The sequence below is a fragment of the Phyllostomus hastatus genome, unplaced genomic scaffold (genome assembly GCF_019186645.2).
Source record: "Phyllostomus hastatus isolate PE091 unplaced genomic scaffold, TTU_PhHast_1.1 phas_contig_173, whole genome shotgun sequence".
In the NCBI taxonomy this organism is placed as follows: Eukaryota; Metazoa; Chordata; class Mammalia; order Chiroptera; family Phyllostomidae; genus Phyllostomus; species Phyllostomus hastatus.
In genome coordinates this window covers 167,122-239,210 of record NW_025333668.1, presented here as the reverse complement: position 1 = coordinate 239,210, position 72,089 = coordinate 167,122, and the positions used below count along the sequence as shown (strand labels likewise).

The 72,089-nt window shown below is 41.0% G+C and overlaps 1 protein-coding gene across 1 annotated transcript; it reads right to left on the bottom strand.

Annotated features, from left to right (window-relative positions):
* Nucleotides 1-13,979: 13,979 nt before the first annotated feature.
* On the bottom strand, nucleotides 13,980-39,787 carry CUNH16orf72 (chromosome unknown C16orf72 homolog). The gene is made up of 4 exons (XM_045833740.1): nucleotides 39,135-39,787; nucleotides 38,495-38,575; nucleotides 29,184-29,459; nucleotides 13,980-17,028 (listed from the first exon to the last, which is right to left on the bottom strand). The coding sequence occupies exons 1-4, from the start codon at nucleotides 39,358-39,360 to the stop codon at nucleotides 16,784-16,786; spliced, it is 828 nt and encodes a 275-aa protein (XP_045689696.1). The 5' UTR covers nucleotides 39,361-39,787; the 3' UTR covers nucleotides 13,980-16,783.
* Nucleotides 39,788-72,089: the final 32,302 nt, after the last annotated feature.

The following is a 72,089-nucleotide window of genomic DNA, read 5'->3' as shown; positions in this document are numbered from 1 at the left end:
ACTTACTTGAAAAAATAATGCAAGAGAACCTTCTCAATCTGGTAAAGGAAATAGACTTCCAGGAAGTCCAGAAACTCAGAGTCCCAAAGAAGTTGGACCCAAGGAGGAACACACCAAGGCACATCATAATTACATCATCCAAGATTAAAGATAAGGAGAGAATCTGAAAAGCAGCAAAAGAAAAGGAGACAGTTACCTACAAAAGAGTTCCCATAAGACTATCAGTTGATTTTTCAAAAGAAAACTTGCAGGCAAGAAGAGGCTGGAAAGAAGTATTCAAAGTAATGAAAAACAAGGACCTCCACCCAAGATTACTCTATCCAGTAAAGCTATCATTTAGAATGGAAGGGCAGGTAAAGCCCTGGCTGGTGTAGCTCAGTGGATTGAGCTCAGACTGTGAACCAAAGTTTCGCAGGTTCAATTCCCAGTCAGGGTACATGCTTGGGTTACAGGCCATGACTCCCAGCAACCGCACATTGATGTTTCACTCTCTCTCTTTCTCCCTCCCTTCCCTCTCTAAAAATAAATAAATAAAATCTTTTTTTTTTTAAAGGGCAGGTAAAGTGCTTCCCAAGTAAGGTAAAGTAAAAGAAGTTCATCATCATCAAGCCCTTATTGTATGAAATGTTAAAGGGATTTATCTAAGAAAAAGAAGATGATTAAAAATATGAACAGTAAAACGACAACAAATGCACAACTATCAACAACTAAACCTAAAAACAAAAGTGAACTAAGCAAACAACTAGAACAGGAACAGAATCACAGAAATGGAGATCTCGTGGAGGATTATCAGTGGGAACAGGGAGGGAGGAGAATGGGGGAAAAGGTACAAGGAATAAGAAGCATGATTGGTAGGTACAAAATAGGCAGTAGGAGGTTAAGAATAGTTTAGGGAATGTAGAGGCCAAAGAACTTACATATATGACCCATGGACATGAACTAAGGAGGGGAATGCTGAGGGGGGAACATGGAAGGTGGGGGGGGGGAATAAAGGGGGAAAATGGGGCAACTGTAATAACATATCAATAATATATATATTAAGTCTTAACATTCAGTCAAGGATCCTACTAAAATTTACCTATACGTATGGTCCTGGGAAGGTCAAAGTCTCTGTACCAAGCCCCCCACTCCCATTAAACTATAACTATCGGTGGTCTGGCTGTAAGCTCTCAAATGTCAGCATGTAACAATCACTTGGGGAGCATGGTGAAATTCTAGATATTCAGCAACACTGCTCCCCACTGCAAGGTCTGATTCATGGGGCTTGAGATGAGTCCTGGGTCTTTTATGTTTTTTAATTGAGAGTACACGTATTAGAGCTGGGAACAGTGAAGCAAGGGAAGACTTAGAACAGAAGAAGCAGTAACAGACAGCCAAGGTGGGCCTGCTGTCCGCTCACTGGAGAGTCAGAGAATAGGGGGTCTTGGAGACAGGTTCAGGGGTTATCCCAGGACAAGCTGCTGCTGCTGCTGCTCCTCTGGCTGTATGTCTCCTGGGGATCCTTAGAGTTTAGGAGATGAAGGCCTGCAGGGAAGAAAGAGGGGAAAAGAGAGATGTGGTAGGCATGCTCCCTGGAGGGAGAGCGTGCTCTGGGTCTTTACTATTAAGTCTCCCATAAGCTGACAGTGACTTCAAGAAATACCACATTTTAAGAAATGTTGCCCCACAGGTTTCTTGACATAAGGCTTGTTGAAGGTTATTTCTAGTGTTGATGTTCTCAGGGGTTTCCAAAAAACAAGCAGCCCTCCCCTGCGCCGCAACCCTGCCTCAGAGGCTGCAAGGGTGGCTGCCCTGCGGGCTAGAAGCCTCTAGATGGCACTGCCCAGCCAGACACAGAGCCAGCTGAAGGCCCCAAGAAGGGGCGGGGCCTCCAATCCCCCAACCTGCCCCAGTTGGCTCACGCCGGTGGAACCCTCAGGACACATGCCACTGAGTGATGCCTGCATGATCATTGGAAGGTCTGAAATTCTCAGTAATGATAGTAGCCAACATTTATTGAAAACTGGCTGCTCGGCACTATTCTAGCCAAATTAGGATCGTACCGTATGTTTTTCATACTGAGCATTTTCTCATTTCTTGAAATTTTCTTCAAAAGCATGCTTTATAAAGGCTTCATAGTTCTCCAAATAATGAAACTTATGTTTTTTTTTAAGATTTTATTTATTTTTAGACAGGGGAGGGAGGGAGACAGACAGACAGACAGACATCAATGTGCGGTTGCTGGGGGCCGTGGCCTGCAACCCAGGCATGTGCCCTGGCTGGGAATCGAACCTGCAATACCTGGTTCACAGCCTGCGCTCAATCCACTGAGCTACGCCAGCCAGGGTGAAACTTATGTTTTTAATCAGTCCCTTATCATGGGGTTTTATATTATTTCTTTCTGTCTTCTATTCCAAATACTACTACTACATTTCATATTGTTACGTAAGAATCAGCTTCCCCAAACTCTGATTATTCCTTTCATGGTGTTAATGTTTAGAAGTGGACTTTACACAATCAAAAGCTGAGACTGTTTTTAAAGATCTTACACTGCCAACTTAGACCTCTCAGGAGTGGCATATGCGAAGATATATCATCTCAGACTTCCTGATACAATGGTATCCACTTCTCTTTTCAAAATTACACTCAAAACACAGTATCTTTCCCAATAGGCCGAGGGTGTGATTCAATCCTTGGTCGGGGCACATACAAGAATCAACCAATGAAGGCATAAATAAGTGGAACATCACATCGATGTTCATCTCTCTCTCTCCCTAAGAAGATCAGTAAATTAAAAAAAAAATACAGTATCTCTTCTGAAAATCACAAAGGTTGAAACTTTTATTCACATATCGATTGGTCATTTGTATTTCTGCTTATGAAATCTCCTTGTTCATATCTTTTATCCTTTTTGGCATATTACTTTCATATATATATATATGTAAATTTCTCCCCATGTGTACATAAATAGTAAATGTCATATTCCCTTTTTCCTTTCAATTTTATTTAATTGGTAAAGTTTAAATTTATACTCATAATCAAGCTTTTATTTAAAAAGATTGTCCATTACCTTTAACCTTATATATAAATATTCACATATATTTTCCTCCAACTTTTAATAATGTTTTACATTTAACTCTATAATCTGGGAACTATTTTTTACCCCAAGTAGTCAATTTCCCTGATACACTTTTTGACTAATCCATCCCTTCCCTGCTATTTTGTGCTACTCCCTACTTCCTGTTTTACTATTGGTGCTAATGGCTAGCTTTTAATTATTGTTATTTTAATAACATTTTAATTTCTAACTTTTATTTCAAAATTTCCTTATCTAGTCTCAGTGAATTCTTTCAGCTGAGCCTAAATACTTCTGATTTGTTTCCAAAAATTACTTTGGACTTTTATCAGAACTATGGATTCATCTAGAGGTTAATTTGAAAAGAATCAACACTGAAGCATGGAGAGAAAAACTGGGTACTTGCAGACATCGTTGGAGGCTGTATAAACTTGCCATTTAGGAAGAAGATAAGCAGATAGTCTCTATCAAACTTTTAAACAAATGTATGCTTTGACCCAGAATTTCCACTTCTTGATATCTAGAAATCTCACACATATATGGGGTTGGCCAAAAAGTTTGCGTGGTTTTTTTCCACTAAATAAAAGACATGTCATTCATTTTCACCAATCACTTTATTGATTTAGATATTTTGAGTATGTTGGGGATCTCCTGTGTGGTATAACATTGATTATTCTCAATTAATGTCTGTATTTGATTGCAATCAACTTCAACTGGTCTGCCTGACGGTGGAGCATTGTCCAGTGAGAAATCACCAGCATAGAACTTCACAAACCACTTTTGACACATTCTATCAGTCACAGCACCTTCTCCATAACACTGCATAAATCTTTTTCTTTTTGCATTTTAGTTGCATTTTTACCTTTCTTGAAATAAAGGATAATATGCTGAAAATATTGTGTATTTTCTTCCATCTTCAATATTAAAATGGCTACACAAAAATTCACCAATTTTGATGTTTTTTTAATGCATGCTGATATGACAGCTGTCACCATACAATCTAACAAAATTGATTCAAATTAAGTTAAAGACAAGTAAGTGCTACCAGAGCTGTCTTACAGAAAAGAAACAAACATTTTGGCCAACCCAATACAAAAAAAGATGTTCACTCCATGGCTTTTTTACAATAAGATAACATAGAAATAACATCACAGAGATCAGCTAATAAATTATGGATGGCATAATTTATGCCATCCATAATTTTGTAATTCAAATCGGAAATCCTAGCAGCAGCCTGGTCCACAAGTATAGAGAAGGAGAGAGCAGCTCAACTTAAGGTTAAACGAAGAAAAGGAAACTGCTAAAACAAATGTGATGATTTGTATGATTCCATCTATTTCCTCAAGTATGATTCCATCTATTTTTTTTTAATCGTAGAAAATGATCTAGCCCTGGGCAGGTGGCTCAGCTGGTTGAAGCGTTGTCCTGTACACCAAAAGACTGTGAGTTCAATTCCTGGTCAAGGCATATGCCTAGGCTGCAGGTTTGATCCCTGGTCTGGGCACGTACAGCAGGCAAATCATTAATGTTTCTCTCACTCCCTCTACCCCTTCTCTCTCTCTAAAATCAACAAACATACTCTTGGGTGAGGATTTTTAAAAAAGAAATAAAGAAAATGGTCAGCAAATGCTTTCTGTTAAAGACTAGATAATAAGTATTTTGGGCTTTGTGAACCATAAGGTCTCTGCCACTGTTAATATGTAAACACATGCATGTAAATAAACCTTTATTTACAAGTCCAGGCAGTAGGCTAATTTTGGCCCTCAGGCTATAGTTTGCTAACTCTCATCCAGAAAGAAAATTACCAAAATTTTATCAGAGGTTGCCTCTGCGAAAGAACCAGAATTGGGGTTTGGGGGACAGACAGGGCTATTAGTTCTGTTATAGATGAGGATGCTTCCATAAGGTATTTATCTGCATTATCATTAAATAAACACTTACATAATGCCTATTATATGGCAAATGTTCTTCTAACTTTATAAATATTAAGTAATTAAATTCATTTCAGCTTTATAACAACTCAAAATATAAACTATCATTATCCACATCTTCAAGCTAAGGAAACTAAAGCACAGAAAGGCTGAGTAGGTTTGCTCTAGGTCACAGAACTCTTGTCAGTGGTGGAGCCAGAATGCAAATCCAGCAGCCTATGTGCAGAGACTGCACAGCAGCATAATTTTAGTCCTGCTAAATCCAGGGAAATAAGCATGGTGCCTTTATCAGGAAGTCAAAGTTACACAGAAGGGAGTCCAGCTTTTAGACAGACAAAATCCCAAGTCTGAGTCCCAGCTGTGCATCTCCAGACACGTCAGTCAACTTCCCTAAGCCAACAGCTTCTCCACTGGCAAAACAGGCACGTGCGTACACATGCCTCAGCGTTTGCTGTGACCATACAATGGGATTTGCATGCAAAGCACTCAAGAGCCAGTTGAGAAATGGACATTACATAAATTCCTGCACAATTGGAGGACTTCCTGTTTGTCTCCTAGAGGCCAGAGACTGCTTTGCCCACAGCTATGGTTTCGTCTCCTGCCAAAGACTAAGGGAAGGATTATAGTCACAAGGACCAAAGAAGGGACTTTTTAAAAAAGATTTTATTGTGTATTTTTAGACAGAGGGGAAGGGAGGGAGGGGGAGAGGGAAACATCAATGTGTGGTTGCCTCTTGCACACCCCGCACTGAGGACCTGGCCTGCAACCCAGGCATGTGTCCTGACTGGGAATCAAACCAGCGACCCTTTGGTTCCCAGGCCGGTGCTCAATCCAATGAGCCACGCCAGACAGGGCTAAAAAGGGACTTTTGAGGCAAAGCTCTGATGGATAGTCCCCAGGCACCACAAGAACTCCATCTGATAGTTTGGGAATGGAGGAAGCTGGGAGTGGAATAGCAGGATCTAAACTCTTGAGTATCTGCAAGTTACAGTTCACTGATTCCTGAGTACCCAACCCAGGAGACCCCAAATCCAGGATTGGCAAGGGCCCATTTTAGAGGTGGGTAAGTTGAGGCCCAGAAAGCTGCATCACTGGTTCTGAAGGCAGTCTGATTCAAGAAATGCCAAAGCCAGCCCCAAATATAGAATGTGCTGGTTGGGCCAACAGGGTCTCTTTGACCAGATGAAATTAGGTGTCCTTAAGTGGATATGCATTCTGCAATTCACTGTCACCTCAGGGCTGCTAGCTTCAGTCATGTATCTGACCCCACCCCCATCCCTCACAGGGAGTTTTCATAATCGGCCTGAGGTACTGTTACCCAATTGGATAGGAGAAGCAGCTAAGGCCCAGGCCAGCCAGAGAACTCAACAAGATTAGAGAATAAGGCCCAGCAGTGTGGGTCCTTCCAAAATGGCCTAGCAACTGGATTGGGCATGGGCAGAAAGGTGTTCCTTAGAGGAAAAGGTCTGCAAAGTCTGGCAGCACTCCCTAGGTTCAGACCTTGACTCTGGATTTCTAGAACCATTCATCAACACCCTAATCCTTACCAGGAACCCCCCATTAACAACCCCTGACCTGGGAAAACTGTCCCTTTAAGGCTTTGGTGGGCAGGTCCAGCCATTTCCACAGCACTGCCTCTGACACATTTCTGTCTGCCCAATGCCAGGCCCACACAGGAAGTGAGTCACCACAGGAGAATGCATGGCTCCCAGACTTCGGCAGGCTCTCAAGGCCAAACATAGGGCCCCCCTGTGGGTGTCAGGCCTCTGTGCGGTGGATTGACTTGAGCATTTTCAGCATCTACTTGCATCATTGACTGGTGTGCAACTAGAGAAAGTCTCTATCTCAATATAAGTTCATCTGAGTTGACCAGGCCAGGCAGGTCACATGGGCATCTTTGGGTCACTGGCCAGGCCCCCAAACAAGAGGTGATTGAACACACACTCAGCCAGCTAAATGACTTATGTACTCACAACCCTAAGGCAGTTAGTTACTTTTGTCATCCGTACTTTTCAGATGAGCAAACTGAGGCTCAGGTTAGGGTAACTTGTCCCAGGTCCTACCACCCACACCTCCCAATCTTCTTGAATTAGAAGCCACAGATCCTGGTTTGGCCACCCCCTTAACCTTTTGGTGCTTCTTTCTTCTCAACTGTAAAATAAGGTTCCCTTGTCCCTTCAAAACCTATTTATTGTATGTCTACTTGGTGACAGGCAGAAAAACAAGCTCAAGGGTGAACCACACACAGACTCCAGGAAAGGATGGCCAGAACAAAAGTACACCAGTCAATACAATCACCACAAGACATAATGAAAAACAAAGAGCAGAGAGAAAAATGCAGGAGGGGATGGTCCAAGTAAACAACATGGAAGACAAACCAAAAAGTGGCCCTGGCCAAGTGGCTCAGTTGGTTGGATCATCGTTCCAAACACCAAAAAGTTGTGGGTTCCATCTCCAGTCAGGATGCATACAGGAGGCAATCAATCAAGATTTCTCTTTCCCCTTCTCTCCAAAATCAATACACACATCCTCAGGTGAGGGTTAAAAATAAAAAATAAATAAGAATAAAAATAAATAAAAATAAGAGTGGACGCCCTGGCTGGTGTGGCTCAGTGGATTAAATGCTGGCCTGCAAGCCAAAGGGTCACAGATTCGATTCACAGTTGGGGCACGTGCCTGGGTTGTCCCAGTGGGCAACCACACATTGATTTTTCTCTCTCTCTCCTTTGCCCTCTGCCTAAAAAGAAACAGATAAAATCTTAAAAAAAAAAAAAAAAAGTGGACAGCCCTTTCAAAAAATGGGCAGAGGAGCATCCCAGGGTTCATAAACCAAAAGAATCCCACAGAATTTCTAAAACTTGTGGCTGGAGTGAACGTTAAGAAGCCTCTAAAGGTTTCAGTGTAGTGGCCCCCAAACCTTGCAGGGTCATGCCCTGGAAGGGAAACCCTAATTTCTGGCACTTAGTAAGAATGCCAGCTGGGGTGACAACAGACATGGCCCAGGCCCTAGTCCTCCCCTGCCTCAGACAGAACCAGCTCCACACTCAAGTGCTGGAAATAACCAACCTTCTCTCTGCCTTCAAGGGGCCTCCCCCACTGCTAGGCTGAGCCTCTGCAGGGATGTAAACAATTGTCTGGCTGGTGACTACTGGCAGCTACGCATACCCAGGGATGTCATTGCTCTGGCTTTCACAGTGGTGCCAAGTCCACTGCATCGTGGACTCAGCAGCTGAGTCAGGAGTCTGTCTATTTATTTTTTTAAGATTTTATTTTCACAGAAGGGAAGAGAGGGAGAAATGAGGGAAACTTCAATGTGTGAAAGAAACATCCTTCAGTTGCCTCTCACACGCCCCTTCCTGGGGACCTGTCCTACAACCTAGGCAAGTACCATGAGTGGGAATTGAACCGGAGACCTTCTGGTTCTCAGGCCAGCACGGAATCCACTGAGCCACACCAGCCAGGGCAGAAGTCCATTTAAAACAGGATATTACCAGCCTACTCTCATTACCCAGATGAAGGGTCCCAAACACCTTACAGGATCCCACCTGTTGTTCTCATGTTGCATGTGACTGTGAGCTGCCTGAAACAGACCTTTCTGGTGCAGGGAATGTTACCAGGGGTATTTCTGGTGACATTCCCCACAGCTCAGCACACTCCTCCCCCAGAGCACCCTCCTTTCATCTGGGGACCATCTCCAACTTGAGTCACCACTTACCAGCGTTTCAACAACAGTGCAACCACCTCAAGTCCACCTTGGAAAAATGGACAGAATACTCTTGAAGCCACTTTCTTGTAGCTAGGATTAAGAATTTAGTGCTCACCCTGACCAGCATGGCTCAGTTGGTCGGAGCATCGTCCTGAAACTCAAAGGTTGTAGGTTTCATCCCCATTCTGGGAGTGTACAGGAGGCAACCAATCCATGCTTCTCTTTCATCAAAACAAGTCCTCAGGTAAGGAACAAAAATAGTAGTAATAATTAAGAATGTAGTGCTCACCCGGAGCCAGATGCCCTTAGGTATTACCTCACTGCATCCTAACAACCCTCTTTACAGATGATACTGAGGCAGTGGCTAAAGAACTTCCCGGGATGGGTTAGTGACATCCTAATGATGAGGCTCTATGACCTCCAGGTATAGCAGCAGTGAGGGAGCCACAGGAGCCCTTGACATGCCCGGCCCCACACAGAGCAGCAGCCACAAAGCCAGGCAATGAAACATAGTCCTCTGGTAAATGAAGCCAATAGTACCTACCTGACAGCAGGATGAGCTTGCAGAAATCTTCAGACCTTGTTCATGACAATATTCATTACATAATAAAAGATGCAAATCTGCATAAGTTGGTCAGGGAAAGAACGCTGACTACTTTAACTGAAAACAAAAGTGCACTTCAGAGTATATGTGACTGCTTCTGTAGATTTTCAGGAATACATACATAGGTCCATGTAAGTAGTTTCAAAGCGCACCCAGTAATTCCTGACAAGGTATGGAGATGTGAGCTCTGCCTCCTTCTAACAGGGTTTCAAGTACAGTTAATGCAGGGACCAATATTGTCCAGAACCAAGGACCTTCCCATTCTGAGGTGTCCTCAAACTCAACTTTGCCCACCCCCCCTTGTAGTGGCCAAGCCACACATTCCCAGGCTCACCTGCACACATGATGACATCCACCAGGAGAGACTGCTCAGGAACACTTTCACCTTGAACCCTTCGTAACAATTTTCCCTAAAGTGCATGTATCTATTATCAATGTAGGTTTCAAAATGTAAACAGAGGAAACAAAATGATGGGACTTAGATCCATTTTTTCAAATTCTTTAATTGGCCTTTAAAAAGAAAAAAGATGACCATCTCCACCCCCAGACCTTTGGATTTAGTATGTAAGTGGGCAGTCCAAGAAACTGTATTTTAAACCTTTGCCAGTGACCAGCACCACCAAATGCAGGAGACTCTTCTGGTGAGCCAGGATTCACCAGGCTTTGGGGCCTTGTGGGTATGCTTCTTCCTGCCAACCCTAAAAACATTGTGCCCACTGCCCCATGCCCTGATCATGAGCCTGAAAGCACACTACCCCATGCCCTGGTTACATCAATTTCCTCAAAGCCTGAGGAACTAAAAGCAGATGGGCAGGCAGCCCAAGGGGAGGGGCGCATGCCTACAGCAACACCGACTGCCCTCAGCCTCAGGGCCAACCAAGGAAGCCCAGAGCCACTGGCCATCTGCCCAGGAAAAATCTAGAGAAGAGCCAAAGCAACATTCCCCTTGGATTGCTCTGCAGAATGCACCACACGGGTCCTTGGACGGTGGGTCTCTCTACTGGAGGAGCTGGAAAAGAGCTGGTGCCTGGTCCCACCCCATTAAGTCCCAGAGTTTGGGCTCATTCTGATTCTGTGCGTACAAGTTTGAGAACACTGGAGGGAAAAGTAAATGGAGGGAACTAGCTAGTATAGGACCCAGGAGAGCTCCTCTCACCCTGAGAAGGGAATTTTGTCCAGCCAATGAAGGTGACCACATTTAATGACTGACATTAGTGCTTACCACGTGCCAGCCATCATCCCAGGCATCTTCCATTTCAGCAGACCTGAGGCAGGGCTCCACTACACCTCACCAACCCCCAGAAGTCCTGCTCTTATCCACCATACCCTGGTGCTTTGAACAGACTGTGAGGTCCCATGAGGAAAAATAGGGAATTTTCATGAAAACTGAAAAAATTTCTTCAAGCCACCTTTGAAGTTGCTACTCAGTGCCAGGTGCGGTCATCCAGAGTGCCAGGTCTACAAACTGGCTGTGGAATAGATGCGGTAGTTAATACACAGCATGCTGTTCAATGAGATAGCAAGAAACTATCAAGGGCAGTTCACCAGACACAGTAAGAACAGCTCCCTACAGCTTGTCTTACTTATATGGTCGATGTGTCTTTCCACATGAGGTCTTGATGGGAGATTATCTCTGGACCACAGTCCAAAACATTTGAGAAACACTGGGATGGGCAAGAGACAAACCTTGATATACAGAATGTAACTGTTAGCAAACAGGTCTACGTATTTGTTAACCTAAGAAGCCTCAAACAGCAAATCAGAACTACTTGGCAGTTACCAATTTCTAGATACACCGTGAAATCAACACTGCCATTGTAGTTATGACAGTCACCTCAAAGATGAGATGGGAAAGCCACCCACCTCCTTTCATGGCACTCAAAGGACAATTTGGGAAAATGTTCACTCTCCTCTCCCCCCATTGATTCCAGCTCTGGCAATGCCACTGCTGAGGAATATCAATGGCCTGAAAACTTTTCCTCCAATCTCAAAGTTGCAGTGACAGTGGAAGTGGCACATATCCTAGTGCATTTATTGGGAAAGTCATCTGGAGTACAAATCAATCCACTTGGCCCTCAGGTGTTGAAAGCAGCCCAGGAAATCCAGGGGTGGCAGGCTGACCCAAGGCCCCCCAATTCTTTCCTAGTCAGGCTACAAAACACTTTTCTCAGCCTGCTGAGCCACGTTTGCTGTTAAAGCTGGACAAACAGTAGGACAACCCCTGAACGCTTCTGGCAGCTCAGAGGACACACCCACCAGACCCAAAAGGAAGGAATGCCACAGCCCTTACTACCGAGTACAGTTCTGCTGTGACTGAGGGGTGCATCAAAGCCCTTGTTGCACATGGCAAAAATACAACTTGGGTCCAAAAAGCATGGTTCCCTGATCTGAAGATTAAGTACTAAAGAAGTTAGGCTGCCTGTACTTGGTGGTCTGTGGCATTTCCTTGGCAGGCATTCAGTTCAACCTGAGAAACAGGATCTCACACCCAAGCCTTCACAGCACAGAAATGTCATGTTTGGTACCTAACGCCCCCAGGTTTCAAACAGCACCAGAACAAGGTGAAATCAAAGTTCCCATCTCCCAAAATGAGTTTTATCACTAAAGAGTATTGTCTAGCACTAACTCCTAAATTACCACCAATCAACCAGCATATTTTAATGGCTACATACATGACTGGTAAACATAGAAAACAATCTGGCAAATTACTCTCCAAAACTATTTTTACCTTTGCAGAGAGGGTGAAGACAGAGGACAAGTTAAAAGGGCCTTCATACTAATTGTCTCACACTTTACAGAAATGGTGTATGTTAATTTTTTCCGTGGAACCTTTTTTTAAAACTATCAGCCATTCCAGAGCCCTCAGGGGCTCTATGGATGGGAGGCAGATTACAAATGTAGATATAAATTATCCATAGAATTCAAGTCACTAAGCTTTGTGCCATTTTTTTTCTATTGTATTTCCCAGATGACAAAATTGAGCCCAAAGAGGCTCAGGTTCCAATCCATAGTAGTAGTGAGGTCAGCAGTCAAATCCACATAATTTCAGGCAAAGATTCTTTCTCCTTATGACAGGGCAAAAAGCAAGTGAAAATGGTAAGCTCACCTCTGCCTGCAAGTAGTATAGCTAGCCAACACTGGCTAAGACATAAGGGAAAAGGCACTCTTGTCATCGTGTTCATAGTGTTAACTATTCCTTGCAGAAGGACCCACCAATATTTTAAATATTAATTCCTCTGGCCCCTGCCAGGGCAGCTCAGTTAGTGGGAGCACCATCCCATACACCAAAAGGTTGGTGGTTCGATTCTAACCCATATGGGATGCAATCAATTGACGTTTCTCTCTCACATGGATGTTTTTCTCCCTCTCTAAAATCAATAAACAGCTTTTTAAAAAAAATTTAACTGTATACTTGGCTTGTAATTCTAAATATGAATTCCTTTGAACCAGCAATTTTACCTGCAGAAATTTACCCTACAGAAACCTAAAGAAACTAGAATATTCACCACTGTACTAATAATTATGAAAAACTGACTACCATGAAGGCCCACCCATACAATAGCATATTACTTGGTCATAAACCACCACCATATATATATTCTGATGTACAAAGATCTATATACACTATAAGCTGTTATGGGCTTAAGTTTTGCAGTTTTAGATGTTCTTTAGAGAATTAATTCCATACAAATAAAATAAGGGGCCACTGGAAACTTGGAATAGTATCAATGACACTTCCCAGTTTAGTTGAGGGCTACAAATTTGTGTTTAATCTGCAAAACCCTCTCATGTCATAGGCTGCTACCTGCTGAACTTGACAGAGAACATGCATGTCCCATCATAGGAACTAAAACCCTGGGTCTCACTACATCAAATGCATCAGTCCAACATACAGAATTAACAGCCATAATACTCTCCCCACTAAAACACCACACACTCCAGAAACATTTCAGTGGGGAGTCTGCAAGCTAGCCTTAGGTGGTAAGGTCATCTGAACTAATCAAATTTGTAACAGCTTTCAAAGGAGATCGGGGGTGGGAGTTGGGAGGTGGGCAAGCACTATAAACATCTGATCAGAACAATCTAACGAATCTTAAATTTTTAACTTTAATAAATAAGGCTTTTTCGGATCTTGTTTGGAGGAACCTTCCAAGTCACTCCATTCCAAGAGGAGAGAGTGTCTTTCTGAAGATGTCTAACCTCATCACTCGACACCTACTAATCAACCTAATAGACAAAGACACAGCTGTATGAAATATAATGCAATGAGATTAATTTACTAAGTCACTACACCTCTCAAAAAACCTAGGTAGTAATCATACCAAAAACTTAATAATTTGTTCATAACATTCTAAAATTAACTGTGCCGTCCCTGTCCCCAACTAATGACCCCATTTCCAACCATCTCTTGGCATATGCATCCTCACTGCACTGAGATGGTTCACCTCATGGTCAGATCTTGGCCATCCCCTACTGTACAGGAAAGCTAGCCAACTTTCACTGCTATAGGGAAACCAATAAGGCCCAAAGCCATAGTTATTCAAATTTAATGAGTTCCAATAGCCCTTAGGGGGAAAAATGTAGAAGGCTAGTTCTTTTTTAAAAGCCTGGACTTCATTTGATTACAACAAAGAGTTATTCAGGTGTGATAACCAAAAACAAAACTGCAGACAAGCCCCATAGTTTTTTGTTTTTTATAATTATTTATTCATCGAATGATTTACGGTGTGTACCACTACTCCAGTTGGATAAACCACATTGAAGAATTTGACTGTAGGACTTTAGGTTCAGCCAAATATTTTCCATTATTTTTGCTTTGTAAAATACCAGACATTATAATTAAGTTTTTAATGCTTCAGCCATGCTCAGAACAACTGCAGTTTAAGGATGACTTCAATCCACTCATGCCAAGTTAGGATGACAGGAACAGAAGTAATGAGCTATGAAGTCTAAAAGAATCAGAGACTATGAAGTCTAAAAGAATCAGAGAATCTACCTTATGATGAAAACAGGTTCTGTTCCCCAAAAGCAAAGTGGTAAGTTTTAAAATTCAGCCTACAATGTTCTCAAGAGACCGAAAAAAAAAATTTTTTTAAAGTACCACATGAATATGCAATCTTCCATGATTTGTTTTGCATCTAAAATGGTACAAAGAAAAGGTTCAAAAATCTAGCAGTCAGAACTAACTTTTCCTAAGAAATCATTTCCCTTTCTATCCTTAGGTCTCAGGGTTAATCTGCACTCAGGGGGCACAAGGGAGAAAGAACAATGGGATAGAAAAGGAAGAAGGGAATTACAAGTGATTAAATGCAATGGAAAAAATTAACAAATGCTAAAGTTTTCAAAAAGTTTAATGCAGCCAATAAGGCATATAAATTGTGTTCTGGCAGACAGTAACACCTGCGTTCTCTTACCAAAGAAAATGGCACATGTTTTACCAAAATTTGACAATTGAGAGTAAAGGGTACTGAGATTAAGCATCAGAGCACCACCTAAAACAAACCCCCCCCCCCAAAATTGCCACTCAACTTGGAAAGAGGAACTAGAACCAAGGTACAAAGGGGAGATTAAATATGTATTCCTCAATCTCAAAAAATCCTTTAGGAGGAGTTCTGGCCAATTGTGAGCAACACATCACACCACCAAACCCCAGTTCCAGAATCTAAATTTACGACAGAAAAACACAGGTAACTCCAACTGCATTTCTTACTACAGTCCAAAGTGCAGCTTGCAAGTATTCCTAATACAGAGGAGGCTTGTCCATTTCAGGTAAAATGATAGGTTGCTGTAATTCTTCCTGCTGTAATATTCAAATAAAAATGATCCACTTTTGCCAAAATTTAGAAATACCTCTCCTTTCATTCCTCTAGTATGAAATTGACTTTAAATAAAGGTTTTATATATGATTGCAGAACTCAGGTCACACATTTCTAACATTCTATTCACATCCCACCCAGTCCATGAATATTATGGCTAACTTAGCAAAGTTTCTTCACATAAAGGTATTATTAAATGGCTGGAGAAATTGCAAACTTTAACAAAGTGCTGTGAGTAAGTTACGGGAAAAATCCTTACATTAGATTTGCAATGGTCTTTTAAGGATAAAAATAGAAAGTAACTGATATTGGACTACAAATTTGCAAGGAAACATTTTTCACTGTCCTACTTGATATATATTATATAATATGATAGAATAAATTACAGTACCTGGCAGGCTGACATCAGTTCTTCATCTAAAAGACTATCATTCAGTTGAAGGTATTAAAAATGAAGATGAAACATGCTCTAAAACATAGTAGCTACAAGAGGTCTTATATTTACCCAAAAGAGAAATATAGTGGGAATTTTTATTTAGGTCTACCTAACATCTAGAGAACCTCCATGCGATTCCATCTTTTCCAGAATGAGAATCCAAACAGCACTTTTTAAGAGAGGGACTGGAGAGTTGGGTTTTGCTTTTTAAGTTGTAATCACATTACAAGCAGATAAAAGACCTTTTCTTACCTGCCACCCACTCCAATGGAAACTGCACAAAGTAGGGCACTCATGAGAAATGTAAAGCGTAACAGAAAGACTGGAATACCTACCCACCCATCATCCATCTCCCTCTCATGAATACCAAACCAAAGAGGAAGCCCTCTCTCAAAGTTCATGACCTCTCTACTTTAGGCCACCTTGAGTATAGTCTACATGTTTACATTTACCTTAAGTATAGTACCCTGCATGGGAAGCAGTACTTGTCTTAAAACTGGAGTTTAAGCCTACAGGGTTAATCTGGGGGCAATTTAATATTATTGCTACTTTTAGAGCACTAACACACACGAAGTGAATCCAATAAAGTTCTTTGTATTGATTCAATATTAAGTATTAATTGCATGACCATCATAGCACCTCTTTACATCACACAATCACCAGAATTTGCAACTGCTGTGAAAACTAAAAACAGAGCACAGTTCGATAATTAGAAGTTGCACACTGTTACTATATAGAAACCAGGTGCATGATACAGTGCTGCTGTGCAAAAAATGGAAGCCTGCAGATTTGACGAGGAAGCCAAATCGTGGTTTTAGACAATTTTAGGAACCTGGCAATACTGTTGAAGCAAAATACTCAACACAGCAGGAAATTTTTTTAAAAAAGCATTCTATAACCAAATAAACATCTGGTATTTCCTTTCCCTTTGAGAATAAATACAGTTAAGGTCACTTTTAGCCTTGGAACGGATATATGTTTGCCTATGATGATCTTGCTAACGACTACACAATATCTGATGTCCTCTGCTAGGATTATAGTTTTAAGAAAGCCATAGTTACAAGAGGCATCTACTGTAAATACCTAGAACTTCCATTTATGGCAACCACTATAGAATTCACTTGTCTTAAACAGTGAACAAGGGAAGATGGCCTCATGTTTCCTTTGCAATAATAGTATATGTTGAGGATCAAGTGGCTTTCAAGCAGCATGGTGGGTGTGAAAATGTTTTCAGTTTAGATCATTCTGTTGCGTTTATGGGTTGGTGAGTCTGTAATGACATCGCCACACTGGGCTGAGGTACGCTTTCTAGTTCCACCATTGTCCAAGTGGAGTGCCATTTCTTCTGATATGAAAGTGTTCAAATCGACATCATGGAGTCCATTTCTCCTTCGACTAGCATTCGATCCACTGCTTACATGTGTAGGAGAGCCTGGGGTACTCGAACGCACGCTTATACTAGCCATTGCACCACTAAGACCTAGGAAGAAGAAAAAAGGTTTTAGAGTTGCTCAATTATTCAACCCTTTTGAAAGCAATCCACTTTACTTTCAATGTTCATAGTGTCAAAGGATGTCTATTTTCTTTGTAAGGGGTCCCCAGGGAGCAGGTAAGCTTTATTTTGGAAAGAGGAATTGTCTGGCTTTGGTATATGAGATGCTTTATGGGTAATACTACCAATTTTTATAATATTGGGCAAACTCCGTGCTAGGTATACAGATCGTTAAATACTCCCATCTACTTCTTGGCTAGGTACATATGAAATTCACAGCTGAAGATAGAAGGTGCCTATTTTAAACAATTTTGGTTATCAAAAGTCACCATTCTGACAGAGCCTCTGGTGTGTCTGTGGGTGTAGGTGAGTGTGGATGTGTGCTCACATGAACACAGAGGAGCAGGCAATCATTTCCAAGCCTGAGTGGGCTTGTTCCAATACCCCCTCTAGATAAGGCGACTTCATAATTTACCATGCAAAACAGTACACTATCAAACCCCCTAAAAGGGCCACTACTATAAATTTTGCTGCGATATCAAGTACAAGATGAGTCTGACCTACACAAATTGGGCTGCCTGATCACCCAAGGTCTAGACTCTATTTAGGAGATATGCCCCCGTTAGAACAGTCTAACTCATTATCATCTATAATCTTTTAGAGAAGAGAGGGCAAGAGTGGCATAAAAAATCCTGCTCTTTTGCTTGCACAGTAAGTTACTAAATCCAGAATAGACCCAGCATTCATGGCTGAACACTCCTTACACTCTTGAACAGTTAAGGAAGCCAGTGTGTCCCCACTCCTAAATGTCCAGGATAAACCTGTAAAAGGAATGAGTGAGGCAAGGAAACATAAACCATAGCACTGAATTTAAAAACCTAACATCACTAACCGTGGACTTTCCTTCTCATGAATTTCCCCTTACACTCTTCTAGCCTTACACAGGAATTTTGCTATTGCTTGATTAACTTTATATAACATGATCTAGTATAATCAGTGTTCCCAAAGAATAGGATTTAAAATAAGCTTAGAGGTTGGTTTCATAAACCTGTTCTAATTTTATGCTTTGTAAATATGATTTCAATGTGAACATTAAGTTGAAAAAAAATTCTGCTTCCTACCATTCCAAATCTATTCAATTCCCTTTGACATTGTTCTCACCCTACAAATACTCTGACCATTCTCAAACCCACAGCCTCAACCCATTTGCTGGTCATGTTCTGCAGCCCACACCACTCTTCTCAACTGCCCTAACCAACCTGTCCCCTCACTGCTCTCCCTATAGAAAATGCATCCACCCTTCCCATTGATGGCCAGAGGAAAGCTGACTATGTCCCTTTTAAGCTCTAAATGCCTAAGGCTAGTATCTATTAAAAAAATAAAATACAAACACTAATATTGGAGTACTTCCTCTTTCCGGCACATTAAGAACTTTTCAATGTCATCCTCAAAATAACCCTATGACATCTGCATTACCTCCATTTTGTACACAAAAAATCAAGATTAAGTAAGCCACCCAAGGTCACGTAGCTAGTAAGAGCGAGCTGGGACCCAAACTCAAGCCAATTATAGCCCCTCTTAAAGTCTAAATTATTTTTAATGAAAGTGACTTTAGGGTCTAGGGCCTGGCATGTCTTAGGCCCCATTTCTTTGAATAGTTACTGTCCCTTCCTGCCTTCTTCACTCTCCCCGTAAGACTGAATCCTAACTACCTGTGTATCAGATAATTTCCAGTTCCTTAAAATGGCTGGGTCTGCACCTCCCTTCTAACATCTGCTCCCCACTGATTCCTCCAGCACCTCCTCTCCTGAGTCCTTCTATCCTGGTTTTCCTACCTCTCCTGTTTAGTCTCTTGCTGGCTCCTCTTCCCTCCTGCTTCAGACTCTCCACTCCTTGCTTTGTGGCCTTTGCGGGTGTCTCTTCTGCCCAACAAGTTGGTATCACCCAGGCTAACCCCTTCGGTTACCCATCTTTTCCCAAATCAGTGCCACAAAAGCAGATATTTCTCCTGAGCTCAAAGTCCTATCCTTTTTCTAACTGCCCAGATATCTCAAACAACATTCTCATAAAGAACTTCACTCCTTCTTCCCTGGGCTAAACAAGTTTATTAAAAATGAATAAAAGGGAGAGGAGCACCTTGGGCTCATTTTTCTGTAACAGCACAGTACAATCATTAGACTCTTCCTCAACAATCATCTCTACCTAATGAATTTAACACAGTATCTGGCACATAGCATTCACTGGATTCTGAAAAAATAATGTTTCCAAGTCCTATTCAGTATTTTGAAACCCAATGAAGTACAAAACTATTTATTTACCTAACACCAGAAAATAAACTCAGGTAGCTCCCTTCACTTAAAGCTTTACCATCAAGTTAATGCAGTTTATTCCCAAATTGCCAGCAATTTTTTAAGCTCTTCACCAAGTCTGTAAACTCAAGAGAGCTGTGCCTTTCTTTCTAATCTTAAAGCTCACGACATACTAAAAGGTGTCCACATACTCTAAACAATAACCTTTTCATACTTGTTTCATAATGCAGGTTTCATAATTTGGACCTTCAGCAAAAACTGGGCTACTTCAGCAATTAAACTCAGGATGCCTGTTGTTATTTGAAACCACAAAAAAAAGGAGAGAAAATATACCTCATGAAACCCCACCCCAATGCCCTTTGTAAGGCAGAAGGTTCCAAGGCAGTAAGTTTTAACACCTAATGACAAACACCCAAGACTCATAAGTCACTCCATCAAAAGTGAACAGGCATACCAACTGCCATGCTCCATTAAAAAGATGAGAATAAACATCAATTTGAATTTGAAAATTCCCCAGTAACTTCTGTAAAATCACAATCTTTTTTTGTTGGATATATGACATGGGGTTTAGTTTGACAGCACAAGGTGCAACATTTCCTACTTATTATCTACTCTGAACAGTGAGGTTTCTTTTCAAAGTTTAACTATTTAATCTTCCACAAAAAGACTTTTCAGGTGTAAAAAAAAAAATTAAGATTAACAACCAAAAATATGTGTATTTTAAACAGCCCAAATTTTATTTAATAAACCAATGACAGCTACTAGAAGATGCTTTAGGAAACCTTACTAAGCCACATGAACAATCAGGCCTATACAAGTACAGAGAATCTAAACATGCTTCAGAACTAAAAATGAAGTTGTATAGCCCATGGGCATACAACTTAATTTCTACCAGAAACACACTTTTTCAAAAGGGCTATGGGAATATCAATTGACAAAAGCAATAGAACAAGTAGTATGATTAGACAGAAAAGTCTCAATTTCTTAATACAAGATAAATTTTATCAGTTTTAAAGTTTCTGCATCCATTTTAAATGATTAGTGAAGGAATGAGGAAAAAAAGATCAGGAGAATGTAATCATACTTTGGATGAAAAGAAAACTCCCACTGGAGCTAAAACAAAGTTACAAGTCCAGGTTATAAGAATCTAGGTTACAGGGTAAATTGTTAAAAGTAGCACAAAACTATTACTCTCATACCAAGTTCATGCTTAGTACAGTAAGAAAATCCTGTTTTAAAAATATGTGATTCCAGCTTACCAACACATAATCATGTCACATATAGGCAGAGAAAGAGCAAATGTAGAACCAATCCACCTCCTTCCTCCTCCACACAGCAGCCCCTGGCCTGGAAGCCACACAGTCTACACTCTACTTGCTTTCCACCTCTGCACCCCACTCCACCCACCACCCCACCCCCAACCCCCCAGACTTATGAGAACAGAGGGCTATCTCTTGAGAAGGCAGATTGTTAGTACTGTTGATCCCATCAGCACAGGTTCAGGACCCCCTGCAGGTCTGCTCCACCAGTTTTCTCATCTCCAGTAGAAAGGGGGAATTTGACACCCACACAACTTGAACCAAGTGATTAACATCCTGCCTGAACCCTAAGAAACTGGTATACTTGAATTTGAAATGAATTGCACTATTCAAATGGATAGCCCTCCCTTTTCACCAAGTTGTGTTCTGAAGTTTTAATCAAGAAGCACTTGTGTGTAAATGTGGTGTTTTAAATGCACCAGGGGGAGGTTCAATCATTGAAAAAGAAATTCTACTAGGAAGATTTCCGTTCAGTTGAAGTAGATACCACTCCCCACCCCAATCTGTAAATTGTCATACTGAACTTTTATTGAAGCAAAGCACACTAAATCAAACCAATTACAAAGATACATATGTCAAACCAAGAAAACATTTTCAGTTATGCTCACAGCCCAAAATGCTTTCAATTTTTCAAAGACAGTTTTAATGCCATGGGGAAAATGCTCACGTTAAAATGAAAAAGGCAAGATACAGTATCATATAATGCAGCATGATCTCCACTATAAAATAACTTTAATATTTATACATTTGAAAAAAAAAAAAAAAGTCTGGAAGAAAATCACCAAACATTGAACTGCAGTTATCTTTGTATAGTTGGATAAGAGGATACTAAATTTTTACTTTTAGGAAGTTTTCAAATTTTCCAAGAAATTAATACTTATAAATCAGAAAACTAGTAAAAAAATTTTCAACTCAAATGTTAAACTCTATCATAACTATCAATGGATTTTTAAATAAGTACCAGGTGAGTAAACTGGCTTTGAGGCATGGCTATACTACATGGACTCCTGTATCACTTCAATGGAAAAAAAAAAAAAAAAAAGTCCAACAACGTTTTATTTCAAGTTCAAAACAATTTTGTGTCACTGATGCTTAAAGCTTTAGTTAAGTCCTACATCCCCCAGAAAGTTCAGCAGCTGACATTCAACCTCAAAATTTTTTCATCAAAAATTTTAATGTTATTTTAAATTGCCTTAATTGTTCTTGTTCTCAGAAACTAGTATGAACAAAGGGCATAATTCAGAAATTCCTGCCTTCAGAGAACTTTTGTTTCAAGAATATCCTTTGAAATAATCAAATTCAATCAATTAAGAAATGAGACTGCTTTGGTGCATTAATCTCTTAGATCTTAATATCCAAGTAAGTTTTTAAAACATTTTACTGTTAAATAACTCTTGATAGTTCGGTTACTCAGGAAGATGCAGACCACAACATTCCAACATTTCAAGAATCTACTTGTTCCACACACTGGGCTAAGGTGTGTGGGCAAAAAGAGAAAGATTTTAGAAGGTGGATAGAAAGAAATGCCCCACAGGTCAGTTCCAATTAGTCCTCAGCAACAGAAAATTCAAAGGAGTTTCTTTTATAACATACCATCAGTTTAAGAACAATTAACCAATTTTTTTGTGTGTTAAATTGTCAAAATTTGTGTCTAAATATTTAGCTTTATAAATGGAAGGAATGAAGACAGTGAAAGGGCAGAGACAAAGAACCAAACACAACTACTTAAATTTCTTCTTAAATGTACTAGGACTTCAACTGTCTAAGAAATTTTACCAGGAAGATTTGTTCTCACCAAAATGTATTACCTTCTAGTATCACTCTAGAGCACATAGGCCAAAGAATAACAAAATGACAAAATAACAAGAGCTGCAAAAAACCTGTGCTCAAAGGAGAAAGAAAATCCTATTGTGACTCATGCTGCCAAGAATCAGTTCTCCATAAATTCTAAGGGAAGGAGGTTATCAGATGTATGTGTTGAGTATGACAAATTAGGAATTTGCCTTACATTTTTTTCTAAGTAAATGCTCTGTCTGACCTTATACCCTTGAAGTTGATTTCAAATGATTACATTTTTATTATAAGGCTCTACACCCAGTGTCTCCAGATCCTAAAAGTTGTCAAGCAACCTAATATTTAAGAGGATAAGGATCTCTACACAGCCCAGAGAAAGACTTTGCTAGGCCAAAAAAAAAAGGGGGGGGCAGAAATGGAGCCTATTAATTTCTAAGGCAATGGCACTGTCCCTCAATCCGATTGCCTGGGTTTATAAAACTTCAAACTGTCTAATGTAATTCTATTAGGTTAAAAACTCCCTTGACACTATTTGATTCACCTTTGTTTTTTATTTTTAAGGTAGCCTCTGCCCCCCCCTTTTTAAGATTTTATTTATTTAGAGAGAGGGAAAGGAAGGGAGAAATAGGAGGACAGAAACATCAATGTGTGGTTGCCTCTCTTGCACCCCCTACTGGGGACCTGGCTTGCAACACAGGCATGTGCCCAGACTGAGAATCCACCCAGGATCCTTTGGTTCAAAGGCCAGCATTCAATCACTGAGCCACACCAGCCAGAGCTGACTCACCTTTCTATCACCTGCTTGTACCACTAGTCTCTAACAGAGTGCTTAGTGTTTACTGTGTTCAGTAAATGTCGGAAAACAGGAAAGGCTACAGAATGATAATACAGACTTTATTTTTTAATGACTACACCTTCAGCAGAAGGATTTTAGTTGCAGAAGTCAGGGTTTATAACACTACATCCATTAAAAATGTTTAAAAAAGAGTGTTCAAACAAAAAACAAGGCTTTAGACTTCACTCAGCAGGTGTTTTAACTGAAAATTTTCTTTAATAAAACAAATTTTCTTTTTAAAGTTCTCCACTGTCACAGTAAAGGCTAGACTACTTATGTTTGCCTAAGTCCCTTTTGGAACTCACACTGGCAAATGCAGTTGCCCGCTGTCTTTTTAAACTTGTTTTAACAATGAAACTTAAAATTAAGCAAGGTGACACCCTAAAACCAAACGTCAGCAACAGCAATAGTTCCCACGAGACACCAGACCCTACATGCTAGAGGCCTTTGAGTTTGAACTAATGAATTTTACAGAGGCTCAATCCAGACCCAGGAGGGTTAGTTCCTAGCACAGCAGTCAAGTATGTTGTCAAAATGACTTTTGGAACTAAAACAGACTGATTATTCTGGAACTGTTTGAACCAGGGCCAGAAACCTACAAAGACCACACCTATGAAATGATCTGAGTAAGAGCAAGGCTTTCAGAAAATTTATCAAATGAGTAAAGTGTGACTTTGGCATCCTGCTTCTTCCATCCAGGTCTCTATCTTCCCCGAAGGATGGCATGTCCCATTCTTACTCTGAACCCTCTCACCTAAATCTCCATGACAACAAACAGAACTCAGAATGAAGACACCAGATTTCAAACTAAGTCTTTTCCAGACACAGCAGCACTTATTTGGGCAACTAAGAATCTCTCTCCATACAACAGAACACCAGCCTCACTGGTTTTTATCAACGTGAAACAAGCTCAAGATCTGAGGAAGTAAAATAAGTAGTCAACCGTAATTTTAAGTTAACCCTCTCCCTCTCTGGAGTGATTTCCACAATGTTAAAAAGCCACCCTTACCAAAAAAGGAGGGGAAAAGTATCCTCAAAGGCCACTGTAGCTCCAGGTCTCTTTTGTATCCAGGGGCAAAGAGAATACTCATAGGACTTAGAACCAACCCTAAGAATAGATACTTTGGGTAGTTTCTCACTTACTATACCACCTTATATACAAAGTGTAAACCTTTCACAGAGGAGGGACTGCCTTGGCAAGGCCAACCATATTGCCTAAGGTCATACGAGGAAAGTAGCCTATATACAAAGCTTAAATACTCTTCCTACTAAAGTTAAGACAGAAATACAGCAGACCACAAGACATTCATTTTCAAGCCCTACTTATCCACATTCCCTTATGGGGAGAACACTAGAAAGATACAAAACTCATGTATTTCCTGACAAAGAAAAATAAGCCTGGAGACCTATACCATCCCACCCCCCAGCCCTACCAATGGAAGGTGGTAGAGAAACCACAAATGTACAAATATAAGAGATACAGTGGTTAACAGCATGCATCTAGGGGCCAGACAAATCTGGAATATCTATTCTACTATTTACTGATCTCTTCCATTTTAGCAAAATAAGCCTTTCTTCATTGATAAAATGGCAACAACCTAAGGTAAGTTTGAGGATTAAAGTAGACCCTCCTTGGTGCCGACACCAAGTAAACACTAAAATTATTCTTATTGTGAATCATCCTCAGGCCCCACTCCAAGTCTCAGTTGTTCTCATTTATGTTTACTCTGTAGCATTCCTAAGGCACACCCATTACAGTGTACCCTTATAGTAGTCATCTAGAGATCTGTATCCTCAACTCTTTCTAAAGGTTCTCTGCCCAAACTGTGTGCATCCAGTCACTTAACAGACCACTGAACCAGTGTTAAGCTCAGAATAATCTACACCAGGTTCATTAAAGACAGAATCTGTAAGACAAGGCCTCTGCCCTAATGTAGCCCTAGCCATAGAAACAATTCGAATTGGAAAAGGATTGAGAAAATGGAAAAAAACAAAGGAAATCTTCATCACAGAAGAGACTTTTAATCAATCTGAAAGAACAAACAGGCAGAGTGGAAAACCTTAGAAAAAGAGAACAGAGATAGACATTCAATAGATTAAACAGCATGGCTAAGATACATATGACCCAAGGTTGAGACCAAGTCATAAGGGCCTTGCAATGCCAAGCTGAGTTCTGACCTCACCCTAGAAGTCATAGGGGCAACAAAGGTTATTTTTCAGTGAAGAGAAGAGATCAAAAAGACCACTCCAGTGGCCCCAGGAAATATGGACTGGCAAATGGGCCAACTCAGGGTTGGGAAACAAGAGCAGCAAGATTATTCCTAGAGCCCAGGACTGAACTCCTCCAGAGAGCCTTCTCTGAACACAAAGCCAGGCAGCACTATGAAATGTCCCTTCCTATACCCAGGATATCTTAAATATATAATGATCAAGACATTAAATTATTACCTAAGTATATGTTGGCCTCAACAAAAAAGCCTTCATTCATACATTCCCAGAGACTGCACAGAATCTACCATGTACATGTCTGCTATATGGTTAAGTGAGGAAAAAACATGTCCTTGCTGTAGTTGGGTCTAAATGGAAGAGTCCAGCTTGACATCTGTGTGAGATAAAGGCCTATGGGACACCCAGTAGAGAGTCCACCAGAGACAATGGGACCACATATATTTATATGATAGTCAGCACAGAGGTCTAAACTAGAAGTACAAATTTTGGAAATTAACACTGAGATGGCCTTTTAAGTGTTTTCAAGTTAGCCTAAGAAGAGAATAAAAAGAGAATCTCTACAAGAGAAGTATTAACTAAAAAAGGGATTATGAGAAAAGCAGAAAACCCCAAAAGGAGGTCCAGATGATTCTGGTCTGAATCTGTTTACATAAAAATGAGGTGACAGGTATCAATTCAGCGCTAAGTAAATTTTCAATGATGTTCTTAAGACAAGGACCAAAAGGGCAAGGATGGAAATCAATCTAGCATCTGCACGTTTCCCGGACTTCTGAGTTTAATATCCAGATAACCAGATCTCAGAAAGTGCCAAAATAACCAGATCCCATAGACAGAAAGTGCCGAAATAAAGCAATGGATTATATTCGTTAAGCCTCAATAACCCTTAATTGACATTTTTTATTGAAACTTTGATAACCATTAACTGATGTCCTTTTGATTGAAACTGTAAACTTAAAGAGTAAAGCTGATGAGGGTATTGATCGGAGAATCTTACTCATTATCACATCCTCATTGCCAACATGAAATACTGTACAAGTATCTTGTCATTTTTATCTCATACATAAAATAAAGGACGTATTTTAGGTATATAAGGGCGCATTTGGTGCAGGTGAGAATTTAGGAGCTGACAAAGAAAAAACTATAAAGGCAATTGTCCTCTCATAAAATGGACAGAACATGAAATGTGTGGGGAAGAATAAATCGATGTGACCTCCTACACTCATGTTTGCTTTTATTATGAACTCGAAAAGTCTGCCTCAATATACCAATTCTTTTCCTATATCCCCCCTTGCACTTCTAAACTTCATGAATTTAAACTCTTCCTCTAATGTACAACTCCAAGAACTTCATTTTGACCTCACATTTCACAATTTGGCTAAGCCAATTATATACCAAACCAAATTCTGACAAGTATGTGCCCTAAATTAAGATGTTTTGAAAAACATTTTAAAAGATCTGAACAATTTTCACTTCAATTTACTATTCAATAACACAGATCATGAGGACACCTGGTTACAAAGTTAGTCATTAAGCTGCATTACAATTTAGTTAACAATGCCCTACCATTAAAAATGACTCTAATTACTTTAAACACTCAAATCAAGCATTCCCAATACACTGATGTTCTCTAAAACCACTAGAACACAAAACTCAGTATAATTTATGTTTCTGTATACTCTTTCAAGGGGCCCTATTACTTCACCACAACACATGTAATTTTAACTACATGAATTTGGTGTATGAACCCTAGGAATAAGAGTACACAGAGTCTCCAACATATTCTGGTTTGGACACTACTTGGTAAATTTATTGAAGGGGAAGATTATTTTTCTACACAGCTTTGCAGTAAACTTATTTAAACCCTCACAATTTAAACAAATAAAATTATAGAGACACCCTTCCTAAAATTACATCATCATTGAAACGCCCAAAGTTCAGGCAAATATATAAATCAGAAGTTGAACAGATTCAATTTAGGAAAATATGAGAAGGTAGAGGATATAGTAGTTGTCCAGGAGAGGGGCTGGCTTGCCCTTTGTACAACTTCCCAGTTGGTTTAAGTAGGTTTACAGTTGTGAGTACATGAAACAGTTTATTCTTGTATTATTATTTACTGTATTATTTTCCACACGAACAACTGTAAACCTACTTTGCCCACCCAATGTATACAACTGCATTAAAATTTAAAACAAGAATGGCACTTGTTTTTTAAAACTATCTTCTAAAAGAACAACATAGCATAATACAGAAAAAGACACTTTAACAAGAGAAGTGTGGAATGAATCATAAATCCACTTGATAAAAGAAAAGCAGAATACTTAGGAAAACTACATAAAATATTACCATGCATTAAAATTAATCTGCAAAACTATGTGTACTTCCAGTAAATTTTCCAAACATAATGGTAAAAATGTGAAATTCTTTAATTCAACAGAACAGATCAATCTGTTATTTTGCCTGAGTTCCAAAAGTTCTGATGGCATTACTATTTCACTATATTAGAAAACAGCAAGCCATCTTAAATACTGCATCCATACATTATGGAGTTTCTTGCATTGTTTTTGTATTTTTAACTTACAAAGTCACAATTAGGAGGGAAGAAAACCAACGTGTTTTTAAACTCCATGTTCTGATTTAAGGTAAAGAATCAAGGTTTGCCAGAGAGAACAAGAATCTATATAAGCATTAAGGATGCAGGATATAGAAGCCCTTTCTGTATTTTTCCACTATTTTTACTACCAGGTTACTTGGCTTTAGATAACCTATACTATGGCCCAAATGTTAACTTTTAACAGGACTCATGACCTAACTCACTAATCACTGCTATATACTTAAGTCACTGGCACAATCCATGTTCTCACCTTGGCTTCGACCAAGTCTTACTATTTTGTTGTTTTATTTTTACAGCAGTATAAAATGGTGTCCTATAGAAGTATTTCTCCCAGTTCTATTTGAAAGTCTGTATTAGAGAATAAGCAACAACAGACTCATTGGCTACACACTCCAGGCTTCTCCAGTAATACTTACACCCCTCAGCCAAGAATGCCTTTTTATGGCAGGTCTGGCCAGGGAGGATGGTGACAGACCTGTTCTTTGACAGTCCTGACTATCAAAGCAAGGACCTAAAGGACAAAGGAAAGTCAATTCCATTGGTCCACTCCCACTGGGTCATCAACTCTCACCCTCTACAGGCACATGCAATAACTTAGGGTGTCAAAGGGAGTTCCCATGAGAGCTAGCCCAACAATTACCTGCCTGACATGCCTGTCACTCACCAGGCTCCTCCAGGCAATCATTAATGTGGTAGAAGTCTTAAAACACAAGAACTTCCTCTTTGACTCAGAAGAGTAATAGAACATGTACAATATGAGTAAAGCAATAAATTCTAATCAGTGCTGCAAAAGACTGTTGTTACTGTAAAATCAGTAAGCTCAAACTAACTTTCTTGAAAACATTTTTTTAGAATGGGCTAGCTAACATTCAAAAATTGTCCATATACGTTCTTAGCTTACATTCTATTTAAACATTTCTAGAGCAAATAGTTACTGGAATAGACAAAAAACAGACAATATATCTGGAACTAAACCTAAATGTGAAAATGGATCCACAGGCACACTCTTAACCATGTTCCAAAGAAATATGTTTAAACGGCTTTACCATGCAGAGCTATGGCTTCCCGGAAGGGTTGCAAATCAGTCTCTACAGATGAGCTAGTTTCCGTTGAAGTAGCTCGGTTAGGGGACACTACAGTCAGTCTTGGGGGAGCTCTAGAGTTTCGTGGTGGAGGAACTTTCCCACACAGAAAGCTGATCAAATCTTCTCTACGAATAGTTCTTCTGCGCTTTTTAACCCAAGCCAACACATCCTTATTGCGTCGCTGATAGCCAATCTGAATTCCAATATCAAAACTTCGCTGATGGGTATCCACGCTTTCTGTTAGGGGGAAAAAAAAAAAAAGAAAGAAAATGATACATGATGATCAGTAGAGCCATGCTGCATTTTCTTCTAAAGAAAATCATTTTACTAGGTAACCAATATGAGTATCATGAAGTATGGGGCTTTAAAAAGAAAAATCATACTTTTATTTATTGATTATTAGACAGAGAAGAAAGGGAGGGAGATAAACATCAACATGTGGTTGCCTCTCACATGCCCCCTCCTGAGGACCCAGCCCACAACCCAGGCATGTGCCCTGACTGGGAATCGAACCAGCGACCCTTTGGTTCACAGGCCAGAGCTTAATCCACTGAGCCACACCAGCCAGGGTAAGTATGAGGTTTTCTAAACCAATGAGTAATATATTAAACTGGATAGTATTTCATTTGAATTTCAAATGTTACACATGACATTTAATAAGAATTTAAATTCAGTTAACACATCACATAATCCTAGAGCTTCTGCCTTGTTCTTAAAAAAAAATTAAATAGATAAAGAGACCATGCTTAGCCAAATTTCCATTTTTAAAGTGCTATTCCCTTAAAAACCTTGCTATTAATAATCTAATTAAAATTAACTTGTTTAATAATGCTAACAATTGGTATGTTAAGTGTTTATTATTACTATGCATACTCAGCTTCACTGGAGAAAAAGTAATACAATCATCTTAAGAGCAGTACCACTGTCCCCTTATTGCATGTGAAGAAACAGGTATTGAACACTGATTAATAGCTTCACTAGAGCCACAAAATATATACAAGAGCTAGAGTTTTGCTTGAGTCTGTGATTCTTATCCACTAAAGCTATACTGCTCTCCTTCAGAAAACAGTGAATTCTCATGAATCCTAAATAGGAACATCGCACTATTCAACAGATGACGACTAAAGATTGCATTCCACTCAGGCCACGCTCACCAGCAGCATTCACCACGTTACTTTGGAAATGCACTTCTACTGAAATTCAGTTTAACCTTCATTGGGGGAACAAATTAAAGTAGCAAACATTTTAGAAATAAGGGAAATTTAATTTTGATTAACTTCTCAACAAAATGTAGCAACACAGTAGAAACAAAAAAAGCTTCACTTGTTTCCCTAGGTATATTTTCATTCTGCTTCCAGTTCCCAACAGTTTTCCATAACTCATAACCATTCCAACCCCAAAAAACCTGGCCTTAAAATTTCTGGCCTCCCAGTCTCCATGTAGATACTCCTCCATATAGACTGAACCCAAGTTTTCAGTAAAACAAATTCTGCCTTTAGTGGTTTTATACAGTTGAAATTTAAATCACTGCATTTTTTAAAGATTTTATTTCTTTTTAGACAGGAAGGGAGAGAAACATCTATTAGTTGCCTGCCTGTGCCACATGCCACAACTGTGGACTGAACCTGCAACCCAGATATGTGCCAATGGACATCAACAGGGGACCTTCCACTTTGACAGACATCACCCAATCAACTGAGCCACACTGATCAGAGCTGCAATTTATTTTTAGCTGAGCTGCTAAACCAGAAGAAAATCACCAGCATATCTGTAACAGAATTAAAGATAGTTCCTTTATTCCTGAACCTTTTGCAAAAGCTGTAATTCTTATGTAACAAAGAATCACCTATTACTTTTTCTCGCCTTGAATTTTTAAAAAATTCTTTGTCTGCTATAAAGGTAGGCTCTGAAAGGAGGAGCAATGATCAATGACAAGTTGTGTCCCAGAAAGAAAAACAAGAATCCAGATATCATTGGCTCCCAAGCTGTATAAATTTGTATTATTTAAAAATATGGCGGACGACAACACAAGCAGAACATTATTACAAGAGCTAGTCCTTAGCAGATGATCAGACCTTATTACTAAAAAAAAAAAAAAGAAAAATGGAAGTTGTCATTAGACGCACTCTTAAAAATATTAAACTCCATCACAATGTTAAAAAAGTAGGTTACTCTGATTTTATAGATATAATAAGCAGCTCAGGAATATAGTAATTTCTCCAGTATCTCACTACCAGAATAGTCAAGTTATGTGAATCAATGACTTCTGATTTCTCATTTCACATAAACAAAGGAAGCATGAATTCCATTTTAAAGATATACAGCATTAAGAGGACAATACAGCCCTTTTCCACCTCTCAGTCTTAAAGGCTTAGAATGAAGCTAGCCTGAGTGCATAGATAAACTCTAAGATGACTTTGTCAAGCTTTATAGCTAGACCTTAAGTGGTCTGAAGAACTGGGAACATTATAAAAGAAATCCAGTCATCAAGAAAACTAAGCCCATCCCGTGGGACGGACCATGGAAGGGAGGATAAAAGTTAAATGTATGAACCTAGAAGCAACCAGGTTTCTATAAACCAGCCCTACACCTTAAAAGAACTCTTGTTATCAAGCTCGTAACTGGAAAAGTTTCTGTTTCCAATAAGAATGACTAGTAAAATTTCATTATTCAAGAACCAAGTGGAGGTAGGCCCAGAACTGGAAATATACTATAAAGGGGGAAAAGTTGGAAGCATGAAAGGGATAGAAGAAACAAGCCTAAAGCAAACTCAGAAATGTACACCTGGCAAACCAGACAGCAAAAAGAGAAGCTAAACCTGATACAAACCTCCAGAGTTAAAGGTAAGAGGGTCCATATGGTAGTGATTTAAGGAAACTGACAATCCACAGAAGGAAGACCTTAACAAAATTTAGGTTTGTTCTTATTGAGGACACAAGAAGTTGCAAAAGTTAGATCCACCAGAGGCTGACGATTTAGCCACAGATTTGAACAAAGTTGGAAAACTCAGTATTCACTGGTTTAAATGAAAGACAGTTTCATAATTTTACATTGTATGCAACTCACAAATCATTTCACCTCAAAAATTCTGCACAAGTCTCAGTATCAGAACCAACCAAAGGCACACTAAAATTTAGGCATTTTGTAAACACTTTTACATTACTAGAAAGTACAGCAGAAAAGCAGATATAACACTTAAAGGTCTTCTGGTACATGCTTTTGCACTGCCTAGACATAACTTGGCTTTATACCATTAACAGCATATCCTGAAAGCCAAATGCAATTACTTTACCACCCAGATTAATTTGATCTGTTATGCCACTGAAGAGACAAATCTCATGTTTCATTTAAAATATATTCCTATTTTTGGGACTTTAACACTTTTAGAATACACCTGAACCCTAACAATGGACACACAAATCTAGAAGTGCAATACACAAAGAGTAGGGGACAGTCTTGGGCCCAACACTATCTTACTAAAACCAAAGTCACTGTGGAAAAAGGGCCATAAGCTTGAAGGCTAGGCAAACCCCAAATATCACAAAATATCAATCTAACCTTTAATAACACATTCATTTCCTCACTCAAGAAACAATGGCTCATGTCAGTCACCGCAGACATCCCGTGTTTTATATTTTTTGGAAGTGTTTTTATGTAAGTAGCTGAAATTTAATTCACAAGATTTTAGAAGTCTAATCATCCCACCACTGGCAGGGGGCACTTGGCAAATAATCATCACTTCTGAGGTCAAGACCAAATGCAAAATTTGGTCTTGATAAACAAAATTAGATTTCACTATCTATAGTTTTTCAGATACTCACAACCCCTGAATAAACCAGCCAGAGCAGATACCCAATTTCATAAACAAGGAACTGAAAATGAGACTCAAAGGGCCTTCCCCAAAGTTGGAATAAGTGGCAGAAATAGTTGGATAAGTGGAGAAGAAATACCTTCTGTAAAAGGTAGAAGTCAATTCCCAACAATAGAGAAGTCAATTCCCATTCTCTTAGAGGATCTACAAACCAGAAGAGCATACCACTATATCAAAGTAACACTTTTAAGGAATACTAATGACTACAAAATATTTGAACTTAAGAATTGAACCTGTACTAACCAACCAGTCTGCCATAGGGGGGAAAATATGTATATTTAAAATGTTTCATTAGAAACAAAGTTCAAAGTCATAACTAAAATAAAATGGCTTTCCAATTGTTTTGAGAAAATAACTATGTATTCCCTAATGAGGTAGTATCCACTAGGCACTAACTTCTAGCTACTTAGATATTTACTTAATCTTCACCTTCCACATAAAATACAAGAACCAAGAAAGAATCATTGCAGCCACAGGTGCCTGGCATCCAGTCTTCCTTCCTTTCCTAAAGATCCTCCAAGTTTTTATTTGGACAGCTCTGGGGGAAGCTTCTGTTGCACACTTGCTCAAGGGGTAGAAGAACATGTGGTTTAGTCCTAAAATTAATCTGCCCAACCCCAAACGATGACTATGATACTGGTTCTGAGTTATTATTATGTGACCCAACTCTGGCCAAGAAACTATAGAAGTCATTTGCTAGCAGCTTCTGGGAAAAAAGGCTTTCCCAGCTCTTCTAAATTTCCTTAAGTGATATGAGCTGCCAACATAATGAAATTAGCCTGAAGATAAAGCTCAAATAGGCACGTGTAAGCAGATTAAGGGTGGAGAGCTGTAGAGCCAGGGAGCCTGAGCCACTGAATTTAGTTAACCTCATCCTCACCTGCAAGTTAGAATCAATCCATGTCCATACCACTGAAGTGAGCCTAATTTTAATTTTCTGGTATTTGTAGCCAGAACATCCTTTTTACAGAGAAGTTACACATCGGAAAATGACTGTCTTCTATAAAAACTTCAGAGATAAAATCTTAAAACAGTAGCAGGAATAATTGAAGATACTACTGTTTCTTAGTTTAATACAATTTAATACAAGTTTAATACAATTTAAGACAGGGTTTCTAATCCTGATCCATATTAAGGCATCTTATACAGTCTCAAAGTTCTAATAGTTTTTTGCAGCAAAGGGAGTCATAAACAAACCCCAGACATTTTAAGGAGCTGAAATCCCAATAGGTGTCTCTCTGTCTCACTCACCACCTGGCCCACAAATTTTCTGTATGTTCAGTTTACTTTCAGCTTATGTAAAGGTCCAAAATGGCCCAATGAAATGAGACAACATTATTACAAACAGAATTTGGCACCAAGATATCTCAAAAATAAGGACTTAAATGCATCGTACTATTTTTTGCATGTGAAGATTTTATTTACATCTGACCCTTTTAGGGAAAAATGAGGAAGGAAAGTACATACCAAAGCTTATCCCAACATAAGAAAAAAAGTGTAGACTAAAAAACTAGAATTATGTTTCTTTACTTTTCAGTACTGCCCACAGACATAGACCTGTGGAAAATAAAACTTGACCACCAACAGTCAACCCTAACACCTGAATACTCAATATATGCCAGCACTAAAATAAAAGCTTGTAATGAATTATGGATACTAACCCCCACTCATAGTTAAGAAAATAGAGGAGGACAGTGGTGGGAATAAAAAAAAATCTTGCTCCATTACCTGTCTCCAGGACCTTAAAGCTGTGTTGTAGTTACAATCTAAATTCTAGCCAGCAGTAGACTCCATAAGGATGTTGGCTTTCTGTAAGCACTACTGGAATACAAATGTGCCCTGGGGCAAATGCTGATCACTGAGACCAAAACATCTTTAATACAAACCTCTAACAAACAATACCAAAAGAAAGCTCTCAATATATGATAGAACTTAGCATGCAACTGAAAGTTTCAAAAGCAGTTTTAAAATGTAGAGGGACAAACAAATGAAGCATGTCATTAAAAAAAAAAGCATGTAAAAGAAAAACATTAACAAGGTGAGAGAAGCAATAATTTTAAAAATGGCTCTACAGGGTAGGATCAAACACTGGCTCACAGGAGCTGAAGAGCTAGGGCACCAGCACCCACCTCAGCCTGACCCTGTGAGGCTCCCTAGGGGTGGCCTTGTCCTAGAGGACAACCAGTCCAACCTCTGTACTGAGCAAGTAGCCCCAAGCAGGAGGAATTTGAACTAGATAAGGAGAATGTTATTTTCCTAATGAAGAATCAAGAAACAGAGACTGGAAACCTGTCACCCAAGGAAATGTGGCAGGTGGGTGGGTGGTAGATTTAAGAAGCAACACAGGCTTGGCCAAGTATTTCCCAGGTAAGCATCAACCTGGGCTGGATTAAAACGACCTCAGTAACTTTTCACTCCCTTCTTTAGTTGCAAACATCAAAAAATGTACTCGACTAAGCAAGGGAGACACAACCTGACTAAACACATAGAAACAAGAACCAGCAATCAAGATTTTTCTTTCCCTTTCCAAAAAAGATGTCAAAATCTAGCTCTACTTTGTGAGGTACAAAGAACCACTCACTCCATTTTATTGAGTTCTGTCCGCACTAAGGGGACATCCCAACGTACTGTCCTCCAAATCCTTCCAGCTACATTCCTACCCAACCAACTGAATGTTCAATTTTTCAGAAGGCCACAGGCAACCAAAAGAGGTCCTTCTAAGCTTGTACCCCAATTCTAACCTTCCAATGTGCTCATTTTAGAGATTATTAAGAGGTTGGTGAATGTGCCAAGCTGTCCCCAGGCTGCAAAATGAGCCATTTTTAGCTTGCTATGTTAAATGCTTAATTATGCAAAATACAGGAGCACTGCCCACTTAAAGGGATTCTCCCAAGTATTCCCACTGTAAACTACATTTAAATATTAATCAGAACTGTGAACATTCTGATTGAAATTTATCACCACATAATGCTGCATACACTTGTGACACTGCCTTGCCACTTTTATTGGTTCTATTTAAGATATTCAATTATTCCTGTAGTTGAATTGTGTTCTCTGAAGACAGCACCATGAAAAGGAGGAAGAATTTAACTGCAGAGTACTATGGATACTCTCCCCAAATCAAGTATAGAAAAAAAAATAATGTTGCTACACTACCAAATTCCACAAAGCACAACTTACCTTTTCTACCAGGTAACAATACTTCTAACAACAACAACCAAAAAAATACAAAATAAGAGTAGTTCAATCTAACAATCCAGCATTTGCAATAATGCAAGAACCTCATGTGATGTTTAAAAAAAAAACCAAAAAAAAACGGAATGTCTCACCTCACATTTCCCGAACAACGAAAACTAGTGAATTATAGGCAGCATTTTCAAACCAAGTAATCAAATTTAAGATTTCAAAGTTCAGTTTCTGAGCCCATCTTCTTATACAAAGAATTAGCACTACAGAAATCTGCCAGCTTTAGTCCTAAATGAGTAACAATCCTACAGACAACACCACCAAAAACTGACCCAAAAAGCCACAGCACATTCCTATTTTTGTATGACCTAGGCAAAGAGTCTGGCACATAAAAGACACTAAAAATGTGTTGCCTTCCCCTTTAAGCAAACAGCAAGTACAAGCAAATGAATAATCCATGGCACCCACCATACAACAGAATGCTACTCAGCAAAAGAAAAAAAAAAAGGCACTGAGCTATTTATTAATGCACACATTATGAACTAAATGGATCACTTTTAGAAACATGGGAAGGTGAAAGAAGCCAGACACAAAAAGCTACATACTATAAAATTCTATTTATGGAATTATGAAAATGAGAAAACATATACACAACAATCATATCAGTAACTGGTAAGGGTAGCGTGGGAAGATATGGTTTATTTCTTAACAGCAGGTGTCTGTCAAACTCAAGCCCCCATCTTAAAAGGGCAATTTTACTGCATGTAAGTTATACTCCAAGATATTTTGAGTTTATTACACTCAAATCTGATTAAAAAAAGAGTTCTATGTTTCATTTCAAAATTCCCTGTCTGGATGAAACCAAGAGCCGTTTCAAAGAATGCTCAAGACCCTCAAAAGCCCTGATGGATGATAAAGCAAACTACTCAGGAGTCAAAATTTAAGAAACTCTGCCACAGAAAATCAAAGCTAACCACTGGGACACCATTTAATTATGTTTCCCTTTTCTTGGTAAGCCTGGACCATTAGTTCCTCATTCCTTAAAATTCACATTCTACTCACCAGTTTCGGTTTATGTATGAAATTACTGTCCCCCCAAAATGCAAATTCTAACCAAGAGATTTCACAGTAAGGATATTTTTCTTATAGAATGCTATCATCAATTGCACATTCTTACACAAAGACTCTAAGAATCCAGTCACTCCACAGCCTATTTTAATAATTTTGAAATGTACTAAATTCCATTCCTGTTAGCAGCATCTTCTAGAAGTTTGAAACATTTGACTTTGTATTTACTAAGATTAACAAATTCACATCCTTTTTCCACAGAAACCTTGCCCTCTCAAAATAAAACCAAAATTTCCAAATCTTCCAAATCAGTACTGAACAAAATCTCAACCCATTGTCATTAAGCACAATGGGCAAGAAATGTTTCCTTAACACATTTTCATGTCATCTTAGAGGGGAGAAATTAACTCCAGAAAGGCACTACCATAAAACGCAACTCTGTAATTCACGTTTAGATCACAGAATTCCTGCCAACAACGTGCAAGCAGATATAAGGTAGTTTTTAGGACAAATACTTGAAGTCAATAGGGAAGAGCAGCACATTAACGCGGGCACAGATTACTCCAATTAGCTACTTTTCAACGCACTTAAATGCTCTGAACTATCATATGCTCGAAAGTGTCTCTCTAGAGATTCTTTTCCACAAAGTGAAAAAGTCTTACAAGTGCTTACAAGTCTTCCCGCCCCCCTACCTCGCTATACACAAAATCATAAACACTCTTCCCTTGGGTGCCTTTTCCAATAAGAACCTCCTCTTACCCAGTTCAGTTCAGGGTTTCTAGACCTCTGGCACTATCGACATTTGGGGTGTGGAGGTAAAATAACCATCTTGTGCGGTACAACATAAGCAGAGCCCCTTCTCAGTAATGACATTCAAAAACGCCCCCTAGACATTGCCAAATGTACCCGGAGGGTTGAGAGGGATCAAAATCGTCCCCAGCTGAAAATCACTGGTCTAGCTAGCTAGACCTCCACCGGAGTTTCCAAGTTGTAAATGTTCAGAATTAATAGTTGGGATTCAGAAACAGAAAACACTCCAGCAACCTAGGTCCAGGTAAAGGTGACCAATACAACTGGAACGCCGGACTTAAACCCTGACGCAGGGTGCCCTTCCCCTTAATCGGCAATGCAGCAAGGTTATCTTTACCTTTGTAGAGGTTGGTGACGGCGGTGGCTGCGTTTTGGAAAGGGACCCAGAGAGAAAGTCCTGGCTGCTGACACACACGGTCTGAAACAGTGGTAGAAAAAAATTTTATTTACGCGTCAATCACTTCAGAACGCCATATTAGGTTTCGCCATTTTGTTCAAGGGTTTCGGGATCCCACAATGACTAGGAAGAAGGCAAGAAAGGGATTGCGGCGGGGTGGAAGGGGCTGCAGCTGGGGGAAGGGTCTGCCGCCGGGCTCGGAGGCGCACAGCGAAATAGAGCTGCGGCACAGGGAGGTGGCCCCTCTCAGTCCCCGCCCCAAGGCCGGCTTCAGGCACAATAGGGACGGCCCTGCAGCTTCCCTTCGCCATTTTGTGACTAGGGGCTCCTCCCCTGCCCTCTCCGGCCTGGGGGCGTCCGGCACAGCAGGGCCTTAGGAGCGAACGGACTCCTACGGGCCGGCCCCCCAAAGACGACATCCCCCGGGCCAACCCCTCCCTAGAGGCCCGACTTGCCGCGCCGCCATCTTGTGAGGAGGGGGCGGCGGGGCGGCGGCCGAGGCCGGGCAAGCGGCCCCGGGGCTCTCGGCCGAGGGTCAGGCCCCAGGCGGCGGCGGCAAGATGGCGGCGGCGGCCCTCACCTTTGTAGAGCTGGGCCACGGCGGTGGCCGAATTCTGGAAAAGGTGCCACAGCTTCTGCTGCTTGTGCTCGGGCTGCGCCGCGGCCGCCGCCTCCTCCTGCAGCTCCGGGGGTAGCTGCTCGTCCTGCTCGGCCTCGGCCAAGCACTGCCGCTCCCACTTGGAGAACCAGTGCTCGGGCCCGTGCTCCTGGATCTCCGCCTCGCCCTCTTCCTTCCGCTCCTCCATCCTCCGCGGCCTCCCGCGGCCTCGCCGCCGCCGCCGCGTCCTCCTCAGGCTAGTCTCCCGCGGGAGCGTCGTCGTCGAGCGGCCTGGCGGCGGGGCCCAGCGGCCAGCGGCGCTCCTCGCGGCTGCCCAGGCCTCCTGCTGCCCGACTGCCTGCGAGCCCCGCCCCGCAGCCCCACGCAGCCCGGGACGACCCCCGCCCCGGGCCTCCCCACCCCTGAGCCCCGCCTAAGTTCGCTGCGGGCCGGAGGACCGCGGCAGCCTCTAGCCTCTAAGATCTGAGCCGGTCTACCGCCGCCCCATGGCGCAGCGGCCCTCCCCGCCTAGGGCCACCGCCACCGCCGACTACCGAGCCCGCCCCACAGCCCTGGCAGCGCCACCGAGCCCACACCGAAGACTGAAAAACGTCGCCGCCGCTGCCGTCGACGCCTCTGCGGCTGCTGGTCCCCGCCCTCCCCCGCCCACATGCTGACTGAGGAAGCACCGCCCACTCAGGCCGGTTCTCCCGTCTGATTGGGGAGCTTCTGGTCCAAAATATCTCATTGGTCCTATCTGACCGGTTCCGCGTACCGGCGTCTGAATGGTGCGCGGTAATTGGTTCCTAGGCCTGTCTGCTTGACGTAACCAATGGGCGGGGGGCTGAAGGGAGTGAATGTCAGGAAGGATGAAGTCGTAGAAAAAGGGGGAGGGGCTGACAGTGGTTGCAGCCAGCCAACCAACCCCTCCTCCCCACGAAAATAAGTGCGCAAGCGCACTTGCGGTTGCCCCCTCGCGGTTGCCCCCTCCGCGCCTGCTCTGCCCCGGGAGTCACGTGACTCGGCCTGGTGCAGCCAAGTTCCGCCTGCCCCGACCATTCCGGAGCCTCCAAGCCCCAGGAGGTGCAAAGTCGATTCCTGCCACAGCGCCGCGGGATGGCTGCATGTGGTGGTTGATCGCCTGCTTAGTCCGGCCCCTTGGGCTTCCAAAGGGAGGAAGAAAGTGGGGAAATGGAAAAGATCTAACGAGTCCAGGTGTGCAAAATGCGTATGTTTATTTCACTGTCCCATTTCTTAGATGGGCAAATTGAGCCTCAGAGCCAAAATAACTTTTAGGTTGCAGTCCCGCGGGCTCTTCCTGTGGCCTGCCGGGACACACAGGGCTTGTCAGGGGCAGCGCCTTGGGGAGCTCTCTATCCCTCCCCTAGAAGGCATTCCAGTGCCCTCTGAGCACACTATCTCTGGGCTAGACCGCAGCTGCCGCCCAGCCGACCTGCGAAACCGAAAATAAATTGGAACGGGAGAGAGTGCTGAGGCCCAGGCAAATCCGCGCCTTCGCGAGCTCTGCATCCCCCGGCACCCATCCCTAAATGCACACTCCTGGGCCACGTGTGGCCTTCAGCGTCACGGGCCAGCCTCCGCCTCCTAGTGCCAGAATTTGCTTGGCAAGCCAAGTGGGAGGCCCGGCTTCCAGGGGGAAAATTCTGTGCTGGCCTTTCTTTTAACCCGTCGTGTGCCATCACCCTGTCACCCCTGCAGCAGATAGGGTCTGTGCGTTCGCAGTGGACCAGGTGCGGGGGTGCGCGCGGGCGTCTCGGATCAGGGGCTTTCCCTGAAACTTAGGTTCTAGAGAGGAAGCAGCCTAGTAAATGGGCGTTGATCGCACAGAGGCAAAACTGGCCCTCTAGATTACACACTAGCAGCGGGGCCGTGAGCCACTGGGGGCTTACAGAAGTCAGCCTAGAGCACCAACTCCCATTAACTGCTAGATTAGGTTCCTCCAAATTCAGCTTTAATGCCACCACGTCTGGAATAAAATCTGACCTCACCAAAACCTATAAGTCCCTGCAGAATTCGGCCCCACCTCCTCTGTTTTCCTGTTGTCAGCCTCTGCTCAGGTTCTGCTGCTCAGCCACAGGCCTGCTTTCTGTTCTCTGGGACACTGGGCTCTTTTCTGCTTCAGGTCCTTTGCCCTAACAGTTCTCTCTCTGAAATCTCTTCATCCTCCTCCTCCTACCCCTCTCCTCCTCCCTGTCCTCCTAGCAGTTCTCTCTCTGGAATCTTTTCTTCCTCTTTTTTCTCTTCCTCCTCCTCCTAGCAGTTTTCTCTCCCAGGAATCCCTTCCTCCTCCCCCTCTCTCTTCCTCCCCGTCCCCTTCTCTGCTCTTCTTCCCCCTCCCTCTCCCTTCCCTCTTTCCTCTTCTCCCCCTCTCCTCCTACCCATTCTCCTTCTCCTCCTAGCAGTTCTCTCTGGAATCTCTTCTCCTCCTCCCCTCCCTCTCCTCCTCCTTCTCTTCCTCCCCCATCATCCTCAGGACTCTGCTCAAATGGTCCCTAAGCACGGAGCTCTTGCCAGACCAACCTCTTTAAAGTAGTGCCTTCCCCACTCTCTGCTATTGCCTGTTTTTATTTTCTCATACCCTGTATCACTCCTAAAGATCTGCTATTGATGTGTCTATTTACTTGTGCTCCTCTCACCAAAAAGTAAGTTCTTAGAGCAGGAGTCTTGGCAGTCTTGTCCCTGGCTGAATTTGAGAACAAGTAAGATTTAGAAAGAAAGGCTGGGAACCCCGGCTGGTGTGGCTCAGTGGATTCAGCGCCAGCCTGTGGACAAAGAGGTCACTCAGGGCTGGGTCCCTGGTTGGAGGTGTGTGAGACAACCAATGTGTCTCACACATTAATGTTTCACACTCCCTCTCCTTCTCCCTCCATTCCTGTCTTTATAAAGTAAATAAATAAAATCTTAAAAAAAAAAAAAAAGGGGGAAAATGGAGGTCATAGTGGAGAGAACATGCCAGGTAGAAGTAGGGCACAGGTGACAAACACAAGGCCCCCGAGCCGAATCCGGCCCTTTACCTGGTTTTATGTGGCCCATACCTTGTTTCTACCCCAAGGCAGCGCCCAGTTCCTCACCCCTAGTTCAGGAGTAGTTACATGTATACAGTCCTAAAATTACATTTGGCCATTTGAAGGCAACCACGAGGCTGATGTGGCCCCCAGTGAAAAAGAGTTTGACACCCCTAAAGTCATATAGGGAGGCCTAAGTTCATCAGGCCTACTGAAGTGGGAGGGCACAGCAGGCAGGGAACTTTGTCCACCTAGTATTAGAGGCACACAACCTAGGGTCTACCTCTTTGTACAGGCACTACAAAAACTATGAAAAAAAATTTCCAATGATTACAATAGAAGAAATCTGAAAATCTTCAGTTATATTTATAGCAAAACATATTAATCTACATGCATATTAGTATTTTCTGTGATAAAAGACTTTTCTGAGACCTGTCACAATTTTAAGTGTGTATGTGTGCATGTCATACATGCACACATGAGACCAGCCTACTGGCAGATGACCCTTTTTTTTTTTTTCCATTCTAAACTGCACTTTACATAACCTATAAAACGTTTTTACATATCTACACTTGGCAGAAGTTCATGGCCAACTGGCAAGGGCTGTGGGATGAGGCTCACAGGAGGCCACCATGAAAAGCAGCATATGCTAAATGCCATAGGGCATAAAATCAGGTTAGTGGGAAGGATAAAAGAGTACACCTGCTTGATAGGAATCTGCCATAGGGCTTTCTGGGGGAGGAAGCATTTTTTTTCACTGGGCCTCGAAGTACAAGGTTCCTGGAAGGAAGGGGCGAAGGAACACGTACACTCAAAGGCTCAGAAGTGGAAAAGGCTTAAAGACCGGAGAATTATCTTTCTTTCTAGTGATGAGATGATGCCATCCCATTTGTCTTTCTAAATAATTGTACACGTGTTAGCTAAATGAGTAAACTTGAGTAAATTACTGAGGTTCCCTGAGCATCATAAATGGAGCTGATAACAGAAACTCATAATGTTTGCGCTCAGGATTAAATAAGAATAAGTAAGGAAAGAACCGAGTACCATACCAGTACATAAAATCACTCAATAAAGACTAGCACACAAAGCACCTGAGAAAGTGCTCCCTCTTTACAAAAACAAACAAAAAAACCCCACACGTGTTGACCTGTATTTCAAAAATCATAGCAGTTGTCACCATAAAAAGTTATTATGATACTACTCACTGTATTCCCCGTGAAGGGCATTGCATCCTCATAACTTACGTTATTTTATAAGTGGAAATTTGTATGCCTGGTTCTCCTTCACATTCTCACCCATCCCCCTACAACACTACCCTCTGGCACCTATCAGTTCTCTGGATCTGTAAGACTGTTTCTGTCTTGTTTTGTTTGTTCATTAGGTTTTTTGTTTGTTTTGGGTTGTTGTTTTTTTGTTGTTATTGTGCCACATATAAATGAGATCATACAGTATTTGTCTTTCTCTGACCATTTCTCTCTCACTTAGCCTAATTCCCTCCAGGTCCATCCATGTTGTCACAAATGGCTAGAATCATTATGTTGTACACCTGAAACTAATATAATATTGTATATCAACTATATTTTTTAAAAGGAGCAAAACAGAAAATCATAACAATTTTCAAATATATACACATGGTGTGGTGAACATTGGAAAGAATTTGTCATTGAAAAAGCAGAAACCATTTGGAATTCTGCCTAATTACTCTATTTTTTAATTCAATCAATTTAATTTCAATTAGCTTTAAGCTCATCATCTGGAATGTAGTGACAATGATATCTACTTGCTTCTCTTAGGAGTTTGTTATAAGAATTGATTTAGATAATGTGTGCAAAAGTATATTCTAGACTATGATATAGTACATGCAGTTTTAGTTGACTTCATTAGTAAAAGGTATTGCCAAAGAGTTACTCTCAAAAATCAAAAACTCAAAAGTTATAAATTTTATCAGTTTGCAGAAAAGAATGAAATAAAATGAATCTTTTCTTTTTTATTACAACATGTATATAATGTAGGCCACATCATTCCAGTTAATTTATAGATTTTTTAGTGTTCCTGAATCAAATTGGCAAATATATATTATATTTACAATGAAGAAGCCATAATTCTGTATTAAAGGATTGACTGAAGTGTGAAAAGGGAAAGTGTTCTTTGCTTAACCTCCAACTTTGGAATTAGGAGGCCTGTATGAAAGAATACAAATATGACATTTTCAGCTAAGATCTGGAAACTTTACATCCATTTAACATCACTTGTGCCTGATGGTGCAAGAAAAATGGATTAATATATCCTTTCGTTTCTAACACTCTTCCAGACTTTTCAAGTATATATAAGTACTTTCAAGTATATATAAGTATATATAAATACTTCAATACAAAAAAATCTATTACATAGCTTATTGTGAAACCTACCTTTTATTTTACATTTTATAATATATTTAGGACCTCTTTTCCATGCAACAATATAGTGGCCCCATTCCTTCTTATTGTTAGTCACATAGCATCCCAGGGTATGGGTCCATGATAATACATTTAACAGTTCTTTACTAAAAGGTATTTGGGTTGTTTTCTGTGTTTTAGTATTACAACATACATTCATCACCCTTGTACATTCATCTTTGCATACTTGTTCAATTACTTCCTTTGTATGAATTTTACAAAGTAGAATCACTTGTTGAAAGTACTATATTTTTCTGTACTCACTGGTTTCATTATTATTACTGCAAAAGTACTCCATGTTTCAACTGAAGAATTCCAATTTTACAGAACAATATAAAGGGAAAAGTAAAAATTATTCTACTTCCCTCATTCCAGATCTTGCTCAATCCTGTTTCCAAAAAAATAGTGTGTGTGCCCTGGCTGGTGTGACTTAGTGGATTGAGCACCAGCCTGAGAACCCATGGGTCACTGGTCTGATTCCCAATCACGTGCCTGGGTTGCAGGCCAGGTTCCCCAGTGCTGGGTATGCAAGAGGCAACCACACATTGTTGTTTCTCTCCCTCTCTTTCTTTTTCACTCCTTTCCCCTCTGTCTAAAAATAAATAAATAAAATCTTTTAAAAAATAGCACATAATTTTTGGAAGCTGTGTCGTATGTAGGTCATATGTGTCATATGTATAACCATACATATAGGTCTCCCACTTAAGGAAATAAAAAGGTGATCATTTTATTTGTACTATTATACAAACTTGTTTTCCTTAACATACTTTGAACATCCTTCCACATCAGGATATAAATTATTTAAAAATATTTTGAAATACTTTACTGTATGGATTGATTATAAACAGATTCCTTATTGATGGAATTTAGGTCATACCAGTCTTTGACTACTATAAACAATGCTGTAATGATCATCCTTGCATATGTATACATGTATATGTGTATAAATATATATCCTCAGAAATAGTATTTTGGGGCCAAAGGTAGATAATTCAAATATTTTATGAGACTTCTAAAACACCCTTCCAAAAAGGAAAGCAATGGGCACTGCCTCCAATAGATGAGCATGCCATTTTTCCAGACTTGTTAGTAGTGAGTTATTGTAAAATACTTTGCACAATTTCTGGTCAAGATGGAGGTATAGGTAGATATGCTTTGCTTTCTTGCACAACCCAATGAAGGAAAACAATGAATTTAAAAACAAAAAACAACCATAACTGCCGGAAAATCAAACTGTATGGAAGTCTGACAACCAAAGAGCTAAAAAAAAATTCATCCAGACTAGAAGGAGGGGAGAAGACAGGAAGCCAGGGGGTGAGGACCCACAGCAAGGCGATGCACCAGGCAAGCAAGGCAGAAGCTGATGGACGGAATTCCCAACACTCACCTGGGGAAAAGCAGGGAGGACCAACTGGGTAGCAAGGCAGACCTCGAAACCCAAGGTTTCAGCATGGGAAACTTAAAAACTCAAAACCTCTGGCTATAAAATGCTGAGAGCATTACAATGGTAGAAGAAAATCCCAGTCTCACAGGAGAGTCTGTTGGAGGGGCCCACAGGGTCCTAGAACATACACAAGCCCAACCCAAGAATCAGCACCCAAAAGAGCACAGTCTGCTTTGGGAGAGTGAGGGAACTGACTGAACATGAGACAAGAGCTGAGCAAGCAGCACTGTTCCCTCTCTGACCCCTCCTCCACATACACCACACCACAGCAAAGGGGTTGCCTTGCCCTGGTAAATACCTAAGGCTCTGCCCCTGACAACATAACAGGTGATCTGAGACAATGAAATACAACCCAAATGAAAGAACAGATCAAAACTCCAGGAAAAGCCCTGGCTGCTGTGGCACAGTCAGGGTTACCAGTGGATTGAGAGCTGGCTTGCGAAACAAAGGATCATTGGTTTAATTCCCAGTCAGGGGGCATGCCTGGGTTGTGGGACGAGGTCTCTAGTAGGGGGGCACACAAGAGGCAACCACACATTGATGTTTCTCTCCTCCCTCCCTTTCCCTCTCTCTAAAAATAAACAAATAAAATCTGAAAAACAAAAAACTTCCAGAAAAAGCACTAAGCAACAAGGAGATAGCCAACCTACCAGATGAAGAGTTCAAAACACTGGTAATAAGAAGACTCAGAGAAATGATTGAGTACAAATGCAAAATAGAGGAAGAAGTGAAGGTTATGCAAAGTGAAATAAAGGAAAATGTACAGGGAACCAACAGTGAACAGAAAGAAACTGGGACTCAAATCAAAGATTTAGAACAGAAAGAAGAAATAAACATTCAACTGGAACAGAATGAAGAAACAAGAATTCACAAAAATGAGAGAGGCTTAGGAACCTCTGGGACAACTTTAAACATTCCAACATCTGAATCATGGGGGTGCCAGAATGAGAAGAGGAAGACCAATAAACTGAAAACTTATTTGAAGAAATAATGAAGGAAAACTTCCCCGGTCTGGTAAAGGAACTAAACATGCAAGTCCTGGAAGGTCAGAGAGTCCCAAAGGAGTTGGATCCAAGGAGGAACACACCAAGACACATCATAATTACATTACCCAAGATTAAAGGTAAGGAGAAAATCTTAAAAGCAAGCAAAAGAAAAGAAGACAGTTACCTACAAAAGAGTTCTCATAAAACTATCAGCTGATTTCTCAAAAGAAACCCTACAGGCAAGAAGGGGCTAGAAAGAAAAGAAAGAACCTACTTTTTCATGAAAAGCAAGAACCTGCAACCTAGATTACCCTATCCAGCAAAGATATCATTTAGAATGGAAGGGTAGCTAAAGCGCTTCGCAAATAAGGTCAAGTTAAAGGAGTTCATTATTACTAAGTCCTTATTATATAGAATGTTAAAGGGACTTATCTAAGAAAAAGATCAAAACTATAATCAATAAAATGACAACAAACTCACAACTATCAACAACTGAACCTGAAAAAAACAAAAACAAAAACAAACTGAGCAAACAACTAGAACAGGAACAGAATCACAGAAATAGAGATCTCATGGAGTGTTAGCAGCAGGGAGCGGGAGGAAGGAGAATGGGGGAAAAGGTACGGGGAATAAGAAGAATAAATGGTAGGTACAAAATAGACAGGAGGAGGTTAAGAATATGGAATGGAGAAGCCAAAGAACCTGTATGTATGACTCAGACATGAACTAAGGGGTGGGGAATGCTAGTGAGAGGGGGTGCAGGGCAGAGGGGGATAAAGGGGAGAAAAACATGGGATTACTGTAATAGCATAATCAATAAAATGTACTTAAAAATAAAATACTTTGCACTTTGCTGATGAAACAAGTGTAAAAAAGGATGTCTCCTCGTGGTTGTACTTTGATTAGTCCAGCTTCCCAGGTTGTCATTTTTTTATATGGTTTTTCATTTTCTTGCCTAGCAAAATTTTTCTAGGTAGGCAAGTGTTTTACTTTATAGCTTCTGAGTTTTGCATCAGATTTGGAAAGGCTTTCCACACTCCAAGATTATTTGTTAACACAATTGAATTAAAATCATCCTTTTCCTCATCTATTTGACTACTGAACTGAAATTTCAAGAGAATACATGCTACCAATAGCCTTTTTGTGATATGCATGCATTCATCATAGAGGCAGCAAAATGGACTCAAAGATTAATTACTGCCAGGAAAGGTCAAAGTTAGACTCAAGGACATGAGTCAAGAAAAAATGAGGAAAGTAAAATAATATTCTAAGTACAAAAGGGCAATATAAAGAACAAGACAAAATAAAACATCTTTTAAGACTCAGCAGCATACCAATCTGCGAGCATGTTTAAGTAAGAGCAATGGTTTCGTTTTTGTTTTGTATTTTAATACATTACCTGTCCAAGTTTAGGACCAATGTTGACATATTAAGTGCACCCTTGAGTCAGTCAAGTCCTGCATTTCACTTCTATTGCAGTGGAATACAAGTAGGCCAGTTCTGCACATAGGTTTTAGCAGAGGAAAGAACACAACTTATCCATTTTGCTGCCTTCAGGCACAGTCAGAAGTTACACAGTGCTTTATCTTTGATAGCCCATATCATTTTATGTGCTTATTTGTCATTTATTTTGTTTCTAGCCATTCAATTCTTGTGCCCATTTTCTAATTAAGTTGTCTTTGTATTACTGAGTTGTCAATTTTCTTTATATATTCTAGATACCAGTCCATTATTAGATATATGATTTGCAAATATGTTCTCCCATTCTGTCAGTTGTCTTTTCACTTTATTAATGGCATCCTTAGAAGCACAAAAGGTAGAAACTTTGATGTAGTACAATTTACCTATTTTTTATTTTGCTGCTGATACTCACATACCTTTTTTAAGTGAGCTAAAATTCACATAACATTTGATTCATCATTTTGCCTAAATTTTAAAAAATAATTTTGTCACAAAAATGCAGAGAGCATCTTAAAAAAAAAAAACCACAGGAAAAAAAACATTACTTAAATCTACTAGTCTTGCAATCTGAAAATAGAAAATAATCATGATTATCATTTAGTAAATACTATACACAAAGTTAAGTGACTTATATCAGTGGTTCTCAGCTGGGGACAATTTTACCCTGTAGAAGACATTTGATAATGTCTGGACATATTCGCTTGTCATAACTGAGGGGGAAAGCAGTGCTACTGGAATCTAGTGGGTGGAGACCAGGGATGCTGCTAAACATCCTGCAATGCATAGGAAAACTCCACAACAAAGGATTATCTGGCCCAACCTCAGTCACTAGTGCTGAGGTTGAGAAACCCTGATCCATATCCATCAATTTTAAGACGAGGAGACCAAGGCTTAAAGAGGTTAAATAATTCACGGAAAAGCACATGGCCTGTAGGTGACACAACCAGGATTGAAGCTCTGGCAATCTGTCTCCAGAATTGTGACCCCTTGCTGAAGCAAGGACAGTAGGAAGGAAATAACTTTGTGAGAAGGTCTCTTGAAGAGGAAAACATCCAGACGATATCACTGAGAAGTCGCATATTCCTAGTCCACAGTCTGATCTTTCAGCGAACCAGGATGGTGGAATGAACAATGAGGTGTAGCTAACCTAAAGCTGAGCAGGATGCTTTCCTCTGGAAAATTCTCCCAGAGGCAGGAGAATGGTCTTCATAATAGTCTAGAAATGGTTCTAGAATATGTGAATTGTTGCTCCTCAGAATTACCTGGGGCTTTTTAGAAATATAGGTCCTTGTGGCCCAATCAAAGCTATGGAATCTATGGAATCTAGTCTCGAGGAGTGGGGCTCTGGAATCTGTATTTTCAAAAGTCCTCTGTTTTGTCAAGTGCAATACTCTTGTAATCACCACATCATGGAGTGGCTAAGACCATTTTCAGATGTTCTGGAATCAAGTATGATTTTTTTTCCTCTAGCCTAGACCATGGGCTTGATGATGATGATGATGATGATGATGATGATGATGATGATGATGATTTTTATCCTCACCTGAGGACATGCTTATTGATTTCAGAGAGAGGGGAAGGGAAGAAGGAAAGGCGGCAAGGAGGCAAGGAGAGAGGGAGGAAGAGAGAGAGAGGGAGAGAGAGAAATGCCAATGTGAGGGAGAACATCAATTGGTTGCTTCTCACACATGCCTGGACCAAGGTTTGAACCCACAACCCAGGCATGCACCCTGAGCAGGAATCAAACCTGAAACCTATCAGTTTATGGGCTGATGCTCCAACCAACTGAACCATGCCGGTTAATTATTTTAACCACAAACGAGAAGCTTCAGGAAACCTAGAGACAGAAACCAGCCAAGGAATAGCTCTCTCCATTTATTTCCTTTCACAATATTTAATGTTTGTTGTTCTAGTTATCTGAGTGACAAACCAAACTTAGTGGTATAAAACAATAATAAATAACAAAAATTCAGGAGCAGCTCAGTTGGGTGTTGTGACATAGGGGTTCTCTCATGAAGTTGCAGTCAGATTGTTGACCAGGCCTGCAGTCATCTGAAGTTTTACTGAGGCTGGAGGGTCCACTTCCAAAACAGCACCATCACATGGCTGGCAAGTTAATGCCAGCTGTTGCTGAGAGTTCTCAGGTCCTCCACAGGCTACTTGAGTGCCCTTAAGACAAGGCAGCTGGCTTCATTCAGAGTGAGTGAGCTGAAAGCCAACATTAGGCGGAAGCTATTAGGTCCTTTATATGACCTAGCCTCAGAAGTCATATGGCATCATTCGACCACATTCTATTCCTTGGAAGCAAGGCACTAAGTCTGAACCATATTTAAAGTTGGGGAATTAGTCCCCATTTTTTGAAGGGAGGAATGTCATGAATTTGGGGACATATTTTAAAACCACTGCATCTAGATCTTACCCATGTTGCATTCAGCTCTCTACTGAAGGTGAAATTCTTGAACTGTTTATACGGTCCTAGACTTTAAAAGTGTCATGAGTTGCCTGGAGATGAGGGTAGACTCAGAGGGCCCATCACTCACATGCCACAGCCATCTTGTACAGTGACAACTAGGTGACTGTTCTGGCAAGAGTGGGAGCAAGTGAGGGAAGAGATGTGTTCTTACCTCTTTTTAGTTCCTTTCCTGAGGCAGAAAGGGCAAGCTCATGATTGAACCCAGTCAAAACTCTCGTACCTCATTGGGTAAAATGAAGGACATGTTTCTCTCTAAACTCTGTTTAAATAAAAGTACAGAAAACAAGGTTAAATGTTAAAGAATGAGATTTTTAGCAGAAATTGGAAAGCTTATATGTTCTTCTATCCTCGTTATAAAATACAGCTTGCCTCGGGCAAGTAAATTCTACCTGCCTTAAAAAACAATAGACAATGTTGCTATTTGTTATCTATGAGACATAAAAGACTTTTGTCCAAAAGGGTCAAAGAATTTAAGATCTCATGAGAGAAATTCTCCTAGGAGTTTCTCAAAACTGAGCATATAATGGAATATTATACACATAACAGAGTTGGCTAGAGCCCTTCCCCATATCCATTCCAGAAGTATTATTTTTTTAATTTTTTTACATCAAAAAAAATTTTTATTGTTGTTCAAGCACAGTTGTCTCCATTTTCCCCCCACTCCTCCCCCCTCCCCCACTCATCCCTACCTCCCACCCTCAATCCTAACCCCCTTTGGCTTTGTCCATGTGTCCTCTATCATTATTTTTAATTATGTTTTTTCCATTACCATTTATTCCCACATACCCTCTTCCACCTCCACCCACAAATATTCTTTACTAACAGAGCCTAAATTGTATTTAAGTGGGCAATGAACCCAGCTTAAAGACTACATTTCCCAGCCCACTTTGCAATTGAGGGAGGATGATGAAATAGTAAGAGGAAGTCATTGGGTGGGGCTTCCAGGAAAGCTATTTAAAGGGAACTGACTTGGCTTGTCCTCTTGCTCTTGCTACTTCCTCCTTCCTGGTGCCTGGAACACAAACAAAATTGCAAGGGCTCTAGCAGCCATCTTTGACCATGAAGTAACCTTGAGGAAGGAAGCCATATGCTAAGGATGGTGGAGCAGAACGGAGGAAGTTTCCAATGAATTTGTGGTCATCCCTGGGCTATCTCTACTTTTTCATTTTTTAAGTAAAGGAAAAAGCCTCTAGTTTATATAAGCAACTATTGTCAGGTCTCCATACCAACAGCTGGACACAATTATTAGTCATTGTGTAATGTAATGCTTATGGTAATTTGCACAGTGCTCAGTAAATGCAATACTCTGCAGTTTGGGGAGATTTGAGGGGTTTTTCTTTTTCATTGGTGCTTTCACTTTTTTACCCATGGTTTATGCAACTTTTCCCCAATATAACAGTGTGTTCCCTCCGTAGCTAATTCTCAGCCTGGAACTATAGCTGCAAGTCGCTGTGGGTTATCAGCTAGTACTCAGGTTAAAAATGTGATCTCCCATTCTGTCATCTGAGGGGTGAATCACAAGCAATTAAATGCATTTTCAGAAAGGCTGCTTGTGACCTTCCAACATGATGCAACTTTGTCGGTGGTACTCAACCTGGTTTGGAGGCACACTTCAACAGAATAGTGATACCACCATGAAAGGCACCTCAAAACAGACTGTGTTTCTCAGGTCCCCTCCTTCTGACTACTAAATGGTTCCTTAATTCTCTTGAAAACTGTTTTAAAAGTGGCACAGCTCTGAAAACAACAAAACTCAGGTCAGTTTGCTAACACAGGTGTCGCAAGAAAACCAACTTCTCATTGAGGCAAAATGTCTACACAATAGAGTCAAACCACTGACTGCAGCCTGCATCCTGAAACAGTAGTAACGCAGACCCTTGTACTCTACCCACTACTCTGCGATTCTCCCACAAACTACCTGGGAATCGTGTTCAAACGCAGTCTGGTTCTGTAGGTCTGCTCTGGGACCTGAGAGTCCGCATTTCTAACAAGCTCCCAGCAATGCCCAGGCTGCTGGTCCACACACTACATCTTGAACAAAGGCACTTTCTGGCTGTTCTCATAACCCAGGTCCTACTCTCTGCCAGGTCCTTGTCATCCAGATTTCTGTTTCAGTGTCACCTCCTTCCAGCAGCCCTCCCTGACCAGCCAGGCTAATCAGACCCTCATCATTTGTTACCTGGATTTCTCTTCGTGGTGCTTACCAATCTTGGGGTGAACAAGGCATATTCATCTTTTACTTGTTTGTGCATATCTCTTCGCTAGAGTGTTTCATAAGAGCAGAGGACATGCCTGCCTGCTGCCCTGTTTATCCTACATCTCCAGTCCCTGCAACAGACCCTGCCATGTAGTAGGCACTTGATAAATACCTTCAACCTCTTCTTCACCCAGAATATTCTTCCAGAGATGAGGTGATTGCTCTTAGATATCTCAAGGCTGAAAAAAAATGTTTATTTTCTGATGAAAAAAGTACTATGTCTACCATGAAAAAAAAATTTAACAATACCTAAGTTGGGTTCTCTCAGAAGCAGAACCTGAAACAATAATCAGAGAGCAGGTAGTTAATTTGGGAGGTGTCCCCAAGACAGAGAAGGGAAGCAGGGAAGAAGAGGAGCCAATTCAGGATGCATTTATGGGCAGGTTACTACTATGGACAGCTGGGGTTCAATCCCTCAAAGGACCTCCAGGAGTGAGGAAGCTGAGATCCTGTTCATTACTGGTTGAGACTGGGTAGTTGGTGGCATTGTCCCAGCATTTCCAGCCACCCTATGGGCAGGATGAGCACACTTCTGCAGCAAGAGCAAGGCCTCAGCCAAGCATCATGGGTACTTGGTGAATGCCAAGAAGATACCAGCAGGTGCCAATGGGTTCTGCTGCACAGTGTCTATCCAGAAGAGAAGCTTACTCTCTCTCTGGGACCTCCTGCCACTACCCCATGTCTAGGTCACCAAGATGAACTCCTAGAACCCTTGTTTTGGGGACCACCATCAACCCATATGTTTCTAGCCTGTGTGCAAACTAGAACAAAGTATACCTTCCTCAAATTATTTTTACTATTAAAATATAATATACAAACCATTAAATCCACTGTTTTAAAGTGTACAGGTCAGTGGGTTTAGTATACTCACTATGTTGTACAACTATTACCACTATCTAAATCCACAAGTTTTTCGTGATGCTTATAGAAAGCCCCATGCCTGTAAGCAGTCACTACCCATTCCTTCTATCCTGACCCTCTGGAAACCACTAACCTACTTTCTGTCTATGGATCTGCTGTTCTGGATATTTCATAGAAATAAAATCATAAAACATGTAGCCTTTTGTGTCTGACTTCTTTCATTGATCATAATGTTTTTGAAGTTTATATATGTTGTAGCATGCATCAGTACTTCATTTTTATGGCTGAATAATATTCCATTATTATAGACCACACTTTGCTTATTCATTCATCTATCCATGGATATTTGGGTTGTTTCCTCTTTGGAAGCTCTGATGAACAAGGCTGTTCTCAGTATTTGTGTACAAGTTTTTGTGTGAACGTATGTTTTTAATTCTCTTGACTATCTCAAATAATTTCTCTAAACTGTTCTGAGTACCTTACTGTGGCCATGTGGACAGCAGCCTTGGCTGAGGGTCAAACATACCCTCACTTTTCCATACTTGAAGGCATCCTAGGGCTTATATGCCTCACCAGCATTTTCAATACCCCAGTGCCCTCTCCTCCAGGTGAAACAACAATGTCAGTTTCAGCACTGGGGTTGAGGGGGCAGAATTGGGCCTCTGAGAAATGAGGAGCTCATATATGTATATAACAGAACCATGTGTCCGTATGCTCTCCAGATGTACATAACCGTTAGTCCATGGGGTTTATAACAGAGGTTATTCCCTCACTGCCTCAGGACTCAGAAGCCCCAAACCTCCTAATCCACCTGCATTCTTTATACAAGTTCATATGTGTCTATAATGTAAATGGGCACCCCCAAATGTGCTGCCTTCATGCAGTTCAGAATGCAAACACCTACACTATATGCCCCCCAAGCCCTGAATATTTATATGAATCATTCCTCCACTCCCACCACTGTTGTCATAGATTATGTCAGCTGATTCTGTCAGTCAGGAATTCAGAATAGAGACCAACGAGCCACATCATATTAATGGCCATGTTATTCCATTCTTTCTTGGAAAACATAAACTAGACAAGGAGTCATCCCTTCAAATTCATTCGTTATTCATCTGGAGCTTAATGGTTTCTAACATACGCATGATCCCACTGCTTTACCATTAACATTTTAGTATTTTTCCTTCCAACCTTTTTTTATATTTTTTTAAATATTTTATTTATTTATCTTTAGAGAAATGGGAAAGGAGGGAGAAAGAGGGGAAGAGAAACATCAACATGCAGTTGCCTCTCACACACGCCCAGCTGGAGACCTGGCCCACAACTCAGGCATGTGCCCTGACTGGGAATCGTACCAGTGACCCTTTGGTTCACAGGCCAACACTCAATCCACTGAGCCACACCAGCTGGGGCTTTTTTTTTTTTTTAGATTTCATTTAATTTTTTAGAGAGGGGGGAAGGAAGGGAGATAGAAAGGGAGAGAAGCATCAATGTGTTAGAGAAACAGAGATTGGTTGCCTCTCGCACACCCACAACTGGGAACTTCGCCCACAACCCAGACATGTGCCCTGGTTGGAAATGGAACCAGCGACCTTTAGATTCACAGGCCAGCATTCAGCCCACTAAACCCACACCAGCCAGGGCCTTCTAGCCTTTATTTTTTTATTAACATAATCCTTTCTAGTGGTGTGCTGCGGCCGGCTCTTATGAACTCCGCTATCCAGCTGAGTACACTTACCCAGCTCCTCCTTCAGCGACATCATGAATTGAAATCAGCCACGATGGGGAGTCTTTACACTATGGAAATTGGCAATTGCTATGAATAAGGGATTTTCTTTTCAGAGAGTCGGTAGTTAAACATTTACCAGCACAACACTGATTTTACTTCCAAGACATCAGGTTCAATCATTTGTATGTCCACCAACTATTTAATGCTCTCCTGAAGTACACTGGGAGCTTGCATCCTAGGAAATGGAAACAGATGATATATAAGTAAACATAGAAATAAACAAGATAAAGTACGTGATAAAGTACAAAGAAAATTAAATGAAAGAGCTGATAGGTTGAAAACACTCCTTTTATCCTTTTTGGGGTGTTTTTTTTATATCATATCAGAAACAATTCCCCAAGTTTTACAAAGGTCTAAGGAGTATTCTTCTTAATGGCTGCATAATATTTATTCCCTGTGAGAATATTATTCTAATTTCTTTAAGCATTCCCCTATCATTCAGGGTTTCTCAACCTTGGCACAATTGACATTAGGGGTCAAAAAATTTTGGGTGGGGGCTGTTCTGTGTATTGTAGGGCATCCCTGGCTTCTACACACTGGATGCTAGTTGTAGCTCCCCACCACACACACCAGTTATAACAACCAAAATGTCTCAAGATTTGTCCCCTTGTTGGGGAGGGGTACAAAATCACATTGGTTGAAGATCACTGCCATGGTTGGACTTTAAATTGAGGCTTCCAATTGGGAAGTGGGTTTCAGCGTGTGGCCCTGGGACCAGCAGCATCAGCACCACCTGGAAACTTGTTGGAAATGAAAATTCTCAGGTACCTCTCCAGCTACATGAAATCAGAATCTCCAGGGGTGGGACCAGGCAATCTGTGTTTTAACAAGCCAACCAGGGTATTCTGAGGCAAACTCCAGTTTAATAAGGGGCTGAAGATAAAGGTTTCAGAAATCAAAAAAGTGTCTGAGTGTGGGTGGCATCCTGTAATCCCAGCTTGTGGTTGCATCATAGTGATGTTTTCCCCTCTGGCTGATCCATGGCTGGAGTAGGTGATTAGTGCAAATTAGCTGAGTTCAGGTATACTTTTGACTTAAGTACCACCTTTCAGCTCAGGATTACCAAACACCACTTATTTTTACCCCAGGGATGCTCTGGGAGGCTAGAGGGCCAGAGAGAAAGTTAAAAATAGAAAGCAAATGGATCATCTGACCCTAGGCTCTAACCACCATTACACATAAACTTCAGTTGTTTAAATAAGAGCATTTTGGTCTTTTCAGAAACTGAAGAACCACAAAATGCATGGTGCAGCCAAGATGTACCACTGGCAGTTACCTCTGGTTCTTACAACCATCTTGTACTTCGAGTTATTATAAATTTCATTCACAAATATGGGTTCACATGTTTCTCTTCCTTGGTTCCTAAATGGGAGCTTATCTTTGCCTACCACTAACAAAAGAGCTTCTGATCTAGTGGTTCTCAACTGTGGCAGCACTGCTCCATCCCCCGGGCTTTGTAAAGGGAGTTGGGGGCTAAGTTGTCACAGTAACTGGGACCTCTGGTATTTATTTAGTGGATTAGTGCCAGGGTTGTAAAATGTCCTATAGGATGCTTGTGGGAATGTAAAATGGCACAATCACTTTGAAAAATAACTCAAGAGCTTTTTCTTTTTATTAAGGTAAAATTGATATATAATGTGATAAGTTTCAGCTGTACAATATGATAATTTGACATCTGTATACATTTCAAAGTAGTCACTCCCTAAAGTCTAGTTACCATCAGTCATGATACAATTGACTCCCTTAACCCCTTTGGCCCACTGTCCCCAACTGTTGTTTCCCTCTGGTAACCACCAATTTGTTCTCTGTATCTGCTAATTTGTTTTTTTTCATTTGTTTTGTTTATATTTCCCATATGAATGAAACCACGTGGCGTTATCTTTCTCCACTTCACTTATTTCACTTAGCAAAATACCCTCATGGTCCATTCATGTTATCAGTAATGATAAGATTTCACTTTTTTTATAGCTAGGTATTATTCCATTGTATATTAATACATATACCACATCTTTGCCCATTCATCCACTGATGGACACTTAGGTTGTTTTCATATTTTGGCTGTTGTAAATAATGCTGCAATGATCATAAGAGTGCATATATCTTTTGAATTAGTGTTTTTGGGATAAACACCCAGAAATTAAAATTCCACATACATTTAGGTTAAGACACAGGCATTCCATTCCCATGTAATTACCAAAGAGAAAAGAACGCCATACTTATGCATGAATGTTCATATCAGCTCTACCTGTAGTGGTCCAAAACTGGAAGCAACCTGAACATCCATCTACAGATGAACAGACAGCCTGTGGTACATCAGTAAGATGGGATGAACTAGTAATACACAACACAACATGGATGGATGAATCTCAATATAATTATGTCCAGTATAAAAGAAGCCAGACCCCACCCCTCCAAAAAAATTACTTTCTAATTCATTCCCTTTACATAAAATGATAGAAAATGCAAACTAATCTATAGTCACAGAAAATAGATCAAATGTTGCCTGGGGTGAGAGGGAGAGTGGGAATTATAAGCGGGGCTGGCTGTTGTAATCCCCTTTGGGAAAGAAAACAGTTTGGGTAATAGTTATGTTAATTAATTCTCCTTGGGGTAGTTCACCACCTGGCAGCTGGCTTCTTTCAGCAGAGGGAAAGAGAAAAAGAGGGCACCCAAGACAGAAGCCACTGTTTTTTTTAACTTACTCTGGGATGTGGGATCCATCATTTGCTGAATTCTGTTCATTTGAGGCAAGTCCGTGAATCCAGCTCACGCACAAAGACATGAATAAGAAGGGACGTGGATTTTAGGGACCCCCTTAGAGGCTGCCCACTGCATTTAAAGGACAAAAACATGATGGGAATGCAAATACATGCTGTTTCTACTGCTCTGCCCAAACCAGAGCACATTAACCATGGCCTGGCAGATCAGAACCATTTTACAAGACCATTTTCTTTTCTTATTAAAAAATTAGCACCATTGATCCCTCTGCAGAGGCCATAAGAACTGGTGATGCTGATGCCGTTGGCATAGGGTGTTTCTGTGGTTTTTCCCAGCAGCTGCAGCAGCAGCTTGTTATGAAAGAGTCAGGGATGAAAGATGTGAGAGGTGAGGCCCTGGATCCTTGGAATAAACCATCTGGTTATTTTACCAAAACATCCATCAATATGTTGTACTAGTCAGGATAGGTTTATGCTGCTGTGAATGAGCAAGCAACAAAAAAACTAACAAACACATCTAACTAGCTAAACACACAAAAGTTCTTTCCTTGCTCAGGCAAAGCCAGCTCTGGGTCCAGGTGACCCTCCAGGGCAGCTGTCTACTCCAGGATGATGCACGGTGTGACTCAGGGATCCATTCAGCTTCTGTCTTGTGACTCAACCCTCTCTGTACCAGGCCTCCTCCACAAAAGGGAAGAAGAGCCTGGAGAACCTTGCAGAGGCTTTTTGCTGCATCAGAAAGGAAGTGACCATCCCTTCTGATCATATTCCATTGGCCAGAGCTAATCATAAGACCCTGCCTAACTCAAGAGGATTCAAATGGGTATCTCCACATAGCCAAGAGGAAAAAGAGAACTAGACATTGAAGAAAAGTGTAAATTTTGATTACATATGGCAAGGAGGAGTTATATTAGGAGTTAAGCATCCTTACCTACATGTTAATGTTGCAGAACCAAGCTCCTCAAAATTAATAACATTTTAATAAAAGGTCCCCCTGCCACATATACAATTCCACATGTTTTAATGTTTATGGTAAATCCTTTGTATGTATTGATTCATTTGATCCTGACAATTCCCCAATAAGGTTGGTATATTAATTCTTATTTTAAAGATGAAAAATTGAGACACAAAGAGGTGCGAACATCTGTTTCTACCCACAGAACACTTCTGACACCAAATGTGTGAAGGTTTTTACCATACCGACCAATTCCCCAACTCGCTGGACACCTACAGCAATTCAAATCAGACCCCACAGGTTAAAAGCACAGTCCCACAAGACTGCTCCCACTGCAGATGCCAATCCCAAGTCCAGGCCTCCTGTACTTCTGACTGACCTGCTATAAATCAGGGGCTCCCATGCCCCCCTCCTCATGTTGCACTGGGCTCACAGAACTCAGGAAACAATTTACCTACTATTATCATTTTATTACAAAGGTTAGGACGCAGGAACAGCCAGGTAGAAGAGATGCATAGGATAAGGTACAGAGGGAGGTGGGCTCCAAGCTCGTCTATCCAGGCGCAGTGCACCCTCCCAGCACTTCCATGTGTTTACTAACCCAGAAGCTCATTAAATGTTCTTCAAGAGTTGCTATAGATTCTATAGTGTAGAGCTGAATCCTCAGCCCCCCTCTTCTGATCCCCAGAGGTCTATGCTTGGGGCTAAAAGTTCAAACACTTGGTCTTCCTGGTGATCAGTCCCATCCTGAGGCTATCTAGGGGCCCTACCCCAAGTCATCTCATTAGTATAAACTCAGGTGTAATTGTTATGAAAGACAGAAAACCTTCCTTCACTCAGGAAATTCCAAGGGTTTTTGGAAGTGTGTACCAGGAAGCAAGGATAAAGACCAAATATATTTCTTATACAGTAGTGCCCTTTATCCACGGTTTCACTTTCTGTGGTTTCAGTTACTCACTGTCAACTACAGTCCAAAACTATGAAAAGGAAAATTCCAGAAATAAGCAATTCATAAGTTTTAAATTGCACACTATTCTGGGTAGCTCTCTTCATCTCATATCATCACAAGAAGGGTGAGTACAGTACAACGTATTTTGAGAGAGAGAGAGAGAGCCCGCATTCACATAACTTTTATTACAGTATAGTTTTATAATTTTTCTATTTTAGTATTATTGTTGTAAATCTCTTACTGTGCCTAATTTATAAATTAAACTTTATTATAGGGATGTATGTACAGGGGGAAAAAAACAGTATATATAGGGTTCGGTACTATCTGTGGTTTTATGCATCCACTGGAGGTCTTGGAAAGTATCCCCCATGGATAAGTAGGGACCACTATACTACAGAAGTTAAACAACTCATCCAAGGTCATGTGCTGGCTGTCCTCTGACCATTCCTCCAGACCCACTCTGCATCTTCCCCTCTCTGTTGTCAGCCCCGGGAAGCTGACCAGCGTGGCCCACATGAACAGACTGTCATTTCTGGTAGCTTCAGACAATGGGTAGCCCAAGAAGGAGAACAAGGGGAAGAAGGGACATAAGTTGGGGTATTTATTGCCCCAGCTCCTTACCTGTGGGGTTGCAGCATATTGGTCTGTGTCGGGGTCTAAGTTAAGCCCTCCCTCCAGAAGGCTACCCTTTCTGAGATCTACTGACCACACTCTCTCTCCTCACCCTTTCCAACACAGGAGTGGTAACTCAGAGACCATTGGCCTCAATGTACAACATGACCCCTTGTATTGCATTCTCTGCGAAGCACCCAATTTGAGTGGCCATTTCTTTGGTGTAGGGACGATGGCTGATACAAATAATAAAGATTAGAGCTGGGCTTGGCCTAATATAATGAGACAATTGTTTGTTAGATTTCTTTCTAAAGTTCATGTTAATGGCTAAACACACCGAAATCACTGCATATAATATAGTAAATAAAAATAACTTCTAAAATTTACACTAATTTTTCTTATCACAAAATCAAAACATGTTAATTGTAAGGAAATACAAATAAATAGAAGCAATCAAACTATTGGCTTCTCACTTGAAAAACAAATGTAACATAAGTATCCTTCCATTATTTCTTCTATGCAAACACATATATATCTGATTGCTATAAAATATTGAATTTAAATAAACAAAAATATTTTGAATTTTTGTATATACTTTTTAATCATATTTCTCTGCTTCATAAATTGTGATACTCTTTTCCTATCTTTATATGCTTTTAAGTGGTTGTTTAGCAATGGATTATGTCAATTTTGAAGCTAATTCTTATTTGGACTCTTAGGTTATTTTTAATTTTTATTTCCTATAAATAATTCTATAATAAATTGGATTTTTGTTTTTGTTTTTTGTTTTTGTCCAAATCTTCGTGTACATATTTATTTTCTTCATATTAAGTTCTAAATGTAGAATTGATGGAATTAGGTGGCACATTTCAGGGCTTTGGATGTGAACTGCCAAATTTCTTCCCATCTTCACCCTTACCCCAGACAGCCTGTGAAATGTCTGTTTCTCTACATCCTCACCAACACTGGATATTAAATGTTTGTTTAAGAATCTCTGCAAATCACTGCACTGTGACATTTTCATGTAATTAAATGTTCTTTTATCTGAGAAAATAAAAGCTCTTTATTTAAGGTATGAATCCAGCCCTGACTGGTATGGCTCAGTGGACTGAGCACTGGCCTGCAAACCAAAAGTTCACTGGTTCTATTCCCAGTCAGGGCACATGGCTGGGTTGTAGGAGATTGATGTCTCTCTCTCACATCAATGTTTCTCTCCCTTTCTTTCTCTTTCCCTTCCCCTCTGCCTAAAAGTAAGTAAATAAAATCTTTCAAAAAATAAAGCATGAATCTAAATTAAATAGGTTCAAACTGAGCTTCCCTTTAATAGATCTATGCAGAAAAAATTAATATTAGAGTTATAAACATACAGTCAAAGGGAAGAGGAAATCAATGTGACTGTCTATTGAAATCAGGGCACTTTAACAGCGGAGAAACCTGACAGATGCTACCTCTGCCAGATGATCAAAGTTCACAGCAAGGGTGAGAATTTGCCCGCACCGGTGTGGCTCCCAACTGGGTGTTGTCCAGAAAACCAAAAGGTCGAGCATTGGATTCCTGGTCAGGGTGTAAGCCTAGGTTCCGGGTTCGGTCCCCAGTGGGTGCATGTATAAAATGCAACTAATCAATGTTTCTCTCCCTCTCTTTCTTCCTCCTTTCCCCTTTCTCTAAAATCAATAAGCATGTCCTCAAGAGAGGATTTAAAAAAAGAGTGAGAAATCATTTTAGTAGCAGAAACTCCCTGTGTGAGTGATGAGAAGGGCACTTTACCTCCATAGTCTTCTCCCCAAACCCATAACCCCAGTTTAATCATGGGAAACAGATCAGACAGATCTCAGCTGAAAGACATTCTACAAAATACCTAAGCAGTGCTCCTTGAAACTATAAAGGAAGTCTTAATAGCCAAAGTGGTTATGTCCATCAGTTAATGAATAGATAAACTAAATTGTCCAGTCATTTGATGGAATATTATTCAGCCATAAAAAAAGAACAAGGTTCTTACAGATGCTACAATGTGGATGAAGCTCAGGAACAATACACTCAGGGAAAGAAGTGAGATATAAAAGGCCACAAGATGTGTGATTCATTTCTATGAAATGTCTAGAATAGGCAAGTCCATAAAAACAGAAAGTAGATTAGTAGTTGCCTGGAGTTGGGGGGAGGGGAGACTGGGGAGTGACTGCTACATGACTATGTTTCTTACAGGGGTGAAGAAAATGTTATGGATTTCAATACCACAATTCTTGAATGTACTAAAATCCACTGAAGTGCACACTTTAAAATGGCATATAATTTACATATTATGATATGTAAATTATATTTCAATTTAAAAACAAAAAACCACCCTGGCCAGGTCGCTCAGTTGGTTAGAGCAGTGTCCTAATACCCCAGGGTTTCGGTGGGACCCCCAGTCAGCGCACATACAGGAATCAACCACTGAATGCACAAATAAGTGGGACAACACATTGCTGTTTCTCTCTCTCTCTCTCTCCCCCTCTCCCTCTCTCTCTCTCTTAAATCAATGAATTTTAAAAATTGTGTTAGCATTAGGTGATAGCAAAAATAAAATTAAATAAAAACAACAACAACAACAAAGTAAAGTCCCAGAAACCATCAGAACCAACAGGAGTTTAAAGAGATATGACACCTAAATTTAATGGGACATCCTGGATGGGATCCTGGGACAGAATAAGTGCATTCAGTAACACATAAGGAAATCTGAACAAAGTATAGACTGTTAATAACAATAGATCAATATTGGTTAATTCAACGTGACAAATGTAATGATAATGTAAGATGTTTATTATACCAGAAAATCAAAGGGGAAAGTAGATGTGGGGTATGTAGGAAATCTCTGTACATACTGTCTTTGCAAATCTTTTGTAAATCTAAAATATTATTCTAAAATAAAAAGTTGATTGAAAAAACAATCAGTGTATATCCCATCATGATAATTTGAGCCCCTTACAAAAAGCACAAGGTTTCTTGCCTCTGGCTGTAAGGACACACAGGCTATTCTGATTTTGTCACCAGGAAAACTGCCCGTTTGGAAACCAAGCCCATCTGTGGCATGTCAGGTCACCAGGGTAGCTGTTGGGTGAGGTGAGGATAAACACCAGCGATTCTATTCTCAGTAAGTGACCCTCACCACTAACCATCCTTCCTTCCCCTTCGGTTTGTCTGTATCATGTCTGAGCCTGAATTATCCTGTCTAGCTAAGTCCTGATTCTGAGAGACTTTTGCCGTTGAAAAATATTGGGAGATTTCAGTGGAACTGTCTTTTCCAAAAACAGGTGACTAACTTCAGCATGAACGCCAATGCCTGTGACCAAGGAGGTCAGATGATGCAAACCTAAGCAGGAGCGTTGGACCGTCAAATGACATGGGACTTGAAGTGCAATCCAGGACACTGGTTTGCAAGTGTGCACGCCTGGTCCACAGCCCTGAGAAGCTGCTCTTGAAGAAACACCTAGGCGAGTGACATATTAAATAAAAAAGTAACCATTCCAAACTTGGGAGTTAGTGTCATGTGAAAGTTTGTTTGAAATTGTAGTTGAAGAACTTAAAATGTGGGAAAACAGGCTAGTGGACATCATACCTGTGAACATTCTAAGAAATCATTTAAATTCACTAAAATTATATTTTAACAACAATAAAAATAACAATGGGTAACATTTTCTTGCACATGTAGCAATATTATGTTTGTTCTCTTTTTAAAAGAAATCCTGTGACCCGTCTCTCCACAAAACCACTGAGGCTGAGTCCTGAATCCATCTGGATACAACCTTTAGAGTCCCAACCCAAACTAATTCAAAGAAAGAAAGGGCCAGAGAGCCAAATTGTTGGCTTTTAAGAGTTTCTGAGCAGTCTCTTTTTAAAAATATTTTATTTATTTATTTTTAGACAGAGGGGAAGGGATGGAGAAAGAGAGGGAGAGAAACATCAGTGTTTGGTTGACTCTTGCACACCGCATGCCACACACCAGGGAACTTGGCCCACAACCCAGGCATGTGCCCTGACTGGCAATCGAACCAGTGACCCTTTGGTTCACAGTTCAGCGCTTAATCCACTGAGCTACACCAGCCAGGGCTCTAAGCAGTCTTTTGAAATTCATGGCAGAGATAATAATCTTGGAAGCCAAGGCTTTTGATTTGGGAGATTTGCAAAAGAGAGGCTTTTTTTTTTAAGGTCTTTAAACTTTGGTTTTGAGTACCAAAATTCTGCATTCAAATTCTGAAGGAATCTTCTAATGAAGTTTATGCCACAACAGACGATACATCTGCTGGGCAAACTGATGAAAAGTCAGATTATCCTGTCTCTGAGGCTGAAATTTTTTTCAAAATAAAAGGAAAAAACCTGGGGAGGAAGAATTTAAAATTCCAGGAGGCTGGAAGTGGGTGAAACTGTGCCATGAGCTGATGAATTGTTAACATTGTGTTCATATTCTGTTTTCCCTCCTTTTGAATATTTTTGGAAATTTTTCATAATAAAATTTTTGCTCTTATTAGTTTAGTGGAAGCTGGGAGAACAGCAAAGTGGTGGTTTCCAGACTGGGGTAGGGAGATGGGGCTGTGACAAAAAGGACAGAGGAGCCTAGAGAGAGGCAGATGGAATCAAAATATATCTGGGGGCAACCCACTGGATTACTTTAACATCTCATGCCTTAGATCCCCATGTATTTTCCCTCTTCTTTCACTTTGAGAGCTTAGTATGCCAGCACTTGGCTCTTGGGGAGACAAGATGGGTTGGGAGAAGAGAAATACTGGTTTAGCCTTGCCCGGTGTGGCTCAGTTGGTTGGAGCATGGTCCCATAAATCAAAAGGTTGGGGGCTCAATTCCTGGTCAGGGAACTTGCCTAGGTTTTGGGTTCGATTCCCAGTCACAGTGTATGGGAGGCAATCAATTGATGTCTCTCTCTCTCTCCCTCTCTCCCCCTCCCCATCTTCCTCTCTCTCTAAAATCAATAAACTTCCTTTTACATTTTTAAACGATTTTATTAATTTATCTTTAGAGAGAGGGGAAGGGAGGGAGAAAGAGAGAGAAAGAAACATTAATGTGTGGTTGCCTCTCACACATCCCCCACTGGGGACCTGGCCTGCAACCCACGCATGGGCGCTGACTGGGAATCAAACTGGTGACCCTCTGGCTCACAGGCCAGCACTCTATCCACTGAGCCACACCAGCCAGGGCACTTTTATGTTGTTGTTTTTTTTTTTAAGGGAAATATTGGGTTAGCCACTGGAGTGGGTTGCTGAGAACAATCTCTGCCCTGGACACCGTCTACAGCCTGAGGAACTTCAGAAATATTGTACTTGCTACAATGCAGATGAACTTCAAAAGCTGCAGTGAGTGGAAGAAGCCAGAAAAACTCCCACATTCTCTAACATTGCACATCTTTCCATCTATTCACTCAACAAACACTTGTTGGGTATGTGCTGTCTGTCAGCAAGGCCCATGATGAGCAGGGATGTGGAGATGAACTAGAGCAAATCTTTGTCCTGGAGTCTAGGCAGTATGGGAGGAGGGCCAGGTTTGGAGCCAGAACCAGGACTAAAATCCTGGCTTGGTCTGTAATTAGGAATATATATATACATATATCTCACCCACTCAAATTTGAATTTCAGATAAACAGTGAATACTTTTTTAGTATAAGTATGTTCTATGCCATGTTTTGTTGTGTTTTATCAAGAACCTTACACATAATTGCTTTGTGACCTTGGATGTACCATTCAACCTCTCTGATCTGGGATTCCCTGTGTTCAAAATGGAGTTGCTTTGCTAGTAAAAGAGCATGCTGATGTAAAGTACTTGGAATGTTGCTGCGCCCCCTAACTGGTCCATTTCCATTGGCAGTCCGCTCTAAATTGTGCTCCATGTGGTAGCTGAGGTAGAGGGGACTTTAAAAAAATCATCTCAGCCACTGCCTGTTGAAAACTGTTTGAGGTTTCCATGGCTCCTAAACTAAAGCCCAGTTGTATCTTATGCCTCTTGTCTCTTTGATTTTTTTTTGAGAGAGAGATAAAGAGAAAGGAAGAGAGAGAGAGAGAGAAATATATTCACTTGTTGTTTTACCCATTTATGCATTCACCAGTTGATTCTTATATGCACTCCAACCGGGGATGGAACCCACAACTTTGGCGCATCCAGACAACGTTCCAACCAACTGAGCTACCTGACCAGGGCCGAGTCTTTCAATTTTACACTCTACACCGTGGCCTGCCTCATCCCAGCCTTGGGAAGTGATTCCAGGAAGGGCTGAGAAGGAGTGAAATGAGCGGAAACAAAGAACCAATAAATAGAGAGTGCATTAACTAGCAGGTTACTCCGGTGGGCAACAGGGGCTCACTTTCACTGGGGCTCCTTTGAGAAACTGTGTGGAGTACAGGGCAGAGGAGCCCCAGTGCAGAGCACGGTGCCTGAGGCATTTATCCACCAGCTTCCATCCTCACTGGTTGAAGGTAGCTCTCAGGACTCTAACTGCCTCACATTTCCAGGGTCAGCCTGTGTTTGCTTGAGTTGAAGAGCTCCCCTAGGTGGAGTGGAGGAGAAATGCAGGTCGAATTGGGAAGCACTGAGAACTGGAAACTACCTTCCCTGCAGCTGTAGGTGAAACAGGGTGAGCCAGGGGATAAGGATGGCATCAGTAGCCTCTGGGACCCTTACATGCACGCATGATGCTGGATCCATACCAGGCAAAGCTTTAAGTGCTTCACAAATATCAATTCACTGAGTCCTCCTCCTGAGAGCCCCATGAAACAAGTATTGTCATTGTTCCCATGTTACAAATGGAGAAATTGAGGCATAAAAAAACAGCAAATAACTTGCACAAGGACATAAAGCAAGTCAGTGGCAGGACAGGATTCAAACCTAGAAAGTCTATGCATGTCACTACCACTTACTACTCTTGCCCACTCTATTTTGCTTCCTTTCTTTCATGACTTCCACACATACTGAGCACTGACTCTTCCTGACTGTTTCCTCCCCATAGTTCAGGTCTCAGCTTGGAGATCACTTCCTCTAAGAAGCCTTCCATGATCACTTATCAAGAGTAGACCCCTCCTGCTACTATCTGTGGCAGAGTTCTATTAATTTTCCTCACAGCACTTAACAGTTTGTAATTATTTTAGGCATTGCTTTACTTATTTCGCATCTGTCTCCACCATCAGTCTATAAGTTTATGAGGACAGAGGCCCATCTGTCTTGTTCCGAATTACATCCCCAGTTCTTGTCTGAGGGCCTGGTTCAGACTAAGACCTTAATAAATATTAAATGCACCTGAAGCATAGTTGAATAATTAAATAAATGAATCCAACATACAAAACATACTGATGTCATGTTTGTATAGGCCTGACATACACAAATTATACTATTTTCCAAATATCAATTAATGAAGCCTGTGGCATTCCCCTGAGGGGTTGGCTGGCGCTTCCATGTGGATGATCCAAGACACAAATAGAGGGAAATGATTTATTCTGGGTCACTGATGACTCAGTGTCTGGGAATAGAAACACACTCCAAAACCTTTGCCCTAATTAGTCAAGGTAATTACTAAGCACCATAATTAAGCATGAATGACCTCAGTGAGGTTGTTTGTAACCTCTAGACTTTAAGACTGGTGCTAATTTTGCTTTAATGAATGTATTTGTTGTGCCTTGGCACTCCTAAACCCTTTTTGCATTTTCTGAGCAATCAAACATTTGTCAGGGACTGGGGAGGGGGAGGAATGAGGGGTGACTGTTTAGTTAATACAGAGTTTTCTTTTGGAGTGCTGAGAATGTCTTGGAACTAGAGAGTGATGATTGTCACACAACATTGTGAATGTACTAATTGTCACTGAATTGTTCACTTTAAAATGGCTAATGTTAATTTTATGTTATGCGAATTTCACCTCAATGAAAAATATATAGTATTTCACACACACTGCTGGGAACCCTGTGTGGGAGCCTCCTTGCAGCTTCTCCAGGGAGAGAAGGTCCTCTCAGTCCTGAAAACCATGTGGTGCTGACTTCCTAAACTGCAAAGACGTGAATTCATATTTGTTTATTGAGGCCTGCTATGTGCCAGGCCCTATGCTAGACACTTGGTAGGAACTGCCCACCTAATCCTCTCTATCCTCACCCCTTTAATTTTCCTTCACAGTGTTTACTACCAACTGACATGACATTGTATGCACCTATTTATTCATTTTGTTCTTTCTCACTAAAAATAAGCTTCGTGGGGGCAGATATTTTTATCTAATTAATTTACTACCATATCCCCTGTGCACGGTACACAGGAGATGCTTAAAACATACTGATTAGGTGAAGGAACCTAGCAAAATAAGCATTAGCATCTCCAGGATACAGGTGGGGAAATGTGGGCTCAGTGATTTGCCAAAGTCCCATGGTTACTAAGTAGCAGTCACTAAATTTGAACTCTGGAGCTACCTGGGGACACAGCCCAAACTGCAGAGAGCGTCCCTTCACCCACTTCCTCTGCCCTTCTGGAATGAGTGAGAAGTCTGAAAATCAAAGGCAAGAAGGCAATGATGACACATCGCCTTTGACTAAGAAGTCAAAGCTGAGGGAAATCACGACCCAAAGCCATCATTTTCGCTTTCATCTATGCTGACTTGTTCACCCCCCCAGTTCTCGGCTTCCCTGAGCTCTTCGTTAGGGTGAGTCAGGGGTGAGGCAGGGGTGAGGCCAGGGTTCCATGTAGTCCAGGCTCCTTTCTCATCCCAACTCTGTCCTATTGGCTGGGATGGTCTGACCCAGATGAAACCCCAGATGTGGTGAGGCCCGCAGTCCCCGAGAGCCATGCAGATCTAGATGCAGGAACTGAGGCTGTTGCAAGCTCTGAATGATGGCAGTGTTAGACCTTGAGGCGCGCTCCTGCTGTGAGGTTTTCTTGGCTGAACAGCACCAGCAGTAACCTCATGTACACCTGCCTTATTTCAAACACTACCTAAATCTAATTTTTAAAAAATAACAGAAGCCTTAACACCAGAAAAGAAGGCACCATCACTTGTACATAGGTCTTTGGGCACAGATAGCTTGCATTTCTAGGGATTTCTGGAAGTGAAAGCTTAAGGCTTAAGCCTTTGAGAAATATTGGTTTGACTGTCTACCCAAAAGGATGCCCCAGTTTACACCCCACCATCAGTGTAGGAGTACCCATCCTCACACTCTTGCCAACACTGAGCTGACCTAAAAATAAAAGACCTCTCAAAGTGAGAGGCACCTAGCATGTATTTGAGATCAATAAGAATAGCTATTCTAGAATCATTAATTCAGGCAGAAATCCAAATAGTGTTCCAGTTAGGAGACAAAGGCAATGGGTGTTTATGAGGAGGGAAGGGGAGCAATTACATCAGTAGAAGGGAGGCATTTCTATTGGTGCAGATACTATAACATAGTGATGTTAATTGTAAAAAATGTTTTTCCTTTTCAGTCCAGTAGTCATAATAACTACTTTCTTGTTATCTTTGTAAACAGGATTTTGGGGGGTAAGTTAGTTTGCTTAGGCCCAGTTCAAAGGTTATTTTGCCATGTTTTAACATTCCACGGGTTTGAGACATAAGCTGTGCGGGGCAGTTCCTTTGAGATGGCAGCCCCGGCTCCATTTTAAACTGGTTCTGTTTACAGTGTTGTTTATAGCTGTATGTATATTGCCACTGGATGGGGGAGGTGGGGCAGTTATATCTCATTTGATATTTTACTTTGAATTCCCCAGGTTACCAGTGTGCTCAAGCATCCTTTAAGTGTTTGTAATGACCATTTCTGTATTCTGTGAATGACCTGTTAAATTCTATCAGGGCTGTGAATATTGAAGTGTTATTTTTGGTGTATCCCAATTCCACCCTGTGGTGGCTGCTTGTATTCCAAATCCTCCACCCTTTCCAGGAATAGTGGTCCCTGTGTCCCCCTTCTGACCAATCTCCAGTGTAGTCAAATTCACAGCCTTTGACTTAAAGGGAGCCAACAAGTGCACTCCATTGCCCAGGCCATGGTGATCAGCTCAGGGCAGAGCCATAGCCCAAGAATGACCAGCCAGAGAAAGCAAGTCTCCGTTCCTTGATTCCTTTAGCGCTATTGGGCAGAGAAACTCTGTATTCCTCTCCATTTAGTTCAGTGATATGTGGAACCTGAAGTTGTCAGAGATCCCCAAGAAGAGCCAGAATACAAAGACACCACCAAGAAGGCAAAGCTGAGGAATGCAGTGTTATCTGAGCCCCTGATCTAGCCTCATCCCAAGTCAAACTACATACACTAGAACTTTTGTTTGTGAAAGTGAATACATTTCTTTGTTTTAATAATAATAATTATTATTTTTAAACAGCTTAAGTTGAGATTGTTGAGATTTTTGTGTTGTTGTTTTTTTTTAAATTTCCCACTTTGCAATGAATCCTAATCAATCCACATGCCTAGAGTGAACAAAACAGATTCATATTCAGGCCAACCTGGTTCTCCAGCCTTAAGGTGCATGGATGTGCTTCTAGGCCTACACAGAAGTTAAGTACAATTTTTTTGAATGCTAAACAGGATAGGCCCTAGCTGGCGTGGCTCAGAGGACTGAGTGCCAGCCTGCAAACCAAAAGGTCGACAATTTGATTCCCAGTCAGGGCACATGCCTGGGTTGTGGGCCAGATTCCCAGTTGAGGACATGCAAGAGGCAACTAACTGATGTATCTCTCAAACACTGACATTTCTTTCCCTCGCTTTCTACCCCCCTTCCCCTCTCTCTGATAAATAAATAAATAGAATCTTCTTTAAAAAGAAATGCTAAACAAAATGGAAGGCATGAGCCCCATTGTTTTGGAGGGAGACGAGTTAGGCATATAAAAGGCAATGCCTAGCCTAGCAGACCCTTAGAGACCTTTTTTCATTTTTTATATTTTTCTTTTCTAAGAGGAACCTTTGGGAACTGAGCAAACAGCATGGGTGACAGGAATGAAAAGATGTTCTTATTACTTTCTGTTTGACTCTGGTTTTCT

Excerpts from the sequence above, each read along its gene's own strand:
- CUNH16orf72 (XM_045833740.1), bottom strand. The coding sequence starts at position 39,360 with ATGGAGGAGCGGAAGGAAGAGGGCGAGGCGGAGATCCAGGAGCACGGG. Across the intron at positions 38,576-39,134 it reads CGTGGCCCAGCTCTACAAAG|ACCGTGTGTGTCAGCAGCCA; the intron begins GTGAGGGCCGCC and ends CCACTGTTTCAG. Across the intron at positions 29,460-38,494 it reads CGTCACCAACCTCTACAAAG|AAAGCGTGGATACCCATCAG; the intron begins GTAAAGATAACC and ends TCCCCCTAACAG.